The sequence below is a fragment of the Balaenoptera musculus genome, chromosome 3 (assembly GCF_009873245.2).
Source record: "Balaenoptera musculus isolate JJ_BM4_2016_0621 chromosome 3, mBalMus1.pri.v3, whole genome shotgun sequence".
Classification (NCBI taxonomy): domain Eukaryota; kingdom Metazoa; phylum Chordata; class Mammalia; order Artiodactyla; family Balaenopteridae; genus Balaenoptera; species Balaenoptera musculus.
The window spans coordinates 151659274-151720221 of record NC_045787.1 but is presented as its reverse complement, the minus strand read 5'-3'; the positions used below and the strand labels follow the sequence as shown (position 1 = coordinate 151720221).

The window sequence follows — 60948 nt, the reverse complement described above, 5'->3', positions numbered from 1 at the left end:
CCTCCCTCAGCCCCTTCATTATCCCTCCTGCCTCCCACATTTGGCTTATGACAAACTTTGCCACCTATGGCTCCAGCTGGGAAGTAAAGAGGTTTCCATCTGGCTCTGAAGAGACAGAGGTGCACCCACTCCACTGCGGTCCAGAACAGGAATGACTCACTTGCCCTGCAGTGGTGCCTGCAGCCAGTTGCTCCAGCAGATCTTCAGAGGCTGCTCATTGACTTCTAGAACTCCCCAGTTTGGTCTCATACAAGGGATACATTTTCTTCTTTCAACATCAGGTTGACCCTAATCTTTCTAAAAACAGGCTTTCCGGGCTTCCCTGGTGGCGCAGTGGTTGAGAATCTGCCTGCTAATGCAGGGGACATGGGTTCGAGCCCTGGTCTGGGAAGATCCCACATGCCGCGGAGCAACTAGGCCCGTGAGTCACAACTGCTGAGCCTCAGCGTCTGGAGCCTGTGCTCCGCAACAAGAGAGGCCGCGATAGTGAGAGGCCCGCGCACCATGATGAAGAGTGGCCCCCGCTTGCCGCAACTGGAGAAAGCCCTCGCACAGAAACGAAGACCCAACACAGCCAAAAATAAAAATATAAAAAATAAATAAAATTTAAAAAAAAAACAAAAAAACCCCCCAAAAAAACAGGCTTTGCAAATCCCCTGTCTGTTCTCCTCACTGAAGCCCTCACCGATTAGCTGAGAATAACTCTGTCTCCATCCTCCCTGGCTGAAGCCCCAAAAGGTCTCTGGGATTCCTGAAAGGGGCATTTGTGGGTGGGTTGAGTTCCCGTTTATTCAGCCACAGATGAATGGATGGGTGGGGAAATGGATGGATGTATGGATGGATAGATGGATAGATGGATGGATGCATGGGTGGGTGGATGGATGGACAGGTCGGTGGATGGATGTGTGGGTGGATGGAGCAGTGGGTATCTGGGGGATGGGTAGGTGGGTGAGTCCATGGAGGGGAGGTGTTGGGGTTGGATATCACTGCAGACAGTGTCTTTCCCAGTTGACTTTTAATGTTGCTTTTGAAGGACATGACTTGGTGAGGGCAGGGCTTCCTCCTTAGTGTGGTCACTCCTAGGTGCATTTCAATTGTTATCTCATAATCAAGGTGGCAAGGTGGCAAGTCACAAATGAGAAACTAAGGCCCTAAGGGGCAGTGCCTGGCCCAGCACCACCCAGCCTCAGGGTGCCACATTCTCCACTCTCAGCTGCGAACAGCCTTCAGAGCACAGCCTGGCCCAGGCTCTCTTCCTGGTGGCTCATGGCACCCAGGCCTCGCTCAGGGGTCCACAGGGCAGGCCTCCTTCTTGGTGATGCTGCCGTTCCCTCTCTGAACTTGAACTTGCATGTGGACATCTGGTGGGGTGGACCCCATGACATGGGCACTGGCCAGCACCTCGGACACTCTCTGTAGCTGATTATCTGGGCTGAGGTGCCTGGCCTTAAGAGTTGGCCCAGGCCTCCTAGGGACAAGTGGCCTGGAGGATCCACCATGGGGGTGGGGGAGGCCAGTGTCTGTGCTGGAAGCTGTTCCCCCTACTGACAGTGAACATCAAGGTCAGGGACTCACAGCCCACCCTGGTGCAGCCCAGATTCTCCCCACCCAGGCCTCACCCGGCTCCCAGGAGGTCCTGTTCTGCTCCTTCAAGAGGTGTGTTTCTCAGAGCATAAATGTAAGTCAGAGCTCATCACCACTTTCTCTAAGCTTCACCTTAAAACAAGAAACCAACTCCTTATTTTGCTCCCAGGACTCTTGCCAGCCTCTCCTCTTTACCTCCACCCACCCCACCCCAGGTCCCTCCTTCCTTCTGACCCAAGGCCTTCCACACCAATCTTCCTCCTGTACAGAGCTCCACCCACATGTCACTCCTTACAATGGGAACTGTGGGGACAGGGACTCTGCCGTGTCCCAGGGCCTAGGACAATGCGTGGCTCAGAGCAGGGCCCGATGCCAAGGGGCAGTGGTGACATTAGGACAGAATCAAAGGACACTCAAGTGTTCCCTTGGCCTGATTCCTTCTAAAGGAGGCAACTCATGGCTCTCTGGTAGAAATGAATAGGAGTGTGAGACTGGGGAGGAGGGGAGGTGGGACAAGGGGGTGGGTGGGCACCCTGTGAAGGGCTGGGGCCTGAGAGGAGGAGAGAAGAGAAGGTTCCTGGGACGTGGGAGGGGCTGAGGGACCCCGAGGTGGGAATACACTGTTGCCTGTTAAGATGCTCCTGGATGGTGCCCTTGCTGGCCGGGTTCCTATTCACACCTGGAGTCTCTGGTGCTCTGGGGAGTGAGGGCAGGTGGGGACATTCAGTGCAGCCCTGTGCATCCATCCCAGGCAGGACCAGAGTAGCCCAGAAGGGCAGCACCACTTGGAACTGGGCACAGTGGGGGCACTGGTTCCCACAACATGTGGGTGCACTTTGGGCTGGGTGAACAGGCAGGCATCCAGATGGCTGACACCTGGGTTGAGACATTCGCCAAGGGAAAGTGGTTAAATTCAACCAGTGATATTGTAAAGTTAAAATGTCCAAACTCAGTGGGGGTCTTTTCCGTATTCACATTTAGAATTATTATAGAGGTAAAAATAACAGCAAACCCACTACCACCAAAAGCTGCCTTTGTCAGGAGGGACTCTGCCCATGAAAGTGAAAACGAGGCCGAGACAGTGGGCATTGCAGCCGCGGGGTATAGGCAACACAGCAGGTGCCCGAGGAGTGAGACAGGCCTGAACAGGTAGGCACAGGGCCTGGCCACAAAGTGGCCTCTGGCTCCTGACCTTTGCTGGGCTTCTGTCTGCTCCCTTGGGTGAGGTGCCCACTGTGCTGTGCTGACAGCTGGGTCCACGTGACATGGCCTGATTTCCTTCCTGAGTCCCTGGGACTGCTCCTGGGCTAGGCCCTCCTGGGAAGCCTGCTGAGGTCGTGTCCAGAGGGCTAGTGTCACACCTCAATCTAAAGCCACCTCTATGCCAGCCACTCACTTGTGAAGGGAAGGCATACAACATCCCAGGGCAAGGTCCTGCCACACTCTCCTGGGTGGAGTTCATGTCTCTGGGTAGGGCTTGAAGTAAGGGTCCTAGCTCAGAAGCCCCTGATCTTGGAGTCCAGGAGTCCACTCAGTCATGGAGGTGACCCTGGGTGCACGCTGAACCCCTCTTGTCCTGTCCCCGTCTGTGGTCTGTGATGGAGGTGGTCATAGGCTCTTTCTGGGGTGGGGGGTGAGACTTGGGGAGCTGATGGCAGGGACCCAGCCTGGGCTGTGCTCTCAGGCCCATGGGCCACCGGTGCTTAGGGCCTGAGGCAGCATTTGGTTCTAGTAGGTGGGGACAAAGCACTGTCACTTTATTCATAAAGTAAACATTAGGGGAGTGCGTTCCTAGCTCTCTCAGGAGCCAAGCTGGGCGCTTCCCAGCTCAGAGTGGAACCCCGCGTCCTGGTGCTTCCAGCACCCTCTGCTGGTGGCTTTGGGAGACTCCACAGCCTACTGGGCAGAGAAGGGGGGCTGAGCTGCCTCTGCTGCCCTTTCCTTTGCGTGGCCAGTCCTGTGACCTTGTGGGGCTGATGATCAGCAGGAGGAAGGCTGACCACAGAGGCCTGGGATTTAGCTGAGAACCCATTCACTGTAACTCAGGACTGGCATCAAATTTATTATTATCTTTTGTTAAATATTTTATATTTTCGGAGCATATGTTCTACAAGGGGGGGTGGGGGTAGATTTTCTCCCCAGTACATTTTTGTGTGTGCAGTTATGTGACAGGAGAATAAGTGACACAAACACAAACAGGTGGTACACATGTGGGGAGGGGTCTCAGGCCTGGGCCCCTGCACGCAAATCATGAGTTGCTCCTCTGATTGAAAACAGCCTCTGGACTTCCACCAGGTAAACCTGAGACCCAAGTCTCACAGGCAGGTGACATCAGAGGAGGAGGTCCACTGGGGACAGTCATACCTGCATTCACCATATCTTAAAGGAACAATACACAATGTGGGGGGGTTCCTGCCGGGCAAGCCCCTGCTCGCTGCACGGCCGCCTGTCCTGCAAGCGTCTCATGGGGTGGGGGTGGGGTGTCAAACATTGTGGTGCTAACTGGGATGAGGGTCTTTCTCCTGCTAGGGGTGTGGGTAGCTAGGGAGTGTGAACTGGGCTGGGGAGGGGGGGGCCCTGGGCAGAATGGCTCCAGCCTCCAGATGGTCCTCTGCTGTTCTCTGAGAGAGGCTTGACCTGCCAGGGCACTGATGTCAGGTACAGATCAGGGGGCAGAAGACAGGGCCTCCCTGGGGCCACAGGGACATCCAGTGATTGCCTCCTGGTACAGAGCTATGCTGGTGTGTCCTCTGGGCCAACCCCAAAGCCTTCCTCGGTGGAACCCACAGTGCTTGCCTCTCATAAAGTTGTTCACAGCTTGGATGGTGCCTTGGGTGGCAGATCTAAGTCCCAGAGGGAAGAACCAGGTGATTCTCAAATGGGGCAGCTCTAGACCATCGGGTGACTCTTCCAGTTCTGGGCTAGGCAGGTGAGGCTGGGGACTTTCTCCAGAAAGAGGTGGCCACAGTGGGGTCTGTTATGACAGCACTTGACTGGGTGTCAGAGGCAAGGATCGTCCAGATTCAGAAAAACCTTCCCTGGGCTCCCTTCAGACGGAAGTTTTAAAAAGTAAATTCTTCACAGCATCTCAAATAGTCTCTGAAGTTCTAAGGAAAAAAACAATGTTGAATAGTACTTCTCAACACACAGGAGAAGAAGGCTTGCTGTAACTGGCTCGGCACTGCGGAGATGGCTACTCTGAGCTGTTTGGCCAGGCTCAGGAGAGGACACCCCCATTGCCCCTACAAATTTCTCATTTGTTGCTTTGAGCTGGAATGCATCTTTGAGCCATATGCATCTTCTCTTGAGCCTTGGAGTGGCAAGTGAAGAAAGCCATTCCCACGGGAAGAGAGGCTGCATGGAGGGGGCAGCATTTTGGGTGGGTGCTGGGAGACCACAGCTGAACCTTGATTACTATGTGATTCTCAGACCCTCATATTCCTCATCAGAAATCAGGGATCACACCACCCACCATGATGAGAGGAGGCACCCAAAGAGATATTTCCCATGAGAGTGCCCGACCCAGGGCTGGCCCCTGTGGATGTTGAGCTAAGTGGAATCTGAATCTGAAGGGGAGAAGGGCCCCAGGGATCAGCAGGGTGGTCCTGGGCAAGCATGGTGATGGAGTTCAAGAGAGCCCTGGAGCCTGGGTTTTGCTCTTCCCCAGACCGAATGAGATGAGTTCCCAGCCTGGGCCTCCAGCCCTCTGCTCGCTGGCCAGGCACGGTCCCCACCAACTGTTGGAGCCCAGGGTCCAGTGGGCCTTGCCCGAAGCTGCCTTAGTAGCTGCTGTCTGTGAAGAAGGGCACTTGGGCAGATGGGATGCCATCGCTCTCCTCTGGTCGCCCTGCCAGCTCCCCATACTCGCTGTTGTAGAACACCTGGCCCTGGGCCCCTGGGTCTGGTCTCTGCCGCCTCCCTGGGGGGTCAGGGTGTGCCATGGTCACGTCCATATTCCTGCCTGGTCCTTTACAGCTGCTGAGACAGGGAAGGTGACGTCAGTAAGAAAAGAAGAGAAGAGTGATTGAAACCATGTTGGGTCTGATAGGAATCACCAGACACAACCAGAGCAATAAGAAAAGCCAATGGAAACACACGCAGACTTGACTTAAATACAAAAACAAACCGATGTGACTGTTGGCAAACACCAGAGCTTTCTTTGTCCCAAGCCTGGGTGTGGGACAATGGAGAAAGCCCAACTTCATTCCCCCAAACCTGCTTCTCTCCCCTGTGTCTCTGTAAATGACACCAACGCTGATTCAATGACTCAAGCACCTGGGTGTCATCCTTTCTTCCTCCCTTTCCCTCATCCCTTATATCCAGCCCACCCAGAAGTCCTGTCCTGTCTATTCCAAAATGCCTCCATGCCCCTCAATCCATGCTCTGCCCCTACTTTAGAATGAGCTTCCATAACTGCATGCTCTGGGCTGCCCTAGCACATCTTTCTTCTCCCACTCATGCCTCCCTATAGGCCAGTCTTCAGAGATCCTTCAGATTAGATGGTGTCCTTCTCCTCTTGATACACCCTTCAGTGGCTTCCCATCACCCTCAGAATAAAATCCAAGCTTCTCCCCCTGGCCCAGGAGGCCTTGCCGCTTCCAGTCCCCACCTGCCTCACTGATGGCCCTACGATTCTCCCTCCTTAGCACTCATTTTTTTTTGAAAATTTGTTTCTTTGCTTTTGCTTCTGTTTTTGCTTTGCTTGGTGCTATTGAAAAGCCTGATGCCAATCTCTCTCTCTCTCTCTCTTTTTTTTTTAAGTGACTTGGTCTTTTTGCCTGGATTTCCAGAATGTTTATCTCTAAAGTCTAAAGTCTAAAGTCAACTAGGATATGCCTCAGAGTTTACTCTTCTTGGGCCAGTTTTCCCAGGTACCCTTCCAATATGTAGATTCAGGTCTCCTTTTATTTAAGAATTATCTTGAATTACATATTTAAAATATTAGTTCTATTTCACTGTTGGCATTCTTTTTCCTCAGAGACACCAATTGTACACATGTTGGATCTTTTCTACTCAACTTCTAAATTTTTCACATTCTTTCTGACACTTCTTTACCCATTTACTTATTTCAGTTTTAATTTCTTGACTTCTTTTCATGTCTATCAAATGTGCCCTCCACTGTAAGTCTGATCTAATTGTCCCTTGGGCACTCTGCTTTTCATTTTTGAGAGGATTTGTCTTTTATTTCAATTTCTTCCATGAATTTAGTCAGCTCGCATTTGATATCTTCACACTGTTCATCCATTTCTATTCTGAATTTTTGAATTTATGATTCATTGTGCAGCTGCTTATTTAATTATAAATTTAATTCATGTTGATGTGTTGTATCACAGTTTTTCCATTCTTTTTTTTTTTTGGAGTGTTTACAGCTATTGAAAACTTTTAATTCTAATTTTCTTTTTTATTCTTATATGGATAGTGCTTATTTTTTCTGTTCATGATTATTCACGCTGAGATTACCCTATGGAAGGGGGGCCAGGGATGTGGGTGTCTCCCTAGTTTTCTTCATTCAGGAGTGCTGTATCAGATCCATATCACCTTGAATTCCTTCAACTGCATCCCTCTTTCCAAAGGCTCCGTTTGTGTCCCATGCTCTATCACCACTGGGGACCAGCCAGTCACTTAGCAGGGAGTGCTGGACCCCCTCTTGGCTGCTGCCATTCATCCATACTGACCAACCACAAGCCCAGGGTTTCCAGTTCTTCCTTTCACCTACAGACTTGGATGAAATGCCACACCACAGGGAATGAGATCTGGCATCCTGAGTGGCCATTGAAAGGGCTGGGTGAACCACCTGGAAGTGAGGGTGAGTTAACTTCCCATAGGGTGAGTACTAACCAGTGGTTAAGAGGAGATAGGAAAGAACTGGGCAGATAAACTCCCTCCTTCTCCCTGACAGATGCCTCCAAGGCACATTCCATCCTTGCACCTGTTTGGAGAATGTTCCATATGCCAAGTGAATGCACCTGCCAAGTCACCTGCTACACCTCTTTGTGGCTCATCACAACGTGTTTCTAAGGGGACCTGGGAAGAGAACAGTGCACTTTGTTGCCCCTATCATGAGGTGCAGTTTCTGTAATGAACAGATCCTTGGGTATCTGTCTTCTGGATTCTTAATACAATCTTGCTTCCATAAGAATCTTCTGCAACTTTCTTTTTCCTTCACCACCAGGCACCTGAGGTGTACACTCACTTCCTGCTCACTGCCCTTTCAGAAGCAGTGCCTTCCCAAGCAGTTGTTCTAGTGCTCATACTCTGTTGTCTCCCCAGTCTCTGTGGCCACCATCCCAAGGACCTTTACATTCCCTTCTCACGGGGCAGTCCCCATCCTGCCCTCCTTCTGCTAGGGCTTGGGCATGGCTCTGCTGGTTCTGCTGCTGAGTTCTATACCCACACATAGCTGAAGTCTCTCCCCTGGTTATATCATAGGCATGGGCTCTGACAGGCCTTGTTCCATGTGTTGTTTTTAGGAAGATCTGTGGAGATTTGAATTTAACTAGCTACCATCCTTTGGCTCACCCTCTTACTGAATTACTTTTTAGGGAGATAAAAAAACTGTTCTGTAAAGAAACAGCCAGAAACTATTTCTGTCAAATAAATTAGCATTAATTTTCCAAACCTAGGTTACTAATAGAGATCACCCGAATCAATAAAAACAAAAAAGGCCAAGATGCATGATACAGATGCAGTAACTATCCCTAGGCATACGACCCCACAACCACCAGTGTCCACAGTGTTGCAAACATGCCCTTTGTAAGCTTCTGGGAAAATAACAGATATTTGGCTAAGTTGTAGAGGTCTTAACTATACCTATCAGAAAGGCGAAAAATGGCATCAACTATCCTAATGTGATACAAATTAACACCTGTGGTCTAGGGTAAAATATTCAGAGACAACATCTATTGATTCAAAAACAGCCTAGGCAGAAGCCAAGATTTGCTCTGAAAAACTGTGTCAGATGACCCAAAAAGGGGACCCTGACAGACACAGGTGTCAAAGGTAGAAGTGAACGGTCTGAACACAAGGATCTGAAGAAAGCAGAAAAGAGCACTGTTTTATATAATATTGTAAGTCCTGTCATTTAAACAGCTATGAGCAAGTCAACTATTAAAGTGGATAAGTAGACATTTAACTACTTTATATATACCCTTAAAAGTTTCAATATTCAGGTTTTCTTTTTAGAGACGGGGGCTATCTTCTTGGGCAAATGGAGGTCACTGTTTATGCAGGTCACCCCCCTGTGCAAGCACACAGGAGGATTTCTCTGTAACCATATTCTTATCAAAGTAGGACACCAGCCATCTCTAGGTCACATGATCTGTGGCCTCCCCTGGCTGGGGGAAGGGTGTTACACGCGTTGGGCATGGTGGATCTTTCCTGGTTTCACAAAGAATATTGTCTGAGTATCTGTCGAATGGCAGGGAGGTTTGGGGACCAGCACCAGGTGTACTGGGTCAGGACGGTGATGGGGGAGAGGGGGCCTTTGGTAAGGCTGGTCGACAAAGGCCTCAAATCCCAGAGTGGCCTGCCTTGAACACACAGAAAGGCACTATGGAGCCATGAAAGGTTTCAGGTAAGAGAGTGACAGGCACATGCCGGCCTGGCCTCCCTTCCCTGGCCCCTTCCAGGAGAGGAGGCTCCAGAAGCCCTACCTGAGCCCACTTTCTTGTCTGTGCCTGCTCTCCAGCCGCTCAAATTCCTCGGAGGCCAGCACCATCCCACTGTCCGTCTGGCTATCCTGTGCAGAGAAAACAAGCCAAGGCTGTGGGCCCCAAGGACCTGCCCCGCTGCCAACCTGACACTCATCCTACGGGAAGTGTGCGGGAAACAGGCATCCGTTCCATCACCAGAGCCTGTAGGTTAGGGTCACATGCCCCCACCACAGAGGGAGAAACTGAGGCCTGGCAGGGCCATGCCTCACGACTCAGGAGGGTGGCAAAACTGGAACGCCCCACTGGGAGACATAAAAGGTGGCTATACACATGCTCAAGGCACAGGCAGAGCAGGAGCACCAGGAGAAACAGGGAAAGTATCGAAAGGATCTGGCAGCTCATAGTATAGAAAAATGATCCTTAGACACATCCCAGGTTTAGGGGGGCTAGGTCACCTTTAGCATGACTTGGCATGGTTTTCATTTTGATTTCCGTGGAGGGGAAGTGCACTCTTGTCAAAGATGGGGGCCCCCCAGCATTTTCATCTGGTCCTGGGAATGGGAGCCCGGGTCTGCATGGCTCTGGTCCAGGGCACCCACTGCCGCCTCTGCACCCAGCCTCCCCTGGACCTGCGCTCACTCACCAACCCCATCTGGAGGGAGGCTGGGAGGCTGTCTGTGCCTTCAGCCTCACGGAGCTGTAAGAGGTCTACTCTGCTTGACTGCATCTGAGAACACAGGTGGTTTTCCGTGCCCCTTACCCCAGCCTCCTCCTCTAGTGACACCATCTCCTCCTCTCTGGCCATGTGGCTTGATGGCCACCAAAGGGGGGTCCTGACTCAGGCTGATCCCAGGAGAACCATCTAGAAGGAGTCATCTTTCTGCTGGGTTCCTACTGGAGTTTCTACCTTGCTGGGAGAGAAAGGCTGGGGTGCCAGGGAGGGGAGCCCCTCTGTGAGTGAGGAGGGCACAGGTGAAAGCAGCAGAGACACGGTGGCACCCGACATGCCTGAGGCACAACCTGGACTTGACATTTTCAAGCTGGTTTCTGCTGCTGGCCTCAGGGCTTCCTGACATCTGACTCCCTGTGGAAAGAGCCCAGTGGCCCTGACCTGGGGTGCACAGGTGCACCCACCCCACTTACCACTGAGGCCTTGTAGGTTGTCAGGGTCATGGGAAATTCTTCGAACGTTTTCATCCTGAAGGGACCCTGGGTCTGAGTGCCCCTGGCAAGGCATCCCGGAAAGGACACACAATTATAATATCTGTGGGGAGAAAACGTAAAGTGCTGAGAAACGCACTCCAGCACCCTTCCTGAAAGCTCTTTCCACCTCTCATTCTGCACCCCTCTCCACTGGGTCGGGTGTGGAAGGTGAGTGGAGGGCACCCAGCTTATGTGTGACATGGAACTGGAGAGAGACGGGGGGAGGACTTCGCCCCAGGATGGGCCACCCTGTACAATGCAGGCAGTCCCGGTGCTGCAAGCTACTGCCTGACCTGCACCTGCGTGCATGTGTGTGCACATTCGAGTGCCTGTTCGGGGGCTGGTGGAAGGAGCCTGGCAAGAACCAGCTAGGTGTTCCTGTCCCCCAGGCCTGGCTTTGCTCTATGCTGGGGAAGATGGGGTGGGGAGTCTCAGAGCCCTTCTCTCAGCAACGTCAATGGGAATGTGGATGGACTTTCTTGGACTATAGAAATACACTGGCAATAGACCTCTGACCCCGAACTCTGGGAACTTAGGCTGCATTCTAAATCCTAAATACAGGTTAGTGAGTGACCTGCCCTGCTCCCAGGGTCCCTACCAGTGGCCCTTGGGACTCGCCCCTCTCCCCACCCGCTCCGCTTTCTTTCCCTGCAGTGTGGAGCTGGCCAGGGCATTGTGCTTGAGATGGGCACTTCCTTGAAATTGGCAGGGGGAGGGCCTCTCAGGGGCTAGGAGTGCGGGCAAGCAGAGGATGCCAGAGGGAAGAACTGAGGAGGTGTGGAGAAAAGCAAAGTCGCAAGGCTACATGGCCTTGGAGGGGCCCCGAGACTGACCAGGACCACCAGGGTGTCACCGAAACCGGCACTGTCATTGAATGTCACTTTGTTGAGTTGGCATACAATGGCCTCTCAAGCCCTTGTAGTTCACTTTTCCTTGATGACTGATGAGGATAAAACAAACTATGTCCCCCTTGCCTGGGGGACCCCTGGACCTGGAGAGGGCGGCTGACCTGGCAGCCAGGCTGTGCCGGTGCAGGCTCGGTGGGCTGTCCTCCATGTCAGCATCGGTCTCCATGACATGCAGGGCCGTGGTGGACGCCTGCAAGAAGCTGCCCTCCTCTGAGCTCTGAGAGCCACAGGAAACCACGCAGTCCTCCTCTTCCTGGCAGGAATGGCACAAATGGCCAGGGTCAGAGGGCTCTGTGCCCCCTTAGCCCTGCCCCTGCCCTCAGGACTGCTGGAGTTCCTGACCCTTCAAGTACTGTGCTCAAGGGCTCCAAGGACTAAAGGAGCAGGCAAGTTCTCTCCACAGCCCTCCCAGGCACCCCATCTGAGGAGGAGGTCGGCACAACAGGACCATCCTCACTCCAGAGCCCCGGCTGCTCCGCAGCCTCAAGAACCAGCACTAGTGCTTCCCACCCTCTTCTTGGGCGGAAGTGGACCCCAAGTTCCTGTCTCCAGCCCCTGAGGCTGGGGCAGCAGGCAGCTCCCTGTTCCCTCCTCCAGGTCCCAGGGCACTTGCTGAGGCCCTGAGCTGCCCTGAGCCGGCCCTGAGCTGCCTTTGCTCCCCACCCCTGTGGGGGGAGATACAAGTCAAAGGCAGGTGAAGGGGGCAGAGGGACAGAGAGGGAGGTAGAGGAACACACCACTATTCTGCTGGGAGACAGGGCTTTCTGTAGGCTCCCTGAGGACCAGCCTGGGGCTCTTCATGGGCAATGTTGGGCTCTGACCATCCACGTGATGGACACTGGGTTGGGGCCAGAGGTTGCTGTAGCCCGACAGGGAGAGTGGGGGCTCACCTGATGGCCCCTGCCCTGAAGCAGGTCCCCCAGGATCTCCACCAGATCTGAGAATGCAGGCCTCTCTTTGGGGTCTCCGGCCCAGCAGCTCAGCATGATGCGGCGTCTGCGGGTACAGCCAGATGCTGGACTGTGTTCTGAGTGCACCCCTCACCCTACCCCAGCAGACCCCAAGCCCCCTGCCTAACGACCCCTCACACCTGCTCTGCCTCCCTCCCTCCCCAGGGCTTAGGTAGGGCTGTCCCTCCTGCCTGCAGGGAGGAGAGTTGTCAATGGACCAGTGGTGGAGTGAGAGACTGTGTCTGCAGGCCTCCACCCCCACCCCTGTGACTGAACAACCTCCCACCTCCCACCCTTGCCTGCATGCCGCCCTTCCCATGCCCGTACACAACCCCTCTTCCCCTTTCCCAATGCCCACCCACCCCTCTGGCCCCCCAGTGCCTCACAGCTTCCCAAGAGACTCACATGGCAGGAGTGGCCAGCTCTGGGGCCCTCATCCGGGTGCCTTCTTTCAGCCGTTGGCAGAACTCCTCATTGATCTGCACCCCAGGGTATGGGGAGGCCCCTGAGGGCAGGAACAGGATGGGTGGGTGGGTGGGGAGCAGGCTACTACTGTTCAGCCCAGACCCCGAATCGCCTCTGTCCTGGCCCTCCATGGCACAGGGCTCGGCCTGCTGCTCCCCTCCCCAGCTGCTAGTTCTTCATCGGGTTAAGAGGACGGTGGCACCCGCTTGCTAGAGCTGCCATGAGCATCAGCGCTTATCACAGGCACATTAGCGAAACCATGTCCCATCCTGGGATCATCAGGGTCAGTAGAGCTTCGATGAGCCATTTGAGCTGCCCTGTCACAATGACCTCTCTTAGGAGAAGCTTTCTCTAATTCTTCTTTAAGTCCTGTGGCTGTACCAGCAAACAGGACCTAACCCCTCCTAGCTCCCTCCTTGCCTCTCCTGACCAGGGGAAAAACAGCACCTGCAAGCCATACAGCAGTGGAACGACCCTTTTAAGACAAGAGTCAGACTGCTCTATCCTTCCCTCAAAACCCTGCATGGCTCCCAGTAGACTTAAATTCCAGGTTCTCATCCCAGTGGGCCTGCAGAGGCTGCACGAGCCACCTCTCCTAGCTCTCACTGCATCTCCCAATGCCACCTGCTTACACCCTGCCCACCTCCAGCAGGCGGGGACCATGGCCATGGCTAACCCCTCATCCTGGACTGCTGTCTTCCCAGGCCCACCTGCCTCTACTCCACCCACCTTCATCAGCCTGGGCCCTCCTGGCCCCGCTGGCTCACACACAGTGCTGTCCTTCCTGCGCTCTTCCATGTTCTTTTATTTTTAGTAACAGCATCGGTCATGGCTGCCACTCAGTGTTTTCACTTTCCCACTTGCTTACTGCCTCACCCCTACCCTGGTGGGGGGGGCTTCACCTTGGTCCCAGCAGGGCCCAGGTTCCCATGTGAGGTTCTCGCAGGTGTGGTCACTGAGTGAGCACCCAGTCTCCTCCCAGCCGCTCCCAGCCCTGCAAAAGCAGGAGCAGCACCCCCAATGGCGGGTGAGGAAGGGGCTCAGCCAGGGAGGGAGAGATCCGGGGGAACTCGTATGGTGTTACCCTCTGTGACCTGTGTTGACCCCAGGAGCTGCTGAGTGGACACAGGGTTCTGCCCTGGCACAGGCTGGAGGTGAAGGGGAGAGGTAGGGGGCTCTCCAACCACCTGCCTCAGAATGACCTGGGCTGTTCACTCCAGGTGTGCACCTCTGGGCTGCTCAGCTCCTTGTGCAGAGGGACTGGTGGAATGACCTGGAACCTGTGATCTTGCCTGCCCCCTCCCCTGCACCCTGCCCTGCACTCACCCAGGGAGAAGATCTCCCAGAGCAGTACCCCAAAGGACCACACATCGCTCTGTGTGGTGTACACCTTGTCGAAGATGCTCTCGGGGGCCATCCACTTCAGAGGCAGTCGGGCCTGTGGGAGGAACATGTGTCCCCAGTGGGGGAGGGAAGAGAGGGAAGAGGCCAAACCCTTGGGCAGCCCTCCTCCTGCCCCCAGTCTCCCCAGGACTCTGTGGAGTCACATCCCAAGAAAGGCTTTTTGATCACATCCACCCTGTGTGTATTCGGATGGCTCTTGCAATTTGCCCTGTTCCCACTCCCCCATCCTGCAGGTAGGACGCAGAAGCCTTCGTTCCTCCCTTGAAGGCTTCTGCCCTGCTACTGTTCTCCTGGGTCCATCTGGGTCCCTCTCTTGCTCTGTGCTCTCCCAGGGAAAACTTGCAGCCCTCCTCCAGCTCCAGACCCCTCAGCCCAGCATCCTGAGGAACACCTGTATCCCTGCACAACCTCACCAGCTCCACCTTTCTCCACTCACTTGGTCCCCAAACTGGAAGCATGGCATCATTCCTGACCCCTCCTCCTGTGGCTTCGGATGTGCCTTTCCTCCTATGGCTTCTACCTGGGAGCCCTGAGGGCCATGGCCCTTCCAGAATTGCCTCTGCCTCCACCCCAGCACCCCCACTCCCCTCTCCTCACAGCCTGCAGAGGGGGGGCTTCTAGACCGCACACCTGACCCTTACCTCCACAGCCCCCACACACCTGCCAGTTAGAATGAAGTACAAAAGCCTTCACGGTGGGCCTCTCATAGCCTGGACCCATTTTGCCTGTTGACCTCCCTCTAAGCCTCCTCCTTCCTCCCCTGGGGCAAAACCCTAATCAGCTACGGATGCTCAGATGCCTGCCTCTGAGCAGCACCAACGAGACACAAGTTGCACCTAGCACCCACGTACTTTGCTGTGACCCCGCTACACCAGGTCTGTCCACCTCCAGGACAGACACCATGTAGGGTCCACCTCTGCATGCCCAGCCCCTCGTGGGCAGGCATGGGGAGTCAGTGCCCACCTAATGGACCAAGGTACGGGGCCAAACACAAGCTCCAGTTGGAGCGCTGTGGTCCCTGTTTGTCAGCTCCTGTCTCCACTCACTTGCTCCAGGTGCCTCAGCAAGGTCACCAGCATTCCCGTAGGCGCAGGCCCTCAGACCTTCCATGTGGATGGCAGTGAGTCCACCACCCTGCTCCATGGCCCCCAACCCCCATCCTCCCTCTGTGGTCTGCACTCACGCTGCCCTTGCGCACGTAGTCAGGGTCTTTGTAGATGTCCCGGGCCAGGCCGAAGTCACAGATCTTCACCACATCACTTTCTGACAGCAAGATGTTCCGAGCAGCCAGGTCTCTGTGGATGCACTAGGGGTGCAATGAGGTGCAATGCAGTGATCAGTGCAGGCCCCTGGGGCCACACCCATACCTAGAGCTCCAGGGTGCCCCACCTGAGCCCTGCTCTTTTGAGAACAGATTTCTGTGTGCCCCCAGGACTTGCCATGGAGAGAGCTTGTGGAACCGTGCGGACAGCAGAAGAGGCTATGCAGTGGGACAGACTGATTCTATATCTACCCCTGCCTCTGACTAGCTGGAGATCTTGGGAAGTCAATTCCACCCTTTGGGCTCAGTTTATAACTCTGCGAAGTGGGAGAGATGCGCCTTGATCATAGCTGTGCTGTGGGGTGAGCTAGGACCAAGCTTGACATGCTGGTGAGTTTTGGCCTTTCTCCCCTCTGAAGAGCCTGCCGGGGCAGTCACCTTGCGAGAGGCCAGGAACTCCATCCCTCGGGCCACCTGGAAGCTGTAGCAGACAAGGTCTTCCATGGTCAGTGGGCTCAGCCACAGGTCCTCAGCTGCACAAAGAAGCAAGGCTGGCTCAGGAGGGTCCTCGTCCGTGACTCCCATCTTCCACCCAGCCCCAAAGGGAGCATTTGTTCACTGAACCTGGCCGCATCCCTCCTGGCCAGGCTTAACAAGCATGTTGGCCCCCTCGCCTGCCCCTCAGCCTCCATTCTCTCCGTGACACCCGCTAACCACTTCCAGAGCAGTGAATACTGTTGCCACACTAGACCTCTGCCCCTGCTACTTCTGCCCGGACTGTTCCCCACCATGTTTGCAGGGCAAACTCCTGGTCATCTCTAGATGTCCAAATCAAACATCAAAAGTCTCTGTGAAAACTGTTCCTGAGGTGTCCTCCCTTCCTAAGGCAGAGTGCATTACATGCTCTCCCACAGAAGTCTCTCCAGGAGGGTCCCAGGCTGGCTTATCCCAGGGTCCCTGATCATGAGCTATGAGTGTGCCAGTGAACTCAGGCAAGGGGAAGCCAGACTCTTACCTTCCTGGACCGGAGGGGCTCGTCCTGCCCCGCCCTTGCCCATCAGGAGCCTTGTGAGGAGGGCCCTGTCGCTGCTCCCTGGCCTCCTCCGGTCAGCCTTGGCACCCTCCACCATGGAGCAGAAGCGCCTTAGCTGCTCAGGGGACTTCTCCTGCGATGCACAAAGCAGGTCCGAGGGGGAGGAGGCTGGCCATCTACTGCAAAAGCACTCCCCGCACCTCCTCCCCAGCCCCTCTAAGCACCTTGCCTGCTCACCAGCAGAGCTCTGGCCCCTGGTGGGGCGCCTACCTACCGCGTAGGGGTTGAAGGCCTCCCGCTTGGTGCGCAAGAAGTTGGAGAGGTTGCCGTACTTGCAAAACTCCACGATCACCATGAGGGGGCCTGGGGCAGGGCAGGAGCCAGGATCTTGGTGACTGAGGGCACGCTGGAGGGCAAGCACCACAGCCACGGCCCTGCCCCAAAGCCCTCCTGTGCCCCTCCTCATCCCCGCCCATTCCCAGCCCAGCTGGCCCTTCGCACCCACAAAGACAGAGCACCCTGGGGGACTCACCCTCCCGCCAGGGCACCTGAGCTCTTTACCGTTGGGCTTGGTGCACGCCCCCAGGAGGTTGACCACGTTGAGGTGGTTACCGATGTGGATTAGGATTTTGAGCTCTGACATCAGGGCACGGTGCTCGCTGGCTGTGGCGCCCTCTGGAGGGAACATGGGGGCTTCGCGTGGTGCCCAGCCCATCACCCAGCCCCTGCATGACCCTCTTTCCGCGCCACTAGCTTAGCTGAGGCATGGCCAGTGCTCTTGCTGGTGGGGGCCCAGCACATCCCACCTGCCTCTCTGAGGCAAAGGGTTTAGGTGGAACTGGTAAGTATTACTCAGATGTGAGCCCCAGGCTCGGCTCTGATTCCCACGGACTCCCTGTAGAACCTAGGGTAAGAGTCTGTTCTGAGCCTCTTTCCCCTCCTGTACCACAGACCCACCAGCCCACCCAGAGCTGCTGATCCCCACCAGCTCAGCCACCCCTGCTACCAGCTGACCCCACACCTTTCAGCATTTTCACGGCCACAGTGTCACAGCTGCTGCCCTTGTTGATGCCAAAGGCCGAGGCTTCCACCACCTTCCCAAAGGCCCCATGGCCGAGGACTCTCCCTGTAGGGGCAGGGAGCCGGTTCCAGGTGAGCTGTATGGGGGTGAGGGTGGAGAGGATTGGGCAGAAGGGACAACCCCTGTGGAGGGCCAGGAAGGAAGGCCCAGGAGGCGGAGGAAAGTCGGGCTCCCCTCTGCCAAACAGGAAGTGCATGGGGAGTGGGAGTGGGAAGAGAGGGAGAGGAGAGGCAGACAGGAAGGCCTGCATCCTCTCCCAGCAGGTGTGATGGGCCCACCCTGCTTAGAGCAGCAGGAAGTGACCTCGGGGGCCTGGGAATTGAGAGCCCCAATCATTGTTCTGGGGATGCATGCCTAGATGGACAGGTCGGGCCAGGTGGGGGCTAGGTGGGACCTTCTGGCATGAGTTCTGAGAATGGAGGGATTTCAAGGCTCTAGCTTGCCCAGCCCCACAGCAGCTCAAGCTGTCTCTGCCCAGCAGTACAGGGTGGGTGAAGTAGGCTGGGTGCGGGGTCTCACCAAGGTGCAGCCGTTCCCTGGGGAACTCCCACTGACTGGCATCATAGGACAGGTATTCACACTGCTCCTCCAAAGGCACTTCCCCAGGGTCCATGATGATGGACAAGTAGCCGGTCTTGATGTCTGCATGGGTTGGCTGGGGGTGTGGATGGGGACAGCTCATTGACTTGGCCATACCACCCTGGCTTGGGTAAAACTTTGCCTGGGACAGATGGGAGCTCCTTAGGGACTTTCAATATAGGAGGGGACAGATGGACAGACAACCTCTGGTCCTGTAAGAGCCCAGCATGGAGGGGTCAGGGAGGCCTCCCAGGATACAAGGCTTCCACGTGGAACGATATTCCTTAACTTAAGGGCTAGCCAGGGTGGAGAGAGACCCCATGAGGAGCTGGGGAGAGACTCAGCTGGGGAAGGAGTGCTCACCCTCCTCATGTTACAGAAGATGAGGAGGAGGAGGACCCAGAAGAAGACGGCGATGACCCCGGTGCCAATAAGGATCACGATCTCCATGTTGCCTTTATCCTCGGAGCCTGAGTGGGCAGAAAGAGGCTAGTGTGTGCGTGTTGTGAGGGGGGAGAGGGTGCACCCTGAGGCAAGTGCCCCTTCTGGTGTGCACAACTAGCAGTGAGGTGGCCACGAGAAGACGGCGCCAAGGGCAGGCGGAGGGTGGGTGGAGGGGCGCGAAGGGGAGGCCGGACCTTCCACGGCCACGCTGGCGGAGGAGTTGACGCAGCCCTTGGCGTTGCACACACTGCACAGATAGCGCCCGGCATCCTCCTCGCGTACGCGCTGGATGCTCAGCCTCTGGTTCGAGTCCGCCAGGTCGATTCCTGCAGCGAGTTGGGGTGCAGGTTCGAGTTCAGGTAGGTCTGGGGCCTTGGCCTCAGCAGCTTCCGGACCCCGCCCTTTACCCACGTCCATCCCCCTACCGGACTCTTCCTCCAGGGGCCTCTCATCTTTGTACCACACGATGCTGGGCATGTGCGCCCCGGCCACCGGGCACCTCATCTCCAAGGAATCGCTCACATTCACCAGGAGGTCGGTCAAGTTCTGCGTGAGCCGCGGGACTTCCAGGGCTGGGGGTGGGGTGGAGACGGAGCTAAGTGGAGCTGCAGAAAGCGGGAGGGCACTCCAGGCAGGGGCCCTCCAGGGCTGGGAACTCTCGAAGCTGAAGGGTCAGGGTTTGAGCTCGGGGGTGGGCCAGGCTGCGCACCTCCACAGAAGGGCTGGGGAGGGTGACGCTCTTGCAGGCTCGGGCTTGGGAATGGACCGCCCAGGCGCGTGCTGGGCTGGGGGTGAAGGCTCCTTGGGAGGCGCCGCCCTGCCCTGCCCTCAGGCCCTGCCTGCCTCACCCTGCACTGACAGGTACTTCTTGTGGCAGTGCTTGTCGTGGCTGCGCCGGTCCTGCACCTCGCACACGTAGTCGCCTTCGTGTTCCGGTGCCACGCTGGGGATGGTCAGGCTGAGCGTGGCGTGGCGCACCCCGGGCGCTGCCTCCTCCAGGCTGGCGGCCAGCGGCGTGGCGAAAAGGTGCACGTTCTTGCAGTCGAGCAGCAGTGGGTTCCCGTGAGCGTCATGCAACGTGGACAGGTTGAGGCGGTACCAGCGCAAATGCTGATAAGTGTAGTTGTCGGCCCGGCAGCTCAGGTGCACGGCCTGTCCCTCTAGAGGATCTTCTGATGGCTCCGATTCTATGCTGAAGCCATCGGGGATGGCTGGGGAGGGAGGAGGAACCACTATGAAGCTGTGTCACAGTGTTGGCTCACTTACCCCCTGCCCAGGGCCCCTCTCTCCCTTTCTCATTGGCCTTTGGACTCATTCAGCTCTCAACTAAGGGTGTACATCACATGTATCTGGGGCAGGGACAGCACTCTGGAGCTCTCTTCTCCCTCTCACTTACAAGAGACCAGCTCTCTGAAGTCATTTCCACCAGGCTCTCCTCCGGCCTTGCCTCCCTCTAGCTTTTTCCGAGACAAGCCCCAACTGGCTGCTGCCGCTACCTCTCCCAGGATCCCAGATCATCACTGAGTTCCTTGCTACCAGCCTCAGCAGGGGCCTGAGTCCCCATTCTCCCTCACTGCTGACCACACTCCCAACCACTGTCCCCTCCTTGAAACAATCTGGTTTCATTAGCTTTTGGCAATGCCTCCCAATTTCCTTTTGTCCCTCTGGCCGTTCATTGTCAAGCTCCTATGGGCTCCTCTCCCCTCCAAAGTGTTCTCTTTGGCTCCATCTTTCTTCCACGTGCCCTTGTCTACACCTCTGGGCCCAGTGACTGTCCTTCCATGATCTTCTTAGCTTTTCTGAGGTCACTAACAAGTTTGAAAATCTGAGGAAACTATGGACCTCCTCCCCAGGGCAAAATGCACATAGGAACCAGCTGCTGTGCAGGATCCAGGGCTTAGGAAGGGGGTGGGAGGGAAGTGGAGTTAGGCGGAGCTGTGGGGAACAAGAGGGCACCCATAGGGGAGGCACTCCAGGTCTGGGGGCAGATGGTGCCAATCCATCCCAGTGGATTACCACCCCAGTCCATATGCCTATGACCTCCAAATCTATCCCTCCTGCCCAGACCCAGGGGCCCAGTGGACCCTGGATATCTCTCCTGGGTGCCTCAAGGTCACCAGAAACTCCATGGGCCCCAATCTAGGCATATCATCTTCTCCCAGGCCTGCTCTCCTCCTGTGCCCACCTGGTTCCTGACCTCCATCCAGGCCTGCCCAAGTCACTCACTGGTCACATAGAAGTAGATGAGCCGCTCATCCTGGCCCACTTTGTTGAAGACCACGCACTTGTACATGGCAGACACATCGGCGTCCTGGATCACCAGCTTGCTCACCGTCTGGACAGGACATGTGTCAGGCATAAGGGTCCATTTCCTGCATGAGTTCCCCTACCCCAACCTCCTTTTCTGCATGGAGGTTGCTGTGCCCACCAGAGTAATGAGGGAAACTGAGGCTCTGAGCTGGAGATGACCAAAGCTCAGAGACAGTACCAGGAATGGTGAGGCAGGGAGAAGGTGGTGAGGGCACAGCAAGAGGTGGCTCCCCAGAAAACCCAAGGGACAGCACTATGGACAGTTGGCTTCAACTGTGGCTGAGGTCAGAGGGCAGCATTAGGCAGGACCAGAGAGACCTCTGGCTGTGGATGGGCTCAGGCTGTGGCCATGTCGAGGAGGGGACAGGGGCCTGGTAGCACTGGGATGGTCCAAGCCAGAGCTAGGATTCATGCTCTGGTCACATCAAGGGTCAGCCTGTGGTCCAAGGGGAGCAGCTGGTCACTGTGTGAGATCCTTGTGATGTGCCCATAAATGCCCCAGGGCTTTTGTGATGTGCCCACAAGTGCCCTGGGTCGTGGCAAGGGGAGGGGCTGGGTTCCAGGGCTCCGGAAGGACTCTGGCCTGGGGGAGTAGGAAGCTTGGAAGCAGAGGAGGAGAGAGGGCCATAGGCCCTGCCTACCATCCAAAGACCCCACCCCCCAACCCCAAGCCGGGCACTTCCTGGCCAGCCTGGAACAGGAAGAGGCTCTGGAGGTGTGTAGGAAAACAGGAAGTGACTGTAGGAAGTGGGTGCCTTTGTTCAGTCCTTCCCCTGCCTGGCCTCTTCTAGGCATTGCCCCCAGCCTGAGCCAGCAGCTCAGCAGCCTTTGGTAAGGACGGAGCCGGCCCCCAGCCCCAACCCTCCCAGCCCTGGGTGGCTTGCGCCCATGGCCTTGAATCTCAGCTTCCCTGTCTGGGAAGCAGTTGGAGGTTTGGCCCCCACAGTCTACATGCAGGCAGGGAAACTGATGCCCAGAGACACTGCAGAAAGGTTACTGACGCTCAGCTGCTATCGCAAGAGCTCTGCAAGCCCAGTGGAAACCTAGAAGGCCAGGAGAGGGCCCCACCCTGCCTCCTTTCTTCTTCTCCCCCAGCCACTCAGTGGCCTGGTTGGCCCGTACCTTATTTTTGCCCTCCACAAACTCAGTCCAGGTGTCCAGGCTCTCAATGGGGTTCACAGCGTCCTGCATGGTCACCTCCCTCCAGTCCTGGCACTGTGGCATTTGGTCTCGCTGCTGCCGCCGCTGGCTGCTGAAGACACGGAGGGGCAAGGGCAGGTCAGGGATACAGGCAGAGAGGGTAAGAGATGGTGGGTAAGGCTGGCCCTTGGGCTGAAGTGAGAGAGGGGGGCGGGGGCTTTGTTTCTGGAACACTGTTCAGGTCCTGGCGACCCATACGGCACGAGCTGCCAGACACAGCCTTGCCCAGTAAGCCAGGACCTGCGCCTGCAGAACACCACAAGCCCGTGGCTCTGCGGTCATCCTCTAGTCTGTTGTGCCTCCTGCTCCTACCTGCATGTGTCCCTTCCTGCAAAGTCCACCCAGATCTCCTAGGGCAGCAAAGTCACCACTCCTGTTACAGGAAGCCCTCTCCCTCCCTACCCCTTCTAGAGCTGCAGCCCCTCCCTGGGCTGGCTGTGCATCCCAGCACCTTTGGTCTCCTGCTGGGATGGGGGTCTGGGGGGAAGGGGTGGCCCAAGGGAGGCTCTTGTCTGCCGCTAATGGAGCAGAGTTGGCCCCAGGGTTCTGTAATCATGCAGAGCATAACGGTAGAGCGTAAGAGGGAAGCACATTTGGAGGTGCCAGTGACCTGCAGCCTTGTGGTCTAGAAGAATCTCTTATAAGCCTTGAATGTTGTGGGCTGGCCACCCTGACTGAACCTTCCTAACTGACCATGCCAGGGCCACAGCCCCTTTGCTGGTATAGCCACCCTGTCTCCCTTGGGTTCCCAGCTCCTGTCTCTCCCCAGCCTGTGACCCTGCACCCTGCCCATTAGGATCTCTTGCTAAAAGGCAAATGTGACTAGTTACTCCCCTGCTCAACACCATTCACCAGTTCTCTAGTGCCTCCCAGACCACTGACCACCTTGGCCCCTCCATTCCGGGCCCTTGTTTGTCCAAGTTTTCTCTGTTCTCCCAGACTGTCTGTCCTGTTGGCGACCAGTCAGGTAGGGCAGTGTGGCCCAGCAGTTGGGCAAGATCTGCTGCTTATTGCCGTGACCTTAGGAAAGTCACATCCCTTCTCTGACCTCACTTTTCTCCTCTCTAAGGGGTCATGGTGAGCGCTGCACAGATGAGCTGATGAGCATTGGACATGCTTAGTGTGCCTTGGGGCTTGGTACAAGTCTCACAAAACTAGCCTAGGTCTGCCTGTTTGGTGAGAGGTGTCCTCCCTGGTGCCCAGAGATCCTCTCCAGATATGCAGTTGTGTGTCTGGGGGGCTTTGCTTTCAAGGGAGGTGGGTGGGCTGGACCATCCCCAGTGTCCAGCCTGGCCTGATTGATATAAGCGAGCCTTGCTCAGGCAAGGTGAGGTCAGGGATTGGCTACAATCCCTGAATCGCGATAGGGTTTGGGTTTAGAGCAGGGGTCTGGGGAGGGCTGTGGACAGTAAGTGGGGGTTATGACTGAGGTTGGAGATTGGGCTGGGAAGCAAGGGGAGACAGGGTGGAGCCACACTTACAGGCTATGCTGGGTGAAGGTCTTGCAGGGGGTCCACGGCCGCCAGTGCCACTGGATGCTGAGAGGAGGGGGCACCCCATAGGCAGTACAGGTGAGGGCTTGGCGACTATGGCGGGAGTAGATGCTGGGGGAGGAGGCCTCCTTCTCGTGGATGTGGGGAGGCACTGGGGACACAGGCAGACGGCCAGTCAGTCAGCCTCCCCCACCACACCCGCCTGTCCACCATCTCCTCTCCTGTCCTGCCCACACATACCATTTACCACCAGCTCCAGGCTGATGTTGCGCCTCAGGCCGGCCGCGGAGTTCCACAGGGCGAGGGTGTAGATGCCCGCACTGGCTTCCGTCACCTCCTTGAGCACCAGAACGTGTGGACTATGGCGCCCTGACACTGCCTTTCTGTCCTTGTACCTGGCCCAGGAAGGGAGTTCAGGGGCCTGTGCGGACCCCACCCCGGCCCTGTCCTGGCACTCCTTCCATGAAGCACCCCAACCCCTACAACTGGGATATACTGTCAGGAGGCAGGAGAGGCCAGGAGCAAGAGGCCCCTCCTGCACCAGACCAGGCTGCTGGGAAGAGTAGTAGGGGTGTGGGTTGCAGCAGCTGACTCTGGACTGAGGAACAGATGGCCTAAAGGCTATGGGGATGGTCTCCGGGCTCAGCCTACCGGGTCTCACAACACCTATAGGCTCAGGACCAACTGCAGTCCCCAGGGGGCCTTGTCTGTCTCTCATAGGCTTCACCGGTGTGTGCTGTGAAGGGGTGGAGGTGCAGTCCCCGAGGGGCACAGCTCCTTACCACATGGGGGTCCAGGAGCCCTGACCCTGGCTCTGCCCTTTCTGGATCTCTCCAGATATGGGGTCTTCTTGTTGCCCTGCCCCCTCCCCAGGGCTATGCAACTCACTGTCCTGCCTTGCTTGGATGCTAGACACCTGCAAGTCTCCCTATCTCCTATATTCATATCACCCGCTCGTCAGAGAAGCTGTGTGAACCGGGAGCCGGCCCTCGGGCCTGTGCCTGCTCATCTGCACACTAGTGTTCACACGTATGTCTGTTGACTGTCCGTCTCCCCTACTGAGCTGTACAGGGACTGTCCCCTCACTGCCATATCCCCTACATGTAGAGCAGCACCCAGCACACGTAGGTGCTCGATGCACACGTGAATGAATAAATAAACTCACACCCCAAAGGAGACTCCTCCCCAGTACTGAGCTGGGAGTGCTGCAGGCAGTGCTCCTGCAACCCAAGCTCTGGACTCTGCCTGGAAGCTGCCCTCCCTTAGGCAGGTGCCTTACCTTGGTTTACTAAGCCAGAGAGACACTAGGAGAAGCACAGCCCTCGGGGCAGAGAGTAACAGTGAGGGGGATGCAGGGGTCTGGCCCTCAGCTGCAACACCACAGCCCAGTCAGAAGAGACGTGACTTGCCAGGAGTCACACAGCAGGGCAGAGCAGGACCCAGGCTGTGAGGCCTGCTGGGCTCTGGTGCAGAATCCTGGTTGCCACCTGCCGCATTTGTGATCCTAGGTGAACTGCTTCACTGCCCCAAGCCCCTGTGTCCTCATCTGAAAACCAGGGAAACCAAATGAACCTTCTTGCAGGTGTCGTCAGGCCTACCCAAGATATGGCCTTTAGGGTCAGCATGATGCCGGACACACAGAGGCTGCTTTGGGAACCAGGACCAGCCTGTCTGTCTGTCCACTAGATCTCCAATCATCACACGATTACCTGGAAGAATTGGCCCCTGTGGAGCTATAGTCACCATTAGTGCCCTGGGGCAGGTGTCTCAGTGAACAGTGGGCCCGGCTGAGCACTTCTTGGAGGCAGGTATTGGCCAAGTGAGAAAAGAAAGGCCAGATGTGGTGGGAATGGTGAGAGGCAGTCAGCTGCCTGAGGATCAGGCCTGGGCCAGATCTCTGATGCAACAGAGCTGGCCACCCTCCTGGACAGGGTCAGTACTACTGGTCTTGGAGGGCAGGGTACTGGGCCCTAGGCGTCTCCAGGAGACCGCACCTGTGAGGGAGGCTCCAGACTGCATCAGCGCCCTTCCGGACCCTGTCTCAAGGGTCCTGGTCCTGCACCAGATGCCCCTGATGGACCCCAAAGCCTGTGGCCTCAGAGGTAGGGTCACAGAAGGCGCAGGCCCAGGACATCCAGGGGCTCCCCCAGGAGAAGCCTGCTTCCAGCCTATGGCCAATGAAGTGAGATGCTGGCTGAGAATGTCTGGGCTTCTGCTTGCCCAGCTCCAGGCTTTCAGCAAAGGTCATCCTGCCTGGTGGGAGGTGCTCCAGGCTGGGAAGGCAAGGCTCCTCTGGCCAACTGTGAAAGAATGGAGCAGACCCCTCCCAGGAGGCTCAGGGCTTGGGTGGGAGTGCCCTTCCCCTTTCCTGGCCTGTTTGCCTCATGTGTACGATAAGGGTCAGGCTAGAGTGTGACCTCCCAGGGTCAGGCCAAGTGGACTGCTCAGATGGCCGAAGGGTGCATGGTGGGGTGCTGTGCCTTCCTGAGCTCTCTGGGAGCTCTCAGGGAGCGCCCGGTGAGGGTGAAACCACCAGTGAGGGACCCCTCACTGACCCTTGGCATACCCTGCAAGGGAGACCATACTCTCAGGTCACACACCAGAACTGGGGATCTGGAGCCCGAAGGCCTTCCGGAAGTTCTAGCTCACTGCCACACAGATCAGGCCCAGCCCAGGGCCCAGCACCATAATAATTTGTGAAACCCCTTTGACATCTCCAAAATTCTGGTTAGAAGGATCCTGGGGGTGGCAACCTATTTGGATAGGGGCCTAGAAAACCTGAAGTCATCCCTCTATGACACCCTCCAGCGGGGGCCCTCAGAGAGGCTGAGTGGGTGCAGGAAACAGTTAGATTATGCTGTGCCCACCACACCCACACATAACAGGAGACTGGTATTTACACTCTTTCACAGTTTAGCAGCAATTCAGGCCAACCTTTCCTCTAGCCAAAATATCTCATTATGTGCATATTCCTTAGAATCTTCATAGGGGTTCCCTGCCCAGGGTGCAGGCCCTGATAGTGGGGACAGCTCCCCATCCAGGTCTCAAGGAGTAGGCCGTGATGTGGAGAACGCTGCCCTTCCCTCCCTGTGGTTCTTTCCTGCATTGGACCTGGTGGGTAGTGAAGGGCAGGAGCGAGGGAGGTACCATTGGAACTCCGGTGGCGGGTATGCTGCCAGCTTCACGGGCAGTTTCACCAGCTCGTCTCCTGCCGTGGCCTCCAGGACGGGACCCTTGAGCCACTCGACGCTGATGAAGGGCTTTTCTGCCAGACGGGAGGCATCAGGGTAAAGCTGGGGCCAGCATCGCTGACCCACCACCACCCAGGGATTCACAGCCACCCCCAGTGGCCAGATGCTCTGCTTTCTGGGGTGTGGGAACCGGGCAGTCCGTCCACTCACGGCCCTCCCTTCCCTCTGGCTGGACTCCACACTGCTCAGGTGCACCATGACCTATGACCCTCGGCCCACACTGCACAAGAACCCTTGTTCCCCAGGCTTGACAACTGACCTAGCCCAGGCCATGCTGGGCACAATGACCTGACAGGCCGTACCATGCACAATGACCTCAGTGCTCTCCTGGAATTGCTGGATGCCATTGTTGGCCAGGCACACATATGGGCCCAAGTCGTGCTGGCTGACGTTGTGGATGGTGAGGATGCTGGAGAGCTCTGTGTGAGTCTGCTGGGAGCGCCGCTCTGGCACCCACTTACCCCGCTCTGCCTGCCCAGGACCAGGGGAAGCATAGCGTCAGAGCAGGCTGACTCTGACAGAACTAACCCCCATAGGCACACACCCCAGCCCAGCCAGCAACAGCTCCAGAAGCCTTGGACCCAGACCCAGAGTTTTCCTCGGGATAGGAAAACTTCTGTATCAGACAGGGGCTCCTGGGGCAGGACTGAGTCTGCACCTCTTCTACACAGAGGTAAGTGTGTGCCTGACCAGGGTGAGTGTGGGTAGTGATGGAGATTCCTGGGGATGATTCAGGCACAGCCCCTGGCAGGGCTGCTGACCTCACCTGCTTTCCTGGATAGTCCCAGTCGAAGGTGACACCCGAGTTGAACTCGGCCCACACAGTGCAGTTCAGGACCAGCTTTTCCCCAACCAGCAGCTCCAGTGATTTCTTGGGGAACAGCTGGATGTCATAGAGCTCATTTCCTGGTGACACACACACAGTGACCCCCATGCCCCTCATAGGACAACGTGCACAGAGTACAGGGCACCCACTGAGACCAGCCAAACCATGGCACCTACAGCCTCATTACTGTGAATTGGGGGGTCCCTGTCCTCTTCCTGCAGTTCTCCTCCCAGGACATGGGGAGTGGTTGCTGGGGGAGGGCCCTACAGCCCTAGGCAGCCCCTACCTGTGATATGCACGAGGAAGGGGTTGGATAGGAAGGCCTGGCCGCCCCAAGTGGTCTCACACTGCAGGTACAGGGCATCACGCAGCAGGGGAGTGGGCACACGCATGCCCCGGCGGTCGTCCCACACTACCTCCTGCCCATCAGGCCACAGTGCTGAGCTTTGCTGTAGAGACATGGCGGCTGTCAGCACCCAGCTGCCCCCTTCCTCTTGGCCAGAGAAGCAGCAGTTTTCCCAGGGACAGGACTGGAGGGCCAGATCCAGGGTGGGTGTTGGCATGGGGTTGTACCGAGCGCAGCGTGACGTTGAGGCCGGGGATGGACACCAGGCAGGGCACCCACATGGAGTCCTTCCTGTTGACCAGGAGTGTGTCCGGCTTGTTGATGAATGGCTGCTCCAAGTCTGAGGAGAGGGGGCATGTTGTGGGAGGGCAAGGCGGGGCTCAGGGGGTCTCTGCCCAGGTCTGGGGCCGCAGGGAAGCCCCGTGGGGTTCAAAGGCTGGGGGTGGGGGTGCAGGTGCCAGCCACCCCTCCAGGACCCAGGACCCTGCCTGTGGCTCCTGAGTGGCCACAGGGGTGAGTGCTGGACCCCTCTCACCTCTCACAAATACGTAGGTGCTGGCTGCAGTGGTGCCCTCAATGCGAGCCTTGATATACTTGTAGTAGCAGCGGTAGCTGCCCGTGTCATTGGCGTGGGCCTCCTGCAGCAGCAGAACCTTGCAGTAGGGCCGGGCATCTGTGCCCTCACAGTCTCGCACGATCCCCATGTCCTCGCCGTCCTTCTCCCCTGTGACTGGTGCATCCTGAGCCCCTGGCCAGGCCCACTCCAGGGGGTGCTGCCCCCTGGCAGAGGATGCAGGACATCAAGAGGGGCCCAGGCTGCAGCCCTGGGGGACAGTCCCTGTGGAACCTCCTCAGGAGCCAAGCCTGGCCCATAGCTTATCTCACCCAGAGGTCAGGGCAGACCAGCGTTTGGGCACATACCATGAACCTGGGGCAGGGTGCTCCCTGAGCCCCTCGGGGCCTCTGCCTGGCTCCTGGGCCTGCATGTGGCAGGCTGTCCTGCAGAGAAGCCTGAGCCTCAGATTATAGCTGGGGCTGCAGGGAAGATAACAGGTCTGGGGTCTGTGTGGGTGGGCCTGGGGCCAGTGAAGCGTGGCTGAGGGTGGGTGCAGGCAACCTGGGGTCCATGCAGGATGACCTGGGCATGGGCATGGGGTGGCCTGGGGTCAGTGTGGGGTGACCCAAGGGTGGATGCAGGGTGACTGATCTGTGGTCCATATGAAATTATGAGGGGTGGGTATGGGTGAAATGGGGGTGGGTGCAGGGTGCCTGTGTCTGCAGAGCAGGGGATGGTCTATGCCTCCAGGCACCTACAACTCAAGCCACTTGGGAGCAACCCTAAGCCTCGAGGCCTCTGCCCTGGGGAGAGGCTGCCTTCTGGGTGCTCCGCCACCATCTGCTCGGCCTTCTGTAGTCTCCTTGGCCTGCCAGGTAGGAGGGACCCAGTCCCCTGCCCTCCTGGCTGAGGGCTGAATACCTGCAGGAGATGGACAGGCTGTCACTGGAGTCGATGACGTGTGTCTCCTCCGTGATGTTCAGGGTTGGGGGGGTCATGGAGTAGCCACTCGCCAGGCCTGGGGTGGGAGATAGGGTTAGCATGGGACTGGGTCATGAGTTCACACGATGACATGCATCCGGTGCTGATGGGCCCCTCCCCGGGCAGGGGCTGCCTAGGCTCTCAGCCCTGAGCAGTACCCCAAGACAACTGGTAACCTCCACCTCAGGTTGCCCCCTGGCCGCAGACTGGACCCAGCCCCAAGGGAGCCCTGATTGAGGCCTGGACTGAACCTCTAGCCCCGCATGAGCAGAGCTGCCAACATGAAGTCAATAGGGGAGACCACAGGCCTCATCCTACATTGGGCGAGGCCTGGAGCACATCTCCTCGGCATTGCGACCCCCACATTTCTGCCTTGAAGGCTCCTCCCCCCAGATGCACAGCTACTGCTTGTGAGGGAGACCTGCACAGTGCAGACCGCCAAACATGCCCAGAACTCAGGCCTCGGTTTCTCCCTGGAATTCTGCCTGTGACCTCGCCCTCTCCCATGTCCCATGGAGTCCAGCTCACATGTCCTTGGTTCCATCAGTTTCTCTTCACCCCCAAGGCGCTCTCTGGCTGCCCCAGCTCTCCTCTCCCTGCTCCCCCTGCCTCAACCCCCCATTCCTCCAAAAGGGCTAATCCCCAAACAGATAACTGCCTCGCCTGGTTAAACACCCTCCTGTGGCCCTCCAGGACCTTGGCCCTGCTGCCCACGCAGCTCCTTACCCCGCATCCTCCTCCCAGCAGGATAGTGTGTGTAGTGTGTGCATGTGTGTGTGCACATGCGCGTGTGTGTGTTGTCTCTGTGTGTGCGTAGACGTGTGTTTATAGGACTGATATGTAAGTGTTGTGACTTTGTGTGTGTGTCATTGACATGTCTGCGTGTGCACGCATGTGAACGTGTGTGTGTGTGTGTGTGATCCTGGGGGAGGGTGGGAGCAGGCCCCAGGGGAGGTCTGGACCTGGAACTCTAGCAGATGCATCCTGCCAGGACCATCCTGAGACAACAGGAAGAGAGGACTGTGTGGCCGGAGGCCCAGGGCTGCGTCCTGTCCCTCCCCCAGGTCCCTGTCCTCCTGGGGGGCACAGCCTACTATCCTGACCCAGCCCCCAGTCCCACAGGTTCAGCTCCTCTGCCCTTCCCAGCCCAGCTCCCTGAGGCTTGGGGTCTTGCCCTGGCAGCTAATTGCGGGAGGCAGAGGCTGGGGGAATCCCCACCATAGTTGGTTCTACACCACCCTGACCCCAAGCTGCCCTAGGAAGAGGCACCAGGACGGCATACTCTGCACCCCAAGGTCTCATTTCAGCAACACCTGGACAAGTTGGCTGCCAGGGCCTGGCTGGCCTCTCCCTTCTGTGCCTTCTGCTGGCCAAACTTTTCTAGGTACCACACCACCGTAGGTCAGAGGCAGAAGGCCCTCATCCAGCATCTAATCACACTAGTATCTAGTACAGCCAGGGGAACTGAGACCCTCCAGCTGGACTACATCACAGCCCTAAGAAGGCAGCCCTTCATCTAGCCAGCTGCTGTGAACACTGTGAAGTTTCTCCTTAACTCGAATCCAGTGCACCCACTCCTGGCACTCAGGACAGTGGCCCCACCCTGGGGCCCCGAGATGGGAAAGTAGCCCTGGGCTCTGCCACCAGGTCCACTCCTCCCGAAGGGTGGTACCAGCCCCCCCCAACACACCTCCCCACCATGTACCCCCAGGGCTGCTGGGGTGGAGGAGCCCCACAGTGGGGAGGCTCCCCTCTGGTGGTGAGGGGCCAGGAAGGAATCCGAGGCGGACACCACTAAGATGGGCTTCGAAAGAGAAGTAGGATTTTCCAGGCAGTGGAAAGTGAATAAAGCCATGCTAGGCAAACTGGCCTCTGAGCTACATAAGTGGGGGGAGAAGGGAATGATGGACTTGGGTTTGGACCTGTGAGGGGATGAAAGAACTGGCTGTCCCTGTGGACCAGTCAGGGGTCAGGCGTGAGGCTGGCATGTGGGCACCAGAGGAGAGGTGCAGTGGCCAGGACCCACCTGCCCTGGGTTATGTATGCCCCATGGTGAGGCCTGCAGGGTTGCCCTGGGGCCCCTGGGGAGGCCAAGCAAGGGTCCCCTTCTCTGGGGTGCTCCTCCAGGGCACACACCCGGCACCCCGGCGACAGAGCTATGGCATTTGTCAGCCCAGCTTCCTTGTGCAACTCCTCTTTGCTTCCAAGATAAAGTGGGGGACCCCAGCCCTCTCCCTTCTGCCTACTCCCCTTCTCTCCAGCTTCAACTCCTGACACATCTGAGAGGAACAGACCTCTCACCATTGTCCCAAAGTGCCAGGCTTTTCATATCTTGAAGTCTCTGTCTGCTAATTTTTTTTGCCCTGGACATTTGTACTTCCTTCCCTCCTGTGGAGCTCCCTCTTTAGGGTCTAGTTCATGAGTCTCTTCTCTAAGGGGCAGTCACTGTTACTCAGGCAGTGTTGGCCTCCTAGGCTCATGCTGTTAGAACACTTATTGGACTGAACTGTGGTTTTCTGGTCACATCTGAACAGAGGCTGTATTTTATTCATCTTTCTAACCTTAGTACAAAAGAGGTGCACACCAAAGATTGAGGGGATGGATTCAAGAATGGTAGGATGGGGCTTCCCTGGTGGCGCAGTGGTTGAGAATCTGCCTGCCAATGCGGGGGACACGGGTTCGAGCCCTGGTCTGGGAAGATCCCACATGCCGCGGAGCAACTAGGCCCGTGGGCCACAATTACCGAGTCTGCGCGTCTGGAGCCTGTGCTCCGCAACGAGAGAGGCCGCGATAGTGAGAGGCCCGCGCACCACGATTTAGAGTGGCCCCCACTTGCCGCAACTAGAGAAAGCCCTCGCACAGAAACGAAGACCCAACAAAACCATAAATAAATAAATAAATAAATAAAAATTAAAAAAAAAGAATGGTAGGATGGAAGATGGATGATCAGATGAATAAATGGATGGATATGTGGGAGGGTGGGTGGGTTGAGTGGATGGATGGGGGATGGAGCCTATAGGAGCTTCCTCCCTAGAGGCCACCATATCACCAAAGGAAGCATCTCCATCACTGTGCTAAACGGGAGGATCTATAGCGTTTGCCAACCCTTTCACCCATCTGAGAGAGCCTTTCCTTTGTTGCCACGTGCCCTGAATTTCCCCAGTGCTTCTCTTTCTTCAGTCACTTCCACTGGACCCTGTGTGATCAGTAGTCTTCACTGCAGACATCACTGTCCTCCTCCATCCTTCCTGCCTTAACTGAAACCTGGCTTTCTGAGGACACCACTGCCCCTGGGGTGATTATTGCTCCCATTGCACACATCGGAGAACTCCTTGCGGTCACTTCCCCTTTTCCAGCAGCACCAGCCACTCCCCACTAAAGCTGTCATCAGCTGCCGTCCTGGTCACTTCCCCTCATTCTCTGCTCCGGGCTCTTCAGGCCCCTCCACCCCAACTCAGGCCATTCCTCATAACTTCGACATCCACACGGGTGAGTCACCAGCACCCTGGCCTTTGCAGTCCTCATCTCCATTGTCCTCCCTCCTCCCCTCAGCCCCTCACTTCCTGGGCATACCCTGGACCTGGTCCCCACCAGAAGCTGTGCCATCACTGAGTGCCTATCTTCTTGCACTTCTCTCCTTGCCTCCTCTGCCTCCTGCCAGGTGCCATTGTCTCACCACTGCTAAGTTCTTCAACCTCATCCAAACTCTGAGGTCAAGGACCCCTCTGCATTGTTACCTCCTCCTGGCCTCACCTCTCTTTTGGCACTGCATGTCTCATGGCCCATCATTCTGAATGCTCCCTTGCCCCTGCTCTCCACCGCAACCCTGCAGCACCCATGTCCCTCAGTGGCTCGGCTTGCAGCACAAAGCCAGAGCCCCATGCTGCTGCCTCCCCTTTCTTTTCCTTTTGGCAGACCCTAAATGACCCCCGGGCTGCAGTTCAGGGTGTTCCCTCCTCTCTCATTCTCAGCACTAAGGAAGTAGAGCCATCAGATGGAGACACCTCATCTTCCCACATCTAAATCCCACACCCTTGCCCTAGGCCCTGGAAACTCTCGGACATTCCTGCTCCCAAGGCAAAGCCCTCCATCAAGCTAGGAATCCCAACCCCCCAGATCTGACCACTGTAGATAATTTCTTTCTTTCCTGATTACCAATTTTTCTCTATGGAATCATCTCCCATCTTATAAACAAACAAAAACTCCTCCATTCCTTGATCCTATATTCCCTTCCTCTTTTCTATTCCCATTCCTAGCAAAAGCTCTGCTCGCTGACTCCTTCCTCTCACATTCGCTCATCTTCCCACAGGGTGCAGCCCCCTCCCCTCCTTCATGGAGCCACTGGTCAAGGTATCCTGTGACCTCCATGCTGCTGTAGGAGGCCCTCCAGGGCAGGGGGCAGAGCTGTTCCCTCTTCTGCTAGCTTCTGTGAGCTCACTCTCCCCTCGTCTTCCGTCCCCTCTGCCCAACACCAAGTGCTGCTGCTCCTCACTTTCTCTTCTCTACCAGTCTCTCTCCTAAGCGTCCATTTACTTCCGAAATCTCTACCTCCAGCCCAGACCCCTTCTCTCAACTCCAGCCTTAAGTATCCAGCTGCCACTTCACTTGGCCACCCCACAGACACCTTGAGTTCCACATATCTGATGCTGAACTCCAGACTCACATCCTCTCCACCCCTGCCAAAGCTATCTCCTTGATAGCTCCCATCTCCCCAAATGGGAGCTCCTGTGGATGCTCACCTCTCCCACCCCGGCCCATCCATCCACCACCAAAGCATCCCAGAGCCAGCCCCCACTCTCCTGCTGGAGCCTACCCAACTGCACTCGCCCCCAACGTGGCCCCCTGGCCCACTCTTGCCCTCCTCCAATCCTTCACACAGTTGATAGTGATAGTTTAATAACACAAAGGGGCCAAATCATGCTCCTGCTTAAATTTCGTCAGTGACTTCCCACTACACTTTGAAGAAAATCCAAACTTCTGACCGTGGCCTGGCCCCCGCCCCCTCTCCACACTGTCTTGGTCCACTCTCACGTCCTATCCTTGTCCTCCAGCCACCATGGCCTCCAGGCTGTTCCATGACATGGTATGCTCCTTCCTACCCCCGGGCCTTTACACACACCTCTCCTCCTGATTTGTCTCCTCTCACATGCCTTGCACAGCTGGCTTCTTCTCGTCTTCAGGCCTCAGCCTAGACGTGACCTCCTCACCCCCTCCAAAACCTAAAAGTCCTCCTTTAAGCTCCACCTTAACCTCCTGGTTGCTTATTTCATTCTTCTTATCACAATATGTAATTTTGTTATTTACTTTTTAATTTAAGTTATGTTTTTTCATTTCCTCTACTAGACAGTAAGTTTCAATGGGGTAAGGACCCAAACAGTCCTCTTTTCTACCCCACTCCATGCCTAGCACTTCACCTGACAGAGAGTCAAGGTTCCATAGATCCTTGTTGAATGGACAGATGGACGAATGGATGGATGGATGGATGAGTGGGTGAATGGAAGGTTGAGTGGATGGATGGATGGGTGGAAAGATGGAAGGAAAGATGGCTAGCTGAATGGACAGACGGATGGATGGATGGAAGGATGGAAAGTTGGAAGAAAGAAAGAATGGCTAGATGGAAGGACAGATGGACAGATAGACGGATGGACAGACAGATGGACAGAAGGATGGATAGATGGATGAATGGATGGATGGATGGAAGAATGGGTGGATGGATGGATGGAAGAGTATGTGGATGGAAGGAGGGATGAGTGGCTGACTGGTTGGCTAAACAAACCTCTGAGGTCTTTCTTTGGGTTGGAACTTTGTCAAACCTTGTTGTTCCTTTGGAAAAGATGTTTCTGGTTTTAAAGGCCAGGCTCCTTGGTGACCATCTGTACCCCAGGCTGCTCAGCAGCTGGGGCAGATTCAGGCCTAGTTTGCCATGCCCAGAGGCTCCGTGCTGCCCAGCCCCCACCTGAAACCCCAAAGAAGGCGCATCCTTCCTGCCTGGCTGTTGTCTGTCCCCGCTGTCCTTCCCTTCCCGAAGCAGGAAGCACTGTCATCCTGACTTCTGCCGCACTCCCCCTGCCTTCCTGTTCCTGACCCAGGAACTGGCTTCTTCCTTCCCCTGGCCAGCAGCCCTGGCCCCCTAGCCTGAGCAGAGCAATCCGGGCAGGCGCCAGGCCGAGGTCAGGGAGGCCAGAGAGCATACCTCCTCTTCTCTGTGCTGTCAGCAGCCTTGGGCAGTGGGACCCTGGGGTCAGCCACAGGCGCTGGCTGTGGAAGCAGCACACCAGGATCCTGGGTGAGGGGCAGGCAGGAGGGGTGGGAAGTCCTGTGGGTTAGGCACTGAACCACAGCCCAGCAGTCACTGCCTCACTTGATCCTCACGTAGCCTGGGAGGGAGGGAGGGATCACGAGTCCAGTCAGCAGTGAGGAAACTGAGGCTCCAGGCTCCACATTAGTGATAACCAGCAGCTGTGCAGGGAGCCCACGTCTGGCCAAGTCCAGGCCCACCCCTGCCTGGGACTCAGCCGTCACATCTCTCCATCTCCTTCTCTCCCACTGCCACCCCGAGTGCCAGTCTCCCTACCTCTCTGCTCCCTAGCAGTCTCCTTCCTGGCCTCCAATTTGTCCCTCAGCCCAGCGGACACCCTCACTGGCTCCCTGTGGCCCTCTGGAGTTGTGAATGCCCTTGGCCCGGCCTCCAGGCCGATGCCCTGCCCAACAGGTCCCCCTTCTAACCAGCTTCACCTCCCAATGCTTCTGCCACACAGTCAAGACACCAGCCACACCACCCAGTATCCACCTGCTGAGCACACCAGGCCCTCACCCACCACATGGGGAAGGTTTGTACCTTTGGGGGGCTCCTGGGGGCCAGGATGTCATTGGCCCATGGCTCTGTTCTCAGGTCCAGCACAACCAACCCAGGGATGATGTCAGGATGGTGTGCAAGCTCAGGGGTGCCCCTACATACCCTGGCAGAGTGTAGCAGTAGTGGTTTTTGCATTTGCAATTCCTTATTTCAAGGAAGTGTCATGGTCACCTGGTGGGTGACAGGGGCTGTACTGCAGTCCTGCTAGTCTGGTCCACACTCTCCTTAGCAGCTGTGCCCTGGAGGACAGAGGAAGCCAGGGCCAGGCCCATGGCTGCAGACTGAAGGCAAGCTGAGGGGAAAGCACTGGGGGCAGGTGAGGCCAGGTTGGGGGTCTCCATGCATCAGTCCCAGGGCTGGGCCGAGTTGGGGAGCTGGCTCTAAGGCCCTCTCCCTTCATTCTTGGGGCCAGGCTTGTGCATAGACCTTGGGAGAAGGCTCAGGGGTGTTCTGTCTTGGAGTCCCCCCACCCCCACCTGGATGGCAGCCGCTGTGCCTCCAGAGGTCAAGGGTGAGGTCAATAGTCCATCAGTCCTCCCACCTCCCACTCTGCAGGACTGAGAGGGCTGAGATGGGAGGGGCTGTTCTGAGAGAGAGTGCCCGAAGCTCCGTGAGCCCAGCTGCACGCCCTACAATGTCACTCTGACTGTATGACCTTGGGCAAGTCACTTCCCCTGCTCCAAGCTTATGAAATGAGAATTGTCCCCAAGTTTATTGGGAACCACAGACCACTATAATACCACGCTAAGAACCATTGTAAGAACAAACTGTTGCTGGCTCAGGCACACTGAGACCTTCGCTGTCACTGCCTGCCGACTCTTTTGCATGTCACAGCAGTTGCATCTCACTGTGACTCTGTGCTTTGGTCACAGTGCCAAGGTGGGGGGGTGGTCAGAGAAAGCCTTGCCAGTGGGAAGGAGTGTTCCTGTGAGTTGAAATAGGCTTTGTAGACTGAACAGGAGCTTGCTGGTCCAGGAGGAGGGCACAGAGGGCAGAGGGACATGTGCAAAGACCAGAGTGCGGGTGACCTTGGACTGTCAGGTAGGTGGAACAGATGGAGCATGGTGTGGAGGAATGAGGCTCCAGAGAAGGGCCCTGGGTCACAGGCCCAGCCTTAGGCTCTTGGTGGCTCATTTAACTGGAGCTGCTCAAGGTGTGCTCTTTCCTCCTGGAGGTGGCACAGCCCCAGGGCTTCAAGCCTACCTCTGAGCCCCCCACCCTCCCTGGCAGCTCTCCTGAGCTCCAGCCCCAGGGGACTCTGCTTCCCAGATGTCTCCTGCCAGGCGCCCCCAGCCCTCATACCACACCACCCACTGAGGAGGACAACGAGCCACAGGGCACAGAAGTATCCCCAGCCCAGATGAGCAAGTGTTAAAAGTATAGAGAATTCCCAGTGTTGGCAAGGATGTGGACAAACAGGCACTCACAGTAATTAAAAAAATGCTCATATACTTTGGCCCCCAAATTCTGCTTACCCCAATACACCCTGTTACAACAACAGACAAGAGCAAATATTTTCTGTATGCCAGCACAGCCTATGCACTTGTGCATACCACACCCCTCTATTGCCCCCCTGAGGTGGGTACTATTCTTACCATTTTGCAGATGAGAAAACTAAGGCACAGAGGTTAACTTGCTAGTCAGAGGTTATCTTTGGGGGACAGGATTATGGGAAGCTGCTACTTACTCTATACTTCCTCAGAAACAGCACCAACGGCAGGGTGGCTGGAAGCACCAGGCCTGCCCCTCTCCTCTCCCTGCCACTTGGCAAAGTGCTTTGCACTTGCAGAGCTCAGACGCTTAGCAGTAGATGCCTTCCAGCCCGAGTGCCACCCTTAGACATTCTGGGGCTGCCCTTTCCAGTCCCCTTCTTTGTCACCCCACTGCCTGGCCAGCCTCAAAATCCCTCCTCTGGCTCACCACATCAGTGTCTCCCCACTGGTCCAGGCCTTTCCCACTGGTCAGAGGAGCCTTCTAGAACACAAATCCCTCTTCTGCCTAAAACAATTTCCTGCCTCTCCGCTGCTTAGGGATGGAAACTGATCTTCTCAAGGGACTCACCAGTCACCCTCATCACTTGCCTGGTGCCTGCTCCAGCCCCAGGGTAGCAATTTTAGGTCCCCTCCTGGGGGCCTCTCTGCATGTTTCCACAGCTTCATGCAGCGCCTTGACTCACTGCACATGACAGTTCCTCAGTGCAAGGATGAGAGCCTTTTCAAGGTGGCATCCCCAGCATGGACTTGACCCTGGATTGCTCTTGACTAGCTTTGAGGATCCAGGGAACAAAGCAACAGCACACAGTGTGTGGGCAGGTGTGGAGGCAAGATGTGCCCTGAAGTAGGCACATCTGCCAGGGGTAGGCCTGGGGGAAAGCAATGTGTCTAGTGGCATGCTGCTTTTGAAAGCTGTACAGGACATCAAGGTGAAAATGTCCATGAGGTGGTCAGAAATTTAGGACCCCACATGCCCACCTCTCTAGTGCTTTCCCTGGGGAATGTGGACGACACCTGCCATGCCTGCCCCTTCTTGCCCCTCAGTCCCTATGCCATCTGGCACCAGGCACCATAAACTGGTCACTTCCCTCAAAGCTGCTCTAGCATCTATGGAACCATTTCATTCCTCTGGCCTTAATTTTCTAATCTCTAAAATGGGCACAATAGCCTACGTCACAAGGTTAAAATCTTCACACACCCTAGAGTGAAGAAATTTGATTAACCATTTCAGACCGAGGTGTGGCTCAGTGGTAGACACTCCAAGTGTGTGTGCGTGCCTGTGTGCGCATAAGGGCTGCCTCATACAAACGAAACTCCATTTGGTAGAATTCAGGGTAGCTTTGAGGATGGTGCTTTAGGTTGCATAAGGATAAGAGCTTCCCCTGAACCTACCTGAAAGCCTAGATTCTGTGCTCCTGGGGCACACAGGGAGTGGGAATGAAGCCCCCCTCCCGCCCTAGTAGGCCCCTCCCACTTGGAGCAGCATCACCTTCTGCCTGGAATTCTCAGTCAGCCTTCTGCACGTATCCGGAGCAGGAGAAAGGTCACGTGCTGAGGCTGGGGTATGTGATGGGTGCAGGCTAGGTGGATGTAGGGCTACATACGGCTGCCCTTGGGACCCTAGCAGGAGGGCCTGTACTACCAGCCCAAGAGGGGCCGGCGGGGGCGGGTGGCCCGAGGAAGGCTCAGATCTGTGTTTTAGAGTGGTCCTGCTGAAGCAGCATAGAGGCAATTTTGGGAAGCAGGGAGTGTTGGAGAGGCTGAGTGGGACCGTGGGCTGCCTGAGCACCCCCTGGGGGTGAGATGGGGAGGAAGGGCACCCTGGTAGATGTGGAGCTCCCAGTGCAGCACAGCTGTGGGTGCAGCCAACTGTGCCAGGCAGTAGCCCTGGCCTTTCTGGGATCAGGGCTCTGCTCTGTGGCAGCAGGACGGGTGGTGTTATCAGACAGCCCAGCTGGCTCAGAGGTGGCCCCCCAGCGCTGCTAAATCTGGGCCATGGGCTCCTGCTGCAGGAAGAGGGAAATGCAGGCAGGATGTCCTCTCCTGTGGCTGACAAGTCCTTTCCCATGAACCCATGCTGACCTCGCTGGCCACGTGGCGGGGCTCCCCCACTTGCCACCCTGAAACCTGTGCCTGCTCACTGGGCCACCCACACCCCAGCCAGGCCTCGGGGATGGGGGTGGCCTGGGGCACCAGAGCCAGCCAGCAGCAGCGTGCCTGCTGTCGGCCACACCCAGCCTCAGCGGCAGCCAGCGCCAAAGCCCGCATCTTCCTGCTCCCAGACTTCTCCCTTTGGCGTGACCGGAAAACCGAGATCCCAGAGGAAGCAAGTGTCTGAAAAGGATCGAAACTCAGGAATCCCTGGCTCCAGCTGGACACGTCGGCTGTGTCTTGCTCAGAGGTCGGTGCAAGGAGTGTGAGAGGCTCTCCGGACCCCTCTCCCTACCCATCCCCCCTCTCTGAGGGGTATCTCAGGGCCACAGGCTAGGCCCTAGTGGAGAGAAATCTACAATGGCGGGGCGGTGGGGGGACACCCAAGCGGCAGCGGGAGGGGTGTAAGCTAGACATAGAGAAGAATTTCCCCTCATGGCTGAGACCCCACTTAATTTCCCTGGGTTCCCCGACTCCCCTCTGCCTCATCACACTCAAGTGCTCCCAACTTTCCTCTTCCCTGCCTTCGACTTGAGGCCCTGCCTCCCTAGTGGAGTGTCTCATCTTTCCCCACATTTCCTCCTCTTCTCAGGGTCCCCATCTGGTAAACAATTTCATGACCTGTCTGTTGTTTAAGCCAGAGACTGGCACTCGCCCCTCTCTCTCCACCATCCCCTGCTGCCTCCTTCCCTGGCGTATCTCCTGGGTTCACCCACAGCCTCCTTGCTGTGGGCTTGCATCTGGTCTTACCCTTCTGGTGATGCCTTCAGGGGAATCTGACCAGGTGACTCCCTGCTCAGACCTCCCCTTTCCAGGTGTGCTGCTGGCTCCTGCCACCTCCACTTGCCTGTCTCCTCCATCTCATCCCTCCGCCCCTAGGAGTCTAGCCTCATCTGATCACCATCTGACTCTTCTGCCTCTGGGCCTTTGAGGGGGTCTTTGCCCTACCTGGAATCCCTTTCCCTGGAGTCTGCAGACCCCTCCAGGAAGCCCCAAGCTAGAAGCAACCCTGTGCAGCACACAGCCACCAGCTGGGCCTCACTGGGTCACTGAGCACTTTCACCCCTGGGCTACGATACCATGTTTGTGTTCCTGCTAGTCTGGCACTCAGGAAACCCCTGCAGGATGCGCTTGGTCCAAATCCTCCCTAGACTGCCCAGAGCAGACACTATACCTTTCAACTTGCACAGAACTGCAGTCCCCTTCCCTGGGTTGGGGTGCCACTGCCTGGGGGTCAGGGTGGGGATGGCACAGCAAGGAACTGGCCAGACAGTCCCCTTGTTATATCTCATGCCCTGTCTGGTGCCTGGCCATGTGGGCACTGGGCTCTGGGGAGGCAGAGAGCCTTCAGCTACACTGACCCGGTGCCTCCGGCATGCTGGGGATGTGAGCAGCGCCTACACTTGAGTCCCCAGAGCACTGAGCCACTGATCCACAGGCACCAAGTAAGATGGGCCCAGCCCCCACATTCTGCCTGCACTGACTTGCATCTCCACCACCCCCCCACACCTCTGTCCACACCTGGGTCTGGCTCAGGGCTGAGGAGCAGGGACAGCGAAGAGCTGGGATGGTCATGTGTGCCTCAGCCCATGGCAGGAGCCAGCATCCTCAGGCTGGGCCAACCAAGCTTCCCAGCAGTTGCCTCCTTCCCCGACATGTCCCTGAGCTGACTGCCCACTGTTCAGAGGCAGAAACAGCCTCTCTCTAGACTAAGCTCCAAGAGACAAAGTCTGTTGGAGGTGACCTCTGCCACCTACCTTCTCTACAGGGACACTACTGGGGCAAAAAGCCCAACCCCAAGCACAGCCCCTCAGTGCTTGCCAGCTTGTTGCACTCCTATGCATGGGATAACTGAGGCACAAGGAAAGGAAGAGAGGGGCCCAGGTAATATAGCAAGGAATTTAGGGGTAGAGCTAGGACAAGAGTCTCGTTCTGGGACCAACATCACACCTTTGAGGGTCAGCTTCACGGCCAGGCTGCTCACCTGCCAGCACTTGGCCTCCTACTCTGGCTGCACTGACACTTGGCTGCACTGGAGTGTTTATGCTTCTGCTCCAGTATCCCCCATCTAGCTGGCAGCTCCTCGGGTCCTCCTCAGTCCAGAAATGGGTGGTGCAAATGCAAGGCTCAGGGACAGCGGCAATGGTCTGTTCTCCATGGGACATCTCCCCGCGAGCCATGCCCTGGTCCAGCCTGGGCCACCCCGCTTCCATGGGCCCCTTAGCTTCATTCTCTCTCTTCTCCTTCATTGCCCAACTTTGGTAAGAATCACCTGCACTCACTGAAAGACTTACCTCATCCCCCCTCCCTCCTCCGCCTCCCACTCTGCTCCACTCAGGAGCACCAGGACACAAGCCTCTCCTGGTTTTCCTCAAACCCTGCATGCAGAATGTTTCCCGTCTCCCTGGAAGGCTCTCCCTCTCTGGTCCCCTCCTTGGGGGAGAGGGTCCCATCCTAGACCCTTTGCTCTGCTTCCTCTCCAGCTCTCCAGCCCAGCCTCTCTCCTGAGCCTTGGACACTACACCCAGTGCTTGCTGGATGTCGCCTCAAGGTGGGATCTCCCACTCCTCTGCCCCGAAGCCCAGCCATGGCGCCATTCAATTCTTTCCCCACACTCATTCAGTCACTTAACACATGCTGAGCACCTGTGAGAGCCTGGTCCTGGGCAGGGTGCAGGGGAGCGAGGAAGGGCCAAGTGGCAGCCCCTCTGCTCAGACCTGCCCTGACTTGGAGGCCAGACAGATGTCTTCCTCCCTCTTTCTCCCCCTAGGTTCACACACGCCTTCCTCACCTCCACTATCTCCAGCTCTTCAGCCCATATAGGCACAGAGAACAGAGCTCTGTTATTCCAAAGACCTGGGTTGACCATTTCCCTTACTACTGGTTTCCCGGGGACTTTGGGGGAAGTTATAAGTGTCCATGCTCTAATTGTTCCCATCTGTAAAATGGGTCTAACACTCCCTTGTGAGGATTAAAAGAAATGAAGCATGTAAAGCCACTATTCAATGCCCATGGTGTTTAAAAATAGCGAGGTCCCCATCTCTCCCTTCAGACCTCCCAGAACTCCTCCCTCAACCACTGGGGACCCATTACCCCTCCTCCACCCTCTGATTTCCAGGGTCACCAGATCTTGCATGGGCTTCCAGCTCATCCTCCCCTCATTCCTGATGCTTTATCCTGACATCTCCAAACAACCATACCCCTCTGCTCCCTCCCTCATCCCCCACACTCTCTTCCCTCCAATCCCTCAGCAGCAACCTCCAGTCATGTTCCCATCACAAACCAGACCTTGCCTCTCCTGTGTTTAAGACCCGTCCTTGTCGGTCCCTGCCTTATGATCCAAGATCCTTAGCTTGGCCTTCCAGGGTCCTACCCCCTCAAATACGGCGAGGGCCGGCCTTCTGCCTCTTCTGCCATGCTGATCACTTACGAGTGGCCGACTCAAGATTCGCCTCAAGTTCCAACAGGCACCTGCGCCCAATCCGCCCCACGGCGCCTATCTCCCACGATCCCGAGCCCCCGCCCCCGCAGTCCTTGGCCTGGGGAAGGTAGACACCAACCAGAGTTCCCTCTGGAGGACCGATCTCGAGCGCAGACTAGAGGTGTCGGGAAGTGCGCACCCAGGTCTATGACCCGGCGGGGATTGCAGCCTCTGCGCGGGGGGACAATCCCCAGTGCTCCCGGGTCCGAGGAGAGCAGTGCGGTGCCTGGACTCCGCGGGAAAGCGTGTAAGCAAGCGAAGGATCCAGGCTGAGGGTGCAGCGCGAAGGGGCCCAGGTCCAAGGGAGCTGAGCCACAGACTGCGGAGCGCAGTCGGGGACTGGGCACCACCTCTAAGCTGCGGTGCAGCCCCGCGCCCCGTCCCCGCCCTTTCCTCACCCCGGCAAGCCCGGCCCGACTCGCCGTGCTCCTTCCGGTGTCTGAATCCCTGGCTCCCGACCCTGTCTCGTGCCGGAGGGTCCCGCGGGCCCTGTCCCCCGCCCGCCTCCCGTCGGTGAGGTCCCACCATTTGCCCAGGGAAAACGTCCCCCCTCGTGGCCAGCTGTACACTGGGGCAGGCGGAGGGCTCACCACGCTCGCTGTCGAGCAGTCCGAGGCAGAGCCACAGGCGCAGGCACAGCGCGGCACCCCGCTGCATCTCCGGCCGCTGTGGCTCGGGTCAGATGAGCGACCGCGGCTCGGGCTCTGAGTGTGGGCGCGCGGCAAGGCGCGGGCGGGGCCGGGGCGGGGCTTCGGCCGGGGCGGGGCGGGGCCTGGGCGGGGCTCCCGGGAAAGAGCCTGGCATCTAAAGCAGCCCTCGCACCTCTCAGTCCCGCCCTGCAACCTAGGGAGACTCCCGCCTAGACAGGAGGGTTGCTGGCTCTGCACTGTGGACGGAAGGCTGGTCCGTGCCCCACTTCCAAATCAACCGCAGCCCTTCAGGCCGGCCCTGGGGCTGCTCCGGCCAGTCCTTCATTGTGCGCTAAAAAGGGAATGAATCCCGCCGTCAAGGTTGGACAAAATGTGGCACTACATATTTTTCTGTAATTTTCTTCCATCAATAAATGCTGTGTTTACCACTAGCTATCTATTTTACGTTTGGTCGTGTATATATGTCCATGCCACTCGCAGCCGCATAGCACAGGGAGATCAGCGCCGTGCTTTGTGACCACCTAGAGGGGTGGGATGCGGAGGGTGGGAGGGAGGGAGACCAAGAGGGAAGAGATATGGGGACATATGTATACGTATAGCTGATTCACTTTGTTATAAAGCAGAAACTAACACACCATTGTAGGGCAATTATACTCCAATAAAGATGTTAAAAAATAAATACTATGTTTAAAGTAAGAAAAAGCGAGCAATAAACATATTTAAAAATAGCAATATATCAAATATTTGAGAACATTCAGCAAACTTTATGTTACCGCCTACGTGGTGTAGATGGAGGCTGTACCCTTGGGCCAGGCACCCAGTATAACCAACCTCCATCCTGCAGGCATGTCCTCTTTAGATTTCCTCCAAATAGTTTTGCTCTGAGCTCATTCATAAATAAGTCCTTTTATCAGGTGACACTTTGCTCTCTGACTTGGCAAACCTCTCATAGACTTCCTCTCTCTTTTCGCTTCTGTCTCTAGAATTTTCCTATTTAAAAACAAATCCCATGAGGATGACTATCTCCCTCTCCTGCTTTTTAGTTCACACTTTTACTATCTCTCCCCTTCACCCACCCCCCGCAAAAGTCCATTCATCCTTGCCAAAAACTATTGTTGATAACAACAGTTACCAAATCTCAAGTGCAAGTAAGAATGGAATATATTAAGTTGTAATCACATATAGATGGTTTAATAAGTAATGTTGGGGAAAGTAAGCAACCAAATAAACAAAGTTAGATTTTTTCCTCAACCATATATTGATTTTCTTTCAATTTTTGTTTAGTTTTAATATATGGAAAGTATATATCAATGTATTATAAATGTAAATTTTAAAGCAAACACCTATGTTTCAACCCTCCAGATCAAGGTATATAGAATGGCACTAGCTTTCCAGAAGCCCTCCCTTTCCCCTCCCTAACCCCCAAATCCTGGCTTTATCATTTCCCTGCTTTTCTTTATCATTTTATTGCCCAAATATGTTTTGCTTGTTTTTTAACCTTATTTAAATGGATTCATCACACATATATTCTTTTGCTCAGCATCTTTTGTGAGATTTATGTGTACTGCTATGAAGACCTATACTTCACTCATTTTCATTACTGCATAGTCTTCTGGGTGATACAGCATAGTTCACTTGTCCATCTACTGTTGATGGAAGTTTGCGTTGTTACCAGTTTCCAACTTTTGCTGCTACAAACATGCTTTTATATGTTTCTTGGTGTACATGTGCCCTCTTCTCTAAGTTATGTGTCTAGGAGCGACACTATTAGGTCATAGTATATGTATCTTCAACTTTGTAGATGGTACCAACTATTTTTTTCATTATTTGTGCCATTTTGCACCCCACAGCAGTATAACTAGCTCCCTGTTCTCCACATCTTCACTGACACTTATTGTCAGTTTTAATTTTTAAATTTAGCCATTCTAGTTGGTTTGTAGTGGTATCTCTTTATGATTTTTGCTAGCTTTTCCTTAATTAATGTTGCATTTGAGCACATTTTTATAATGGTCCATTTGGATTTCAAGTCTTTTGCTTCTTAGTACTACCTTTCTCTTATTTATTTGTAGTTCTTTATATATTCTGGGTATGAGTCCTTTGCCAGTTCTGGTTATTATTGTTCTTGGTATTATTGCTGTGCATCTCTTTGTTTTCTGACTTTAGGGTTTATGGTATACATCTTTAACTCATAGTAGTCTACCTTAAACTGATAATATACCACTTCATGTACAATATAAAAACCTTACAACAGTTTACCTCCATTCTTCCCTCGCAGCCTTTATGCTATTGTTGTCATTCATTTCATTTGTACATATCATAAACCCCACAATATGTTGTCATTACTTTTGTATAAGCTAGTCGCTTATCTTTTAAAGACATTTAAATAGAAAGAAAAATATTATATATTTATTATTTATGATCTCATATTTTCATCAGGTATCATCAGGTATCAATTCCCTTCTGCCTGGAGGACTTCTTTTAACATTTCTTTTACTCTGGGTTTACTAGTGATGAATTCTTTCAACTTTGGTATGTCTGAAAGTCTTTATTTCTTCTTCTCTATTCTGGGACTTTGATGATATGAATATTATGAATATTAACAACTTGATAATATCCCATACTTTCCTGAAAGTCTCTTCATTATTTTTTAACCATTTTATTTTTTTTAATTGTGGTAAAATACACTAAACAGAAAATTTAGAATTTTATTCAATTTTTATTTAAAAAATTTTTTATTGAAATATAGTTGATTTACCATGTTGTGTTAGTTTCAGGTGTACAGCAAAGTGATCTATATATATATATTTTTTTCTTTTTTAGATTCTTTTCCATTATAGGTTATTAAAAGATATTGAGTATAGTTCCCTGTGTTGTACAGTAGGTCCTTGTTGGTTATTTATTTTATATATAGTAGTGTGTATATTTTAATCCTAAACTCCTAATTTATCCCTCCCCCCTTTCTCCTTGGTAACCTTAATATTGTTTTCTATGTCTGTGAGTCTATTTCTGTTTTGTAAATAAGTTCATTTGTGTCATTTTTTTAGATTCCATTTATAAGCGATATCATATGATATTTGTCTTTCTCTGCCTGACTTACTTCACTTAGTATGATAATCTCTAGGTCCATCCATGTTGCTGAAAATAGCATTAGTTTGTTCTTTTTTATGGCTGAGTAATATTCCACTGTATATATATACCACATCTTCTTTACCTGTTGCTACCATTCATCTGCTGATGGACACTTAGGTTGCTTCCATGTCTTGGCTGTTGTAAATACTGCTGCTATGAACATTGGGGTGCATGTATCTTTTTGGATTATAGTTTTGTCCAGATATATGCCCAGGAGTGGGATCACTGGATCATATATATCAAAGATATATATATATTTGAGTCCCTGATTTAAATTCCTAAAGGAATTGCTGGATCCTATGATAATTCTATTTTTAATTTTTAAAGGAAATTTCATACTGTTTCCATAGCAGCTGCACCATTTTACACTCCTACCAACAGTGTACAAGGCTTCCAATTTCTCTGCATCCTCGTCTACACTTGTTATTTCTTTTTTTTCCCCCTGATAGTATCCATCCTTAACGGGTGTGAGATAGTATCTTCTTGTCATTGTGATTTGCAGTTCCCTCATGGTTAGTGATGCTGAGCATCTTTACTTGTACTTACTGGTCATTTGTACATCTTTGGAGAAATGTCTATTCAAGTCTTTTGCCCACTTTAAAAATTGGGGTTGGTTTTTTTCCTTTAGCTTTTTTTTTCTAGTATGTTTCAGTTGGATAGTTTCTATTGTTGTTTTTCAAGATCCCTGGTTTTTCCTTCTGCTAATTTGCTATTTAACTCTTCCAATGAATTTTTCATTTCTGATATTATAATTTTTAGCTCCAGGATTCCAATTGATATTTTTATATATCTTCGAGTTCCATGCTCATTGTGTTTGTTTGTTTTTCTTTTAAAATTCTTCAACATAGTTATAACTTTTTAAAATTTTTATTTTATTTTTTATTTTTATTTTTTCACACACACACACACACACACTGTGTTTTATTTTTACAAGAGATAAATAAACTGACACCAAGCATTGTAAATGGATGACCACAACAAAAGCAACAATGATTGCAATTACCAAACACGAAACACACTCATACTATGTCATAATATTGACATTCAGTCCAGTAGTCCTCCACTGTAACAGCTCCTTTACTTTGCAGTGAAAATTGATTTGTATATTTTTTGCCTCTGAGTCCTTGTGGGATTTTTTTTTTATTCAAACAGAAAGTCACAAAAATTATAATCATCCTCATCAGTTCACTCAGTCCCATGTAATTAATTTTTTTTCATCTTGATCTTTTGTTAGCACTTTTATGAATTCATCAGTTTTCCATTAGAGTTCTGAAAATGCTTATTCATGCAGTTCAGCAGTATAGTCAGTTAACAGACACCTGTACTTGTCAGAGTCTTTGCCATGAATTCCTTCTCCCTTTTATAGGAAAATTTTTGCAAAAGCATCAGAGTACACCCAGAACTGTCTGTAAATGACAGAAGACTTAAAAATGACCACGGTTAAAGATTTCATGAAAGTTCATAATAATGCAATTGACAAGGAAATTTAGTTATTTCTGAGATATACATTTTAAAGTAATAACTAGAATTATGACTTATAACATTATACCAGAACATATAAGAGTTTTAGAAATTTCATGTAATGTCTGAAACATTTATATTAACATATTTCCATACAAATAACCCAAAGAAACTTTAGTATTAGTTGTTTTTTTTGGTTTGTTTGTTTTTTCATACTGCAGGTTGTTATTAGTTATCAATTTTATACATATCAGTGTATACATGTCAATCCCAATCGCCCAATTCAGCACACCACCATCTCCACCCCACCGCGGTTTTCCCCCCTTGGTGTCCATACGTTTGTTCTCTACATCTGTGTCTCAACTTCTGCCCTGCAAACGGGTTCATCTGTACCATTTTTCTAGGTTCCACATACATGCATTAATATACGATATTTGTTTTTCTCTTTCTGACTTACTTCACTCTGTATGACAGTCTCTAGGTCCATCCACGTCTCAACAAATGACTCAATTTCGTTCCTTTTTATGGCTGAGTAATATTCCATTGTATATATGTACCACATCTTCTTTATCCATTTGTCTGTCGATGGGCATTTAGGTTGCTTCCATGACCTGGCTATTGTAAATAGTGTTGCAATGAACATTGGGGTGCATGCGTCTTTTTGAATTATGGTTTTCTCTGGGTATATGCCCAGTAGTGGGATTGCTGGATTATATGGTAATTCTCTTTTTAGTTTTTTAAGGAACCTCCATACTGTTCTCCATCGTGGCTGTATCAATTTACATTCCCACCAACAGTGCAAGAGGGTTCCCTTTTCTCCACACCCTCTCCAGCATTTGTTGTTTGTAGATTTGCTGATGATGCCCATTCTAACTGGTGTGAGATGATACCTCATTGTAGTTTTGATTTGCATTTCTCTAATAATTAGTGATGTTGAGCATCTTTTCATGTGCTTCTTGGCCATCTGTATGTCTTCTTTGGAGAAATGTCTATTTAGGTCTTCTGCCCATTTTTGGATTGGGTTGTTTGTTCCTTTAATATTGAGCTGCATGAGCTGTTTATATATTTTGGAGATTAATCCTTCGTCCGTTGATTCGTTTGCAAATATTTTCTCCCATTCTGAGGGTTGTCTTTTCGTCTGTTTATGGTTTCCTTTGCTGTGCAAAAGCTTTGAAGTTTCATTAGGTCCCATTAGTTTATTTTTGTTTTTATTTCCATTTCTCTAGGAGTTGGGTCAATAAGGATCTTGCTGTGATTTATGTCAAAGAGTGTTCTTCCTATGTTTTCCTCTAAGAGTTTTATAGTGTCTGGTCTTACATTTAGGTCTCAAATCCATTTTGAATTTATTTTGGGGTATGGTGTTAGGGAATGTTCTAATTTCATTCTTTTACATGTAGCTGTCCAGTTTTCCCAGCACCACTTATTGAAGAGACTCTCTTTTCTCCATTGTATATCTTTGCCTCCTTTGTCATAGATTAGTTGACCATAGGTACGTGGGTTTATCTCTGGGCTTTCTATCTTGTTCCATTGATCTATGTTTCTGTTTTTGCACCAGTACCATATTGTCTTGATTAATGTAGCTTTGTAGTATAGTCTGAAGTCAGGGAGTCTGATTCCTCCAGCTCCGTTTTTTTCCCTCAAGACTGCATTGGCTATTTGGGGTCTTTTGTGTCTCTATACAAATTTTGAGATGATTTGTTCTAGTTCTGTAAAAAATGCCGTTGGTAATTTGATAGGGATTGCATTGAATCTGTAGATTGCTTTGGGTAGTAGAGTCATTTTCACAATGTTGATTCTTCCAATCCAAGAACATGGCATATCTCTCCATCTGTTGGTATTCTCTTTCATCAGTGTCTTATAGTTTTCTGCATACAGGTCTTTTGTCTCCCTAGGTAGGTTTATTCCTAGGTATTTTATTCTTTTTGTTGCAGTGGTAAATGGGAGTGTTTCCATAATTTCTCTTTCAGATTTTTCATCATTAGTGTATAGGAATACAAGAGATTTCTGTGCATTAATTTTGTATCCTGCAACTTTACAAAATTCATTGATTAGCTCTAGTAGTTTTCTGGTGGCATTTTCAGGATTCTCTATGTATAGTATCATGTCATCTGCAAACAGTGACAGTTTTACTTCTTCTTTTCCAATTTGTATTCTTTTTATTTCTTTTGCTTCTCTGATTGTCATGGCTAGGACTTCCAAAACTATGTTGAATGATAGTGGTGAGAGTGGACATCCTTGTCTCATTCCTGATCTTAGAGGAAATGCTTTCAGTTTTTCACCGTTGAGAATGATGTTTGCTGTGGGTTTGTCGTATATGGCCTTTATTATGTTGAGGTAGGTTCCCTCTATGCCCGTTTTCTGGAGAGTTTTTATCATAAATGGGTGTTGAATTTTGTCAAAAGCTTTTTCTGCATCTATTGAGATGATCATATGGTTTTTATTCTTCAGTTTGTTAATATGGTGTATCACATTGATTGATTTGCGTATATTGAAGAATCCTTGCATCCCTGGGGCAAATCCCACTTGATCATGGTGTATGATCCTTTTAATGTGTTGTTGGATTCTGTTTGCTAGTATTTTGTTGAGGATTTTTGCATCTATATTCATCAGTGATATTGGTGTGTAATTTTCTTTTTTTGTAGTATCTTTGTCTGGTTTTGGTATCAGGGTGATGGTGGCCTCATAGAATGAGTTTAGGACTGTTCCTTCCTCTGCAATTTTTTGGAAGAGTTTGAGAAGGATGGGTGTTAGCTCTTCTCTAAATGTTTAATAGAATTCACCGGTGAAGCCATCTGGTCCAGAACTTTTGTTTGTTGGAAGATTTTTAACCACAGTTTCAATTCCCTTACTTGTGATTGGTCTGTTCATATTTTCTATTTCTTCCTGGCTCAATCTTGGAAGGTTATACCTTTCTAAGAATTTGTCCATTTCTTCCAGGTCGTCCATTTTATTGGCATAGAGTTGCTTGTAGTAGTCTCTTAGGATGCTTTGTATTTCTGCGGTGTCTGTTGTAACTTCTCCTTTTTCATTTCTAATTTTATTGATTAGAGTCCTCTCTCTCTTTTTCTTGATGAGTCTGGCTAATGGTTTACCAATTTTGTTTATCTTCTCAAAGAACCAACTTTTAGTTTTATTGATCTTTGCTATTGTTTTCTTTGTTTGTATTTCATTTATTTCTGCTCTGATCTTTATGATTTCTTTCATTCTGCTAACTTTAGGTTTTGTTTGTTCCTCTTTCTCTAGTTCCTTTAGATGTAAGGTTAGATTGTTTACTTGAGATTTTTCTTGTTTCTTGAGGTAGGCTTGTATAGCTATAAACTTCCCACTTAGAACTGCTTTTGCTGCATCCCATAGGTTTTGGATCGTCCTGTTTTCATTGTCATTTTTCTCTAGGTATTTTTTGATTTCTTCAGTGATCTCTTGGTTATTTAGTAATGTATTGTTTAGCCTCCATGTGTTTGTGTTTTTTACGGTTTTTCCCCTGTAATTCATTTCTAATCTCATAGCGTTGTGGTCAGAAAAGATGCTTGATATGATTTCAATTTTCTTAAATTTACTGAGGCTTGATTTGTGACCCAAGATATGATCTATCCTGGAGAATGTTCCGTGCGCACTTGAGAAGAAAGTGTAATCTGCTGTTTTTGGATGGAATGTCCTGTAAATATTAATTAAATCTATCTGGTCTATTGTGTCATTTAAAGCTTCTGTTTCCTTATTTATTTTCATTTTGGATGATCTGTCCCTTGGTGTAAGTGAGGTGTTAGAGTCCCCCACTATTATTGTGTTACTGTTGATTTCCTCTTTTAGAGCTGTTAGCAGTTGCCTTATGTATTGAGGTGCTCCTATGTTGGGTGCATATATATTTATAATTGTTATATCTTCTTCTTGGATTGATCCCTTGATCATTATGTAGTGTCCTTCCTTGTCTCTTGTAACATTCTTTATTTTAAAGTCTATTTGATCTGATATGAGTAAAGCTATTCCAGCCTTCTTTTGATTTCCACTTGCATGGAATATCTTTTTCCATCCCCTCACTTTCAGTCTGTATGTGTCCCTAGGTCTGAAGTGGGTCTCTTGTAGACAGCATATATATGGATCTTGTTTTTGTATCCATTCAGCAAGCCTGTGTCTTTGGTAGGAGCATTTAATCCATTCACGTTTAAGGTAATTATCGATATGTATGTTCCTATGACCATTTTCTTAATTGTTTTGGGTTTGTTTTTGTAGGTCCTTTTCTTCTCTTGCGTTTCCCACTTAGAGAAGTTCCTTTAGCACTTGTTGTAGAGCTGGTTTGGTGGTGCTGAATTCTCTTAGCTTTTGCTTGTCTGTAAAGCTTTTGATTTCTCCATCGAATCTGAATGAGATCCTTGCCGGGTAGAGTAATCTTGGTTGTAGGTTCTTCTCTTTCATCACTTTAAGTATATCATGTCACTGCCTTCTGGCTTGTAGAGTTTCTGCTGAGAAATGAGCTGCTAACCTTATGGGAGTTCCCTTGTATGATATTTTTCGTTTTTCCCTTGCTGCTTTCAATAATTTTTCTTTGTCTTTAATTTTTGCCAGTTGGATTACTATGTGTCTTGGCGTGTGTCTCCTTCGGTTTATCATGTATGGGACTCGCTGCACTTCCTGGATTCGGGTGGTTATTTCCTTTCCCATGTTAGGGAAGTTTTCGACCATAATCTCTTCAAATATTTTCTCTGGTCCTTTCTCTGTCTCTTCTCCTTCTGGGACCCCTATAATAAGAATTTTGGTGCACTTAATGTTGTCGCAGAGGTCTCTTAGGCTGTCTTCATTTCTTTTCAATCTTTTTTCTTTATTCTGTTCTGCAGCAGTGAATTCCCCCATTCTGTCTTCTAGGTCACTTATCCATTCTTCTGCCTCAGTTATTCTGCTATTGATTCCTTCTAGTGTAGTTTTCATTTATTTCAGTTATTGTATTGTTCATCTCTGTTTGTTTGTTCTTTAATTCTTCTAGGTGTTTGTTAAACATTTCTTATGTCTTCTCGATCTTTGCCTCCATTGTTTTTCCGAGGTCCTGGATCATCTTCACTGTTATTATTCTGAATTCTTTTTCTGGAAGGTTGCCTATCTCCACTTCACTTAGTTGTTTTTCTGGGGTTTTCTCTTGTTCCTTCATCTGGTACATAGCCCTCTGCCTTTTCATCTTGTCTATCTTTCTGTGAATGTGGTTTTTGTTCACAGGCTGCAGGATTGTAGTTCTTCTTGCTTCTGCTGTGTATGTACCCTCTGGTGGATGAGGCTATCTAAGAAGCTTGATGGGAGGGATGGTGGTGGGTATAACTGACTGTTGCTCTGGTGAGCAGAGCTCAGTAAAACTTTAATCCACTTGACTGTTGATGGGTGGGGCTGGGTTCCCTCCCTGTTGGTTGTTTGGCCTAAGGCAACCCAACACTGGAGCCTACCTGGGCTCTTTGGTGGGGCTAATGACAGACTCTGGGAGGGCTCACACCAAGGAGTACTTCCCAGAACTTCTGCTGCCAGTGTCCTTGTCTCCATGGTGAGCCACAGCACCGCCCCCCCAGCCTCTGCAGGAGACTCTCCAACACTAGCAGGTATGTCTGGTTCAGTCTCCCCTGGGGTCACTGCTCCTTCCCCTGTGTCCCCATGCGCACACTACTTTGTGTGTGCCCTCCAAGAGTGGAGTCTCTGTTTCTCCCAGTCCTGTTGAAGTCCTGTAATCAATTCCCACTAGGCTTCAAAGTCTGATTCTCTAGGAATTCCTCTTCCTGTTGCCAGTACCCCAGGTTGGGAAGCCTGACGTGGGGCTCAGAACCTTCACTCCAGTGGGTGGACTTCTGTGGTATAATTGTTCTCCAGTTTTTGAGTCACCCACCCAGCAGTTATGGGATTTGATTTTAGTGTGATTGCGCCCCTCCTACCGTCTCATTGTGACTTCTTCTTTGTCTTTGGATGTGGGGTATCCTTTTTGGTGAGTTCCAGTGTCTTCCTGTCGATGATTGTCCAGCAGCTAGTTGTGATTCTGGTGTTCTTGCAAGAGGGAGTGAGAGCACGTCTTTCTACTCCGCCATCTTTGTTCCTCTCAATTTATAACTTTTAAAGCCACTGTCTGCTAATTCCATCATCACTCTCATTTATGAGTTTGTATTCTGTTGACTGTTTTTCTCTTGGTTCTGTGTCACATTTTCCTGCTTCTTTGCATGTGTAGTAATTTTTATTGGATGTTAGATATTTTATATATTATACTTATGAATGTCTGGGCTGGTTATGTTCCTTCTGAGGGTACTAATATTTTTCTGGTAGACAGTCAAGTTATTTGTAGATCAGCTTGTTTCTTTTGGCACTTATTTTTAAGCTTTGTTATGGAGATGTAGTATTCTCTTACTAAGGCTTTATTATTTTGGGGTTTCTACTGAATGTCTCAAGTGTTCAAGAAGGTCTCCTCTGGCTGTTGCTTCCAGCCCTTTGTGTGTTCTTGGAATTGCTTGGCCCATAGCCCTCTTCCCAACCGCTTGGATTTTTGCCTTATGCAAAGGCAAATGCAGCTTAACACTCAGCAAAAAACTTGAGGTGACTCATTTACAGATTTAAGGAGTACTTCTTATGCATAACTTAATCTTGTCCTGAACACTGTACCACAAATTTCAGCTGCCTTGGCCTCCCTAATTCTAAGGTATGTTGTCTTAACTCAGCAGGTCTACTATGCTTTATTTGGGTTTGTTCTCCTTGTGCCATGATCTAGAAAGTTGAAAAATTTGTATGACTTCAGCCAGTCAGACAGTTGGACTATTTGTAGAACTCACCTGGTTTGTTGTCCAATATTTGAAAAGCATTGTTTGATATATTTTGTATGGTTTTCTAGTTTATAGTCAGAGGGAAAATTGTCATGGTGGAATTGGAAGTCTTCTCATTTTAGCTGAATTTGCATTTATGTGTATATTGGTTATTTGGATAGTCTCTGTTTTGAAGTTTCTGTTCAGTTCTTTTGTCTATTTTTTTATGTAGTTGTCTTTTTGTTTTTAATCTGTAGAACTTCTTTATGTATGCTGGATACAAACCCTTTGATAAGCATTTACATTGCAAATATCATCTACTCAGTGATTTGCCTTTGCATTGCTTTAACATTACCTTTGGTAAATGGAAGTTATTATTATTTTAAAATTAATTTTTATTGGAGTATGGAAGTTATTTTTAATGTAGTACATTTTATAATTTTTTCTGTTGTGCATTTTTGTGTGTTCTATTCTAAAAATTTTCTGCTTACTCCAAAGTCATAAAGATATTTTCCTCAACTTTTTTTCTCAATGTGTTTGTTTTCTTTTTTTACATTTATATTGACAACTCATCTAGAATTGATTTGTGTATGGTGTAAGACTGGTATCAAGATATTTTTGTATTGCTATTTAGTTGATTTAGATTATTTTATGGAAATAACCAGCCTTTTCTCACTGCATTGCAGATGGACATTTATTATAAACCATGTCACCTTATATGGATTAATCTGTTTCTGGACTGTTATGTTTCATTTGTCTGCTTACCTATCTTGCCCAGTACCACACAGTTGTAATTACTGTGGTTTTATAATAACTTTTTTTTTTAAATAAATTTATTTATTTATTTATTTATCTATTTATTGGAGGCGTTGGGTTTTCGTTGAGGTGTGCGGGCTTCTCATTGCAGCGGCTTCTCTTGTTGCGGAGCGTGGGCTCTAGGTGCGTGGGCTTCAGTAGTTGTGGCACACAGGCTCAGTAGTTGTGGCTCACGGGCTCTAGAGTGCAGGCTCAGTAGTTGTGGTGCATGGGTTTAGTTGCTCTGCGGTATGTGGGATCTTCCCAGACCAGGGCTCGAACCCGAGTCCCCTGCATTGGCAGGCGGATTCTTAACCACTTCGCCACCAGGGAAGTCCCTATAATAACTTTTAATATGTAGTGGTGTTGGTCCTTGAAATTCATGCTTTATTTCCCCAGAGTGTCTTACTTTTTATTGGCTTTTTGAATTTCCGTATTAACTATAGAATCAGCTTGTCAATTTTAAAAAATGAAAAACATGCTAGAACTTTGATTGGAATTACATTGAGGAATTTCAAAGAATTGTCATCTTAACAGTTTTCACTTATGAATATGGTATGCTCATCCATTTATCTAGTTTTTCTTTTATTTATATCTATAATGTTTTGTAGTTTTCCTTTATTTTATTGTAAATCAGATCATAGAATTTTCTAATTTCCAGTGTTATTTCTTCTTTGAACTATGGGTTATTTAGAAGTACGTTGTTTAATTTACAAATACTTGTGGACTTTTTATTTCTAGTTTAATTTTATGTGATCAGAGAATGTATTCTCATTGAGTTCAATACTATGAAATTTGTTGAAACTTGCCTTTAGGCTCAGTATGTGGTCTATCTTGGTAAACTTACCAACCTTGAAAAGGTTGTTTGTGTAGCATGGCACTATACATGTACCTAGATCAAGTTGTTTAATCATGCTGTCCAAATCTTCTATCTCCTTAACTTTCTATTTGTTTGTTTTCTTGTTCTTTTCAATTACTGAAACAGGTATGCTAAAATTCTAACTATAATTAGGATTTGTCAATTTTCCTTTTAGTTTTGTTAATTTTTGCTTTACATAATTTCAATTTATATTATTACATGTTTATGTATTTGTTTTCTATGAGTTAATGAAGTGGTTTTCTGCTTTTTAATGGATTAATCAAGTATTTTTTATTGTTTTTTTTCTCTTCTATTAATGTGATAGATGGCAAAGGTGGTCACCATCCTTTACTTCTCTATCCATGCCCTTTACAATGTGATTTGGTATCTCCTATCATCAATTTTATGTATTTTGAAAGAATATTATTAGAGACATACAAATTTAAGATTGTTTATATCTTCTTATTGAATTGACCCTTTTAGATGTGTGTAATATTTGTAACTTTTAACTCTTGAAATACATCTTAACTAAGTATAATTTGTCTGACATTGTTATAGCCATACCTGCTTTCTGTTGGTTTTTATTTGTGTGGTTTATCTTTTACTTTCAACCCACCATCAACTCTGTTTTAATTCAACATAGGGGTTCTTAAAACTCATCATGTCATACAAAAATTCCACAATTATAACCATGGAGCATATGGGGGAAATGGGACAGGGGCATAACACTCAAAAACTTCATCAGGGATACATACAAAAGATAGGAACCTAGTAAAAATGGTAACACAGATTCCACTGTTATGGCAGTATGAGGAGCTCTATGGACACTACTGAAAATTATTTTAAAACAAACATTTAAATTCTCTAGAAATGACCTGAAGCATACAGAAAAGGAAGAAATATTTATTCAAGAAAACCTGCTAAAATTTGGTAAAAACAGTGATAGTCTATGGCAACTGAAGCACAACCTGCTCCCTCCCTCCCTTCCCCCAGCTCCCTTCCCCCATTGGAAACTCCACTCCAGACAGTGCAGCCAAGAACACATGGCGACCTCTTCCTCATCCCCCAATTGGAGGCCCAGGAGGGGCAGGGCATCAACATTTCTCATCTTGCCCTTGGCTATCCATTGTAGAAGCTAAGTTCCTGGTGAATGTGGTCAAGAGGTGGGGGTTCCCATATTCTGTTCAGTCTCTACTTGTACAAGAGAGGCTCTACCTTGAGTGTGGTCCACTGAAAATACAATGGCCCTTATGGCCCTCACCCCAGCTAGCATGTGAAGTGGAGATTTCATACCAGGAGAGGCAAACCAAGACCAGAGGCTGCAGCTTGCCCTCCTCTTCTACGGAGTACCCACTTCTTAAAGCAGATGTTTGTCTCAGAGAAAAGCATGCCACTGTCCCCACTCCCAACTCTAGAGCTGTGGCTCAAAGATTTTTCCCAGAGGGAGAGGTAGGTGTAAAACAGAATACTTTGAAGCTCGTCCAAAAGGAACTGAGCTTATTTGCAACAGAAAGTAGGATGATTCAAGCCTAAAGACTGTTTAGCATTATGCTAAAAAAATAATAGAGGTTGTGGTGAAAAACAATAAAAGGGGACACTGCTAGATTTATTAGAACTATAAGCTAAACCATAGGGTGCCTAGTTTAACAGAGACAACCAGGAAATGAGACCACTAAGAAGAGCTCTCCTTAGGCTCTTTGTTGTCAGAACAAATCTCAAACACTGACTTCAAAATCTATCCCTGTTCAGGAACCCAAATTTAATTTGATCAGACTGTGCAGCAATTTAAACCCCAGGGCATTATTAAAAACAATAGAGCAATCAGTCAGCAATTAGTGTAGCTCAACATCTGGGTGTGGGCAGGGAGAGAGACAAAGAGGCTAAAATCATTATCTTCCCAGGGTGAGTATGCACATGCTTAAGGCTGCACCCTCCAAGGCTTCACACTGAAGGGGAGAAATTTTCACTAAAATAATTGTGAGTCACTAAACAAATAAACAGCAAATAATGACAACAAGTCCTGGGGATGGGGAGGACAGAGACCAGTACCCAAAATTGCTATAATATATTACCTAAAATGTCTGGTTTCCAACAAAAAATATTTCATAAGATGGAAAAAAACCCCAGGAAAATCTGACCTTTACATGGAGAAAAAAGCAGGCAACAGAAACTGCTTGGAGAAAGGACAGATGTCTGATTTAACAGACATATACTTCATAGTAGCCATTATAAATATCTTCAGAGAACTAAAGAAAACCATGCTTAAAGTAAAGGAGGTATGATGACAATGTCTCATCAAATAGAAAATATCAATAAGAAGTAGAAATGATTAAGAAGAATCAAATGGAAATTGTAGAGCAAAGTATAATAACTGAAATGAAAAATTCACCATAGTAGGCTCAACAGCAGATCTGAACTATCAGAAGAAAAATTAGTGAGCTTGAAGATAGATCAACAGAAATTATATCAGTTGAAGAATAGAGATAAAAAAGAATAAAAATGAACAGAGCCTCATAGAAATGTGGGGCAACATTAAGTGCATCAACATATGTGTAATGAGAGTGCTGGAAGGATAGGAGATAGTGAAAGCAGAAAAAATATTTAAAGAAAAAATGGCTGAAAATTTCCCAGATTTGAGGAAAAACTTTACACATTTGAGAAGCTCAATGAATTGTTAGTAGGATAAACACAAAGAGATTCACAAGCAGACACATCACAGGAAAAATGCTGAAAGCCAAAGACAAAGAGAAAATCTTTAAATCAAGAAGAGAAAAATAAATCATCACTTACAAGGTAACCTCAGTAAGATTTCTTTACTTCTCAGCAGAAACAATGGATGCCAGAAGACATTTGGATAACATAGTCAAAGTGTTCAATTAAAAAAAATTGTCAACCAAGAATCATATACCCAAGAATGTTATGTTTCAAAAATGAAGACATAACAAAGACATTCTCATATAAACAAAATCTGAGAGAATTTGTTTCCTGAAAACCCATCTTACAAGAAATACCAAAGGAATTTCCTCAGGCTGGAAGCAAGTAATCTCAGACAGTAATTTAATTCCACATGAAAAAACAAAGAACATCAGTACAGGTAATTATATTGAAGATAGTATAAATGCATATTTCCTTTTCTTTCTACTCCTAACAGATCTAAAAAAAAATTGTATGAAATAATGTGTATATATTTGTGTTTTGGTCCTTTAACATATAGAAACAATAGCTCAAAGGAGGAGTATGGGAACAAATCTGTGTTGGGCTAAGGAAATGACTCCAGATGTTAACTTGAAGCCACAGGAACAAATGAAGAGAACCAGAGGTGGTAAATTAGAAGGCTAATATGACAAAAGCTATTAACTATATCTTTGATCTCCTTTCTTTTCTCAGCTTGTTTAAAAGACATAAAATTATATAAGGTAATAATTATACAATATATTGTTATATTTTTAATATTTATAGATGAAATTGTATATAAAAATAATACCACAAAAATGGGAAAAAGGAATAGAGCTATATAATAGTAACATTTCTATATCTCATTGGAATTAAGTTGCTATATATCTGACTAGATTCTGATTGACTAAGATGTATATGTAAGCCCAAGAGCAATCACTAAGGAAATAAAAATATAGTGCAAAAAATCATTAAAGAACTTAAAATTTTACATAATTATGTAACCTATATAAGCATGTAACTTAAATATTACATAATGTAACATAGTCACGTAATGCAAGAGAAAGTAGAGGATGAATAGAAGAAAAAAAAACATGAGACATATAGAAAAAAAATAGATG

The 60948-nt window shown here is 51.2% G+C and overlaps 1 protein-coding gene across 5 annotated transcripts; it reads right to left on the bottom strand.

The window, feature by feature from the left end:
- Positions 1-3681: 3681 nt before the first annotated feature.
- Positions 3682-44179, bottom strand: FLT4 (fms related receptor tyrosine kinase 4). 5 transcript variants are annotated; one of them, XM_036849038.1, is made up of 30 exons: positions 44099-44179; positions 29468-29564; positions 28526-28770; positions 28218-28330; positions 27931-28093; positions 27585-27724; positions 27121-27289; positions 26715-26832; positions 23808-23962; positions 23556-23718; positions 21997-22126; positions 20791-20899; positions 19413-19775; positions 18990-19136; positions 18759-18890; positions 18484-18590; positions 18061-18196; positions 17482-17586; positions 17022-17135; positions 16735-16823; positions 16443-16593; positions 15866-15960; positions 15350-15472; positions 14089-14200; positions 12703-12802; positions 12238-12343; positions 11449-11600; positions 10380-10500; positions 9237-9322; positions 3682-5562 (listed from the first exon to the last, which is right to left on the bottom strand). In XM_036849038.1, exons 1-30 carry the CDS (start codon positions 44163-44165, stop codon positions 5364-5366), a joined length of 4107 nt encoding a protein of 1368 aa, XP_036704933.1. In that variant the 5' UTR covers positions 44166-44179; the 3' UTR covers positions 3682-5363. The 5 variants fall into 5 exon arrangements, with proteins under 5 accessions (XP_036704933.1, XP_036704935.1, XP_036704934.1 ...); XM_036849040.1 differs by having other exon boundaries at positions 3682-5559; XM_036849039.1 differs by having other exon boundaries at positions 21997-22123.
- Positions 44180-60948: the final 16769 nt, after the last annotated feature.

Excerpts from the sequence above, each read along its gene's own strand:
- FLT4 (XM_036849038.1), bottom strand. The coding sequence starts at position 44,165 with ATGCAGCGGGGTGCCGCGCTGTGCCTGCGCCTGTGGCTCTGCCTCGGA. Across the intron at positions 18,591-18,758 it reads CGCCAGCGTGGCCGTGGAAG|GCTCCGAGGATAAAGGCAAC; the intron begins GTCCGGCCTCCC and ends CTGCCCACTCAG. Across the intron at positions 5,563-9,236 it reads AGACAAGAAAGTGGGCTCAG|CAGCTGTAAAGGACCAGGCA; the intron begins GTAGGGCTTCTG and ends TCCCTGTCTCAG.